Genomic DNA, 72,089 nt, shown 5'->3' with positions numbered 1-72,089 from the left:
TTCTGAATGCCAACGCATGGCATAAAATGCAATTTGGGGCTATGTTTCTAGGCATGATCATTCACAAATGGCCCTCTGGATAAAGGCTCCATTGCCTCAGAGAGAGTAGGTGTTTAATAATGGAACTTGGATGGAGGAATGAATTTGTATGTGCATTTTAATATCTGAGCTAAGCAAAGGGCACATATTGCTGCCTAATGAGCAAAAATGGGTGTTAGCCTAGGGAAGTAATATATTTCCCAGGGGATGGAGAGAGAGCTTACTGAAGAGCCATCTGAACCTGTTGTCAGTGTTATTTGGGAAATAAACTGTGGAGCACAGAAAAAGTACAAGGAAATCAGATAAGTATCATGGTTTTTAATATAGGCTGGTAAAATTAACATCACTCTCAAAAATAATTGTAATTAGGAATATCTTATGAAGATTTGGAGAAAAGTTGTTTTCTCCAGGAATCACGCTAACCTCACCTCTTGTGGGGCCAGTTGACTGGTCTGGTGAATGAGAAGAATGAGATAGATACCATGTAACTAGATTTTAGTGATGAATTTGACAAAGTTCCCACTATACCACACTGGAGTGAGGTAGACACATAAAAGGGAGACAGTTCCTAGTGGCCTGCCCTGGCAGTGTGTCCTCCTTCCTGTTCTGTTCAGTAGCTTATCCCAATGCTTGAACTAAGATGTGGAAATCGCACTGACTGAATTCATGGATTCCATCTGTGTCATCAAATATTTTGCAAAGATCTCAGAAGGACTTGGGGGCAGGAGGAGAAGGGGACAACAGAGGATGAGATGGCTGGATGGTATTACTGACTCGATAGTCATGAGTTTGGGTAAACTCCGGAAGTTGGTGATGGACAGGGAAGCCTGGAGTGCTGCGATTCATGGGGTCACAAAGAGTCGGACACGACTGAGCGACTGAACTGAACTGAACTAACAAAAGGACTCTGCAATAAAAAAAGGGCAGGGGGTCCAATACCGTAAAATGAAATTTTGCAAGAATATAAGGACCTGTATCTTTTTCCACAACAGTGTCTGTGCACAGGCTGGGGGGACTTGCGGCTGCCCATACAGTCTGAGTTAACAGAATGATGCAAGGCTTCCTAGAAGTAAAGAATGTGGGTTGAGGAAAAGGATAGTCCCCTTTTCTGTGTGCTCGTGCATCACACCTGGCCTTTGCTTCTGGCTTAGGTTGGCCATCGAGCTGGAGCAAGTAGAAGGTGCTGCAACCCAGGTTAGTGGTAAAGAATCCACCTGCCAACGCAGGAGACGCAAGAGACCCAGCTTTCAATCTCTGGGTCAGGAAGGTATCCTGGGGTAGGAAATGACACCTCACTCCAGTATTCATGCCTGGGAAATCCCATGGACAGAGGAGCCTGGTGGGCTGTAGTCCACGGGGTCACATAGAGTCGGGCACGACTGAGCATCTGCGCACAACACAACAACAGCAACCATAGCCAAAGGAAAACAGTGGAAGGATCTGAGATGAGCAGCCTGTAAAAGGGAAGGCCCACTGGCCAAGGCAGCCATCTTATACATCAGAAGGGATATCATATGAACCTAGGACCTTGCTCGGTCTATGGTCTGGTCTCATAGTAGAGCTGAGACAAATAGATGGACCTTACATGGATGCAATCACATTGTAAGTAAGGGATTTATAATAATCACAGCAATGATTGGAAACCCACATAGGATATGCTATTGATTCCACCTTTTGATGGGAGATTGGCCTGAAAAAACTTCTAATGTGCCTTCTAACCTCCATTAAAAAATACGCAGCAGCCGTATATAATAAATTGCAGAAAATGGCCAAAAACGTTTCCCATTCCTTTGTGTGCATACTTCTGCAATATGACTTGGCATCATCTCCCATGAGGAGTTTGTTTCCCGACCTCTTGAATCTGGACTTGGCTACAGAACTTCCTTTGATCAAAGTAGAGGCTTGAACAGTACTTGTCTGTCAGGACTTTCTCTGTTGCGGCCCTGGGAATCCTGAAATTGCCACGAGCCCAGGCTATCTTTTGGAGACACTTGACCCAGTGAGCTTCCCACCAATAAGCAACATGAGAGTAGACCATTCCAGACCAAGCTTCCCCTTGACCACCCGCCCGCTGACCAAAGGAAAAAGAGCCCAGATAAGACCAGGGGAACTGCTCTTTGCTGAGCCCAGCTCATGTTGCTGTACCAACATCACCAGCTGATAAATTATTGCTGTTTTAAACCCCTACGTTTTGGGAGGATTTATTACACATTAAAGAAACTGAGATGATAGGCTATACATGACTCTTCCTGAAATGTTTGTTTGGTTCACTAAGTCTTTTCAAGAGGGAATCTGAACATTGTTCTTTTTTCAGTCGAAGATGGAATCTACTCATAACCTGTTGTATGGAGAAAGGGATGGGTTGAGATGGGGTAGAAGTGGTGGGAAATATGGGAAGACCAGCAAGAATTCTGCTGACCTAAAAATTCTTTTTTAAGTTATTTACAGACATGAATAATCAATTATATGGTTGAATATCCTAATGACTGCATGACTAAAAACAATCACGAAAGACATAAACACACAGAAAATGTTCTTGTCTTTGGGTGTCTTTCAGAAGCATGGCCCATGAACAATAAGAGGCAGATTTAAACTCTCATTTATCAGGTTTTTAGGTGGGTTATTCCTGATATTAATAACTCCACTTTGCAAAATATATTCTAGTTTAAAAAGCACTTTGCATTCATTATATATTTATAGTTAGTGTTTCACACCTAGAATGTGAGAGGTGTGTAAAACAGATGCATTTTAGCTGGGGTTTCCAGGGACAGTCAAGGTCCTGCTCTTTCGCAGCAGCAGTGCTGAGTGGGTGTGAAGGACAAGAGGGAGCAGGGTTAAACTATGAAGGTGAATCCCCCTCCCAGCTCCCCCGCCTCCCTGGGTGGGAAGTAAGGTGCTCTCCCCTTGTGGCTTGAAGAAGACAGCTTGAAGGCTTCTCACATAGCTCGGGCTTGAAAGACCAATATCAAGCACTCTCTTTCCTTTGTCTGCTTTCCTTGGTGTGCTAACGTCTCCAGGAAATGTTATTTATTTATTTTTAGGAACATTTCTAGATTTTCTTCACAAAGCTTCATTGAAGCTACTGTGCTATGAAAGAAGAAATATGACTTTTGCTGCTTCTTCGTTTCATGTTTCCTTTTGAATTTTCTATCTTCTGAGCCAGAAGCCCTTTCCCTTTCTAACAGGTTAGGCAGGGCAGAGGCCTGAAAATGAGCTCTTCAGAGTTTATCAAAGCCATGGGCTTCTTCTGCCAGGCACCCCTGGCCCTTTCCTTTTGCACTGGCTTTTTCCTAACTTTGCTTCTCATCTTCTTTGTCCTGCTTTAGAAAGATGCTTTCAGTGTTTCTCCACTCTCTTGGGGAACACACACATTCTTTGCTTATCCCTCCTCTAATACGAGTCTCTAAATATTCATAAATGCTGATCAAAGAAGAGACTTTGAATCCTGATTCCTGGGTTGGTGGGGTTTTTTTCCAAATAAGCTTTGGACACATATTCCTTCAGAAAGTTCAGGAGGCTTATCCTTCTGCAGACCCACAGGCCCTTTGAGGGTGACTGGCTAAATGGATGAATTGATTGATTCCCTGACTTGGCAGATAGCATCGTGGAAGTGTTACTGAAATATTAATTAACAGATAAAGCAGTTTTACTCACAATCCCTTCACCCCACAACCTAAACAGTGTCCATCGTCCATGGTGCTCTGTAAGGGTGGTTTCTCAGGGCTAGTTATTGTGAAAGTGATCAAATACATACGTACACCTGCATGTACTCAGTCACTTCAGTCGTTCCAACTCTGCAACTCGATGGACTGTAGCCCACCAGGCTCTTCTGTCCCTGGGATTCTCCAGGCAGGAATACTGGAGTGAGTTGCCAAGCCCTCCTCCAGGGGATCTTCCCGGCCCAGGGACTGAAGCCGTGTCTCTTATGCCTTCTGCACTGGCAGGTGGGTTTTTACAACTAGCACCACCTGGGCCCTTACATACACATGTGCATATGTATGTTCAATATGTGTATCTTTTCATGTGCATCCACTTAATTATATGTAGGGACCTCGTGCTCTCAGAAAGCTTAAGGTAGAATAACACTTTGAACTTACAAATAGCCATTTTCACTTAAAGATTCCCTTTCTCTCACTAGAAACTTTTAACGTGTTATTATTTCCTCACCACCCCCACACTCCCTTCTAGAAAGATAGATTGGGTCAATGTTAAAATAACAGAAAATTCTTTTTATAGGCATTGTAGGCAACATTCCATTGTCAATACAGTAAACAGAAGTAAGAAATATCAATATTATTAGGGAACAGTCAAAAATTCAAATTCTTCTCTGGAGATTATCTATTTTAGCCTCCTGGTTAGACTGAGTAATTCCTTCATTCACTTTCCAAACATTTGGCACAAGATTATCATACAGGGTATAAGTTTTGACCATTAGCAAACTTATCCAGGCAAAAATGTGCAGCAAAAGTGGTGTAACACTTTCTAAAGTTCAGTGTCTCTTTTTTAAGGCAATCACTTCTCTCAACAAAAATAGAATTTAGGGAGTGCCAGTCAGAGCATCCTGCTGACTGAATCATCTTTACAAAATAGTTGTTCTATTTTCAAAGTATGAATATGTTTTTTTTCAAATCATGTTTAGACATTATGTAGCATAAAGGCTTCAACAGAAAGATTAACTGCCATGTTTGTGTTATTAATAACACTGGCTGAGATTGATAATCTGCTTAGAAAATTATTTCTCCTGCCACACACAGAATTCTATTTTGTGTATTTCAGTATTGCTATCTGATGGTCCCAGTGGTTCACTATATTTATATATAGAGTCTTTGCCTCTTTTCAGAGCCTGAAATGTTTAGGTTGTAACACATACTCTTCAAAGACTTCCATGTGAAAAGTAGAATGTATTTTGGAAAACTTTTTATGTATTTTCCAGAGTTATTTACTAAAATATGTTGCCTTAAATCTCTGTTTATGAGTGGTCCTCAATCAGAGGCAGTTTTCTCCACCTGGGTGATATTTGGCGACATCTAAAAGATAGATGGGGAAACAGTGGAAACGGTGTCAGACTTTATTTTTGGGGGCTCCAAAATCACTCCAGATGGTAATTGCAGCCATGAAATTAAAAGACACTTACTCCTTGGAAGAAAAGTTATGACAAACCTAGATAGCATATTGAAAAGCAGAGACATTACTTTGCCAACAAAGGTCCGTCTAGTCAAGGCTATGGTTTTTCCTGTGGTCATGTATGGATGTGAGAGTTGGACTGTGAAGAAAGCTAAGTGCCGAAGAATTGATGCTTTTGAACTGTGGTGTTGGAGAAGACTCTTGAGAGTCCCTTGGACTGCAAGGAGATCCAACCAGTCCATTCTAAAGGAAATCAGTCCTGAATATTCATTGGAAGGACTGATGCTGAAGCTGAAACTCCAGTACTTTGGCCACCTCATGTGAAGAGTTGACTCATTGGAAAAGACCCCGATGCTGGGAGGGATTGGGGGTAGGAGGAGAAGGGGACAACAGAGGATGAGATGGCTGGATGGCATCACTGACTCGATGGACATGAGTTTGAGTGAACTCCGGGAGATGGTGTTGGACAGGGAGGCCTGGCGTGCTGCAGTTCATGGGGTCGCAAAGAGTCGGACACGACTGAGCGACTGAACTGAACTGAACTGAACTGAAAAGACATTTGTCATTCTCACAACTGGCGTCTACTCGCTAGACATCTAGCGAGTAGACGCCACGGGTCTTGCACAACATTCTACAATGGCCAGGACAGCCTCCCACAGAACAGAGTCACTTGGTCCCAAATTTCAATGGTACCAAGGCTCCGAAACCCTGGTAGACAATATCTTGGTTGTGCGTCATGATATCACGTTTTATTCCGTCCAGTAGAGAATTCCACCCATGATAAACCAGCACAACTACCAACGGTCTTTGGATTTATGACCCTTTCATGCTGAGGACACAATACCCCCCCTTTCTGCATGTGTCTAGTCAGGGAGCTGACCACCAGTTGGAGCGGGAGACTCTAGCTTCTTTTACAAATGGCTCAAAAAGCTCAGTGTGATGAAAGGGAATTTGGTGCTTCCCCTGTTAGTCATGGCAACTCTCCTGACTGCCTATGGAGAAATGAGGTAAGGAAATATCTTCAGTTGATATGATGGGAAAGGAATTTGATATTTTAAAAAATACTTATTATTTATTCTACCACTGGTTTGCAACATGACCTTGGGGAACTCCCTGGCTGAAAACCATTGTGACTCATAAATTCTTGGTGTCTGTCACATGCTGAGAGCGTATGGTCCTGCCTCCATCACTTTATTCTTCTAACTCATTTTATAAAAATCTGCTATGAATTATTTATATATATATATATAATGTTATATATATATATATATATATATATATGAGTATAGTAGAAAGCAAATTCTACTGTTGCTTTTCCCAGCAAATCTATTTCCACTATTTCTGCTGCTGCTGCTGCTACTAAGTCACTTCAGTCGTGTCCGACTCCGTGCAACCCCAAGACGGCAGCCCACCAGGCTCCCCCATCCCTGAGATTCTCCAGGCAAGAACACTGGAGTGGGTTGCCATTTCCTTCTCCAATGCATGAAAATGAAAAGTGAAAGTGAAGTCACTCAATTGTGTCTGACTCTTTGTGACCCCACGGACTGCAGCCTACCAGGCTCCTCCGTCCATGGGATTTTCCAGGCAAGAGTACTGGAGTGGGCTGCCATTGCCTTCTCCTCCACTATTTCTACTTACTTCTTAACCTTAAGTCCCTACAAAAGAAGTGATTTTCTTGATATATAATCAGGGAAGGGCCCCATAGGGATATAACTAATCAAATAATTCTTGTTTTTAAAAATAGTAAATAGAACTTGCAAATATAAACTTATCAATTTATTAATTATTTGTTGTTATGAACACCAAAATTTCAAGGTAATAACTATTCAAGTTTCTAAATCTGAAACCTAAGTGTTTTATCCTTTGCACCAAAAGTAATCTCAAGTATGGCCTTCAGGTATATTTTAAGTCACTATAAGTTTGACACAGTGGAGAAATCAAGCAGTGATCTAGAGCAGATTGGTTTATCTTTCTAAATCTTATTTGTAAATTGAGAATAATAATCATACTTTACAAAATTGTTGTGAGTTGAAAAAATTTAGAAGTCTTCATATTAAAACAATCTTTGGAGAGTTAAGCAGGTGGATGAACAGCAACAACGAAAAAAAAAAAAAGAAAAAACCCATCCCTGGATCCAAATTGATGTACAATGTCAAAATTCCAAAGAACTCATAGAAAAGTCTAAAAACTTCCCAAGAGAGGAAGAAAAACTGACTACAGGCCAAGGATGAAAATCAAATCAGTATCAGACTTTCCATCAGCAGCAGTAGACTCTAAAAGGCAAGGCGGCAGAAACAAAATCTGACGGAAACTGCTCCGTACACGGCTAAATAACCAGTAAAGCACAAGAATAAAATAAAAACATTTCCTGCTATGCAATGAAACAAAACATACACTACTCATACATCCCATATGGAAATATTAGCTGAGGGATTACTTCAGAAATTAAGAAATTTTCAAAAGAAAATAACATGATACACAGACTGAATAACAATGAAATGTGACCTAGAAGACATTGAGCAAGACTGGAAGCAAATTCAGAAAAAAATCAAATAGTTGTTAACTGGACATGCTCTTTGGAGCAGCAAAAATCAGTGGCACAGGATCATATTACTCTTTTACTGATCCCTTCACGAATAGCATTTATATAAACATAATATTTGCTCTTTTAGAATATCTAATAAAGCATATGAGTTAATTAAAAGCTTAAGGCTTAATCACTAATTGAATTGAAATGTTATAAACTTTGGCAATAAAAGACACATTACTAATCAAAAGATAGTCAGGAAAAAACATATTTAAGCAAGATAGTGTGCTTAAGCAAAAGTCTTAATTTTTCGTAATAGAAATCAATAGAAACTGTCTAAAATAGGTAATTCAAGAAATACATAATTAAAGAACTTGATATAGATCCCTTTTAACTTTTATTGTTAGTATCTTCCCAGAGGTATCAAACAATATAATTTCATAAGACAAATATACGAGAGGTGTGAATCGGAAGGCAGGTGAAAGAACTATCACTATTTGTCGATTTCATGCTTATGTCATTGCAAAACCTTGGAGAATCTTCTAAAAAAAATCACCAAGAACAAATTAGTTCAGTAAGTTAGTAGAAAATATCAGAAGTCAATAGCCTTAATAAAGTATAAAAATGACAGTACTTTAAAAAAAAAAACAGAAGTCAAATTACCAAGAAACTCAACTAGATATATGTGTAATCTTTACAATGAAAATTTTAAATAATTCCTGATGGATACACAAGTGAAAATAAAGACTGAAGGTATTAAGTTAGGAGACTCAGTATCATGAATATGTCAATTCTGCCAAAGTTAATTTACAGATATAAAATGATACAAAAAAAACACTATCTAGCCAGAAAAATTCTGAAAAGAATTGTCATTGTTCATGCTAAGCCTTAAAGTACAGTATAAAGCTTCAATAATTAAAATGGTGTGGTGGTCTGGTGTGAATCTGAAATGACAAAATGCAAAGAACAGAGATTCATACATCGTCCAAAACGCATCCTGATATTAGTATGTGATTTCAGATGAGTGAGGAAAGGGAAACTTCTTCATGAGTGTTTTGGGGACAACCAAGTAGCTATCTGAAATGAAATAGAGAACCCGTATCTTTCACTGTATTCCAGAGAACTCCAAAACGGTCTGGAAATGAAATGTTAAAAAGAAGAATCATCCATTAAAGTACTAAAAGAAAATATAGATAGTATCCTTTATAACCTTGGAACTCAGAAGCCTTCTCTAACTATGACTCAAAATATAGGCACCAATAAAAAAGATAAATCATTTAGACTGTAAAAAGCCAGCATTTTTCAGTGTAAAACATTGTAAGCAAAGTTGCAAGACACATGAGAAATTGGGACAAATATTTCTTAATCATTTCACAGACAAACAGCCGATCTCCCAAGTACATAAGGAGTTCCTAGATGATTGTAAGGAAATAGCCAGTGATTCATAGGAAAATGGCCAAAGGATATCTATCAGTAGAAAGTTTGCAGAAAAATAAAAAAGTCTTTAAATGTGAAACATTGCTTACCCTCACTAGTAATAAGAGAAATGCGGATTATAACAGTTGTGAGTTATCAGGTTTCACCTAGCAGATTAGCAAAATCTGAAATCCATGGTAACTATATGAAGAGATAGGAACCATTTCTATTGCTAGTGAGGAGTATAAATTAAACATAAAATTACCATATGATCTAGCAATTCCGTTTCTGGGTGTATACCTTAAAAAATTAAAAGCAGGAATTCGAACAGATATTTGTACACCAATGTTCACAGCAACCTTATTCACAAGAGTCAAAGGGAGGAAACAAGCCAAATGTCCCCTGATAGATACATGGGTAAATAGATGTATATACTCACTGTAGACTATCATTCAGTCTTTGTGTCAGGAACGAAATTCTGACACAGCTACAGCCTGAATGAACCTTGAGAGTTTTGTACTAAGTGAAATAAGCCAGACACAAGGGGAGGTGATACCATGTCCAATTTGATGAGGTGCTTAGAATAGTCAGAAATTCACTGAGACAGAAAGCGGAATAGGGACTGAGACAGAAAGTTGCTGGGAGCTGAGGGTGACTGGAAAATGAAGACTTGTTTAATGAATAGCTTTCAGTTTGAGGTGATGAAAGAGTTCTAGAGATGGATGGTGGTGATAGATGCAAAGCTACGTGAATGTACTTAATTCCACAGACCTGCATATTAAAAATGATAAATTTATGCTATGTGTATTTATCACAATAAAAAAAAAAAAAGCTACCTATGGAGCCAGGGTAAAAGCTGCAGGGGTAACAGCGATACTACTTTTGAACTATGTAAATATATTATTTAATTACCTAATAAGACCAATAAACAAATTCATATGAAAGACCTGGGAATTTCCCCTTGGGTCACTTTCATAATTTGGTTTCTTTCTATATGCAAATATTACTTCATTCTGTTTCAATATTATAAAAGCACCTTCATTAATAGATTGATTAAAAGTCCACACACCAGAGTACTAAGCAGCAATGGTTAAGAATATGGTAGATCTATACAGATCTAGGGTAGATCCTCATTTCAGTCTATAGACTCATGGGTTCTGGCCTCCAGAGAAATGTTCTCAGTTCTGGTCTTTCTGGTCAGTTAAATGCCCTGCACCTGTTCTGCAGTCTCAGTCATCTACCTGGAGAAAGGAAGGGAAAGCTGACGGCTTCATTTTATGTCTGCTTCATGCTCCAGGATCACTTGTCAAAGCAACTTCGCCTGTAGCAGGATGGGGTCCTTGCTCAGCCATTAGCAAATTAACCCCTCCTTTTTTCTGGTTATTTTACCTTATGTGGGTAGCTCCCCTGAAGGGAAGCTGAGGGCCGGAGCCTCACAGTAGGCATAGGGTTCCAAATTTCACCTCTGCCCCCAACTCTATCTGCAGCTACCCAGCCCCCACCTGAACAATCCTGTGGTAGGCAGGCACCCCATTTTGGGGGTACCCATTCCACTTATCAACAGCTCCACCAACTGGAAAGGACTTCCTTACGAAGTCTGGAAATTCGCCTCAGTAATTTCCTTCCATTGGTCCTGGTTTTATTTCCGGGAATCAGAAAACATTAATTTCTCTTCCTTATGATATCATTAGAGATATTTAAAAACCACTAATACATCCTTTCCAACAACATGTCTCTTCTCTAGGCTTTGAGAAGCCTTCTCCATGGAACCACTTTTTTCAGTGGCTAGAATTCCAGTTACTCCTGAATCCCACAAGTTCTCCCTTCTCAGCATTCGTTGGGTCTATAGCCCATTTCCATGGACATACCTTTGATTCCATTTCTATGTCTCTGCTTACCTCTGACAAATCTTTTTCCTCCTCTAGCGATCAAATAGAAATGTAAGCCCAAATAAAACACATCTGTGTAAAAAGCTGGTGTGGTAGGTGTTGTTAAAATGGTTCCTGGTTGTCCCCACGCCTTGTATAATCCCCTCCTCTGAAGGTACACTGGACCTCATGAGAACTGAGAGTTCTAGGCTTCCACCCTGACAAATGATGACAAAGTGGAAGATGTGGAAAGCGATGGTGTTTAGACCTCTGCTGCTGCTGCTGCTGCTAAGTCGCTTCAGTCGTGTCCGACTCTGTGCGACCCCACAGACGGCAGCCCACTACACTCCTCTGTCCCTGGGATTCTCCAGGCAAGAATACTGGAGTGGGTTGCCATTTCCTTCTCCATTTAGATGTCTGAACATTATCAACTAAAATGTCAAAAGAAATATCAAAGAAAATGAAGTTTGTATTATTGTGCATGTCTTGGTATTATTTAGATAGGTTGGTAATATTTGGATGAGCAATAAAAGCATATATAGTTAAGGTATTATTATATATGCATTCTATTTTTTAACTTAATTTCAAGGAAGCCCAATATTGTTGTTACAACAACAATTTTTATATAATTTGTTCTATGGTCAGGAATAAACCAAAAGGTTAAAAATTGATTTAAATGTATCAAAAATGAAATATGTGAAATATGTGCAAACTATCAATATATTTTATCTAAAAGCAAATTAAAATAATTATTTAAACTGAAAAATTAAATTATTTTCATATATTTTGTTATTTTTCTTCTAAAATAGTTAAAATTAGCTGTCAGAGTTAAAAGAAGTTATGATTTATAAAACCAACATGCAAAATAAAAATTATTTAACTAGAAATCATTAGTAATCTATATAAATTTTTTAAATAAAAAGTATTTAATTAAAACTGATCTTTTAAATGTACTGAGTGCTTCCAACTCTTTGCAATCCCATGGGTTATAGCCTGCCAGGCTCCTCTGTCCACGGACTTCTCCAGGCAAGACTATTGGAGTGGGTTGCCAATTTCTTCTCCAGGGGATCTTCCCAACCCAGGGACTGAACCTGGGTCTCCTGCATTGCAGGCAGATTCTTTACTATTTGAGCCACCAGGGAAACCCATACTTCAAAAAAATAATTAAAAAAAAAATCCATCTAAGTTTCCAACATAATATCCAGAATTTGACAAGTTCATTAATTTGTCTTTTCTCTCCCCCAAATGAATCCACCACTTAAACTCTCCCTATACCTGAAGCAGTGTCTCTGACAGCAGGGACACAGCCCCACATCGCTGTAGCACTCAGTTATACTCACGTCCTGTTTCAAGGACGTGGGACAGAGCTTTGGAAAGCACTTCCCTGAGCCACGAGCCATGTCAGTCATGAAAAGGGGAGTTTTAGGGTTCTGCGTCAAGCTGTGGAAGATCCGAAGGGGAGAGCGGCTGTACTGCAGGGCCAAGCCCCCGCCAGCGTCCCTACTCCACCTGGAGCGTACGTTCAGTCAAGGTCTGAACACAGCTGCATGGACATCTGATGGCGGTGGAGCTGGCTTCTCTGCCTCTAAGGTGCCCGCCTGATTAGGCTCCAGCCCTGGGCTGAATTAACCCTTTCCTCCTGCTTGAAGCTGAGCTTCCTGCTTTCCGCAAAGCAGAAGACACTTGCTGCCTTCAACACAGAGTTAAGCAGTTCGTATCGTGAGGTGCTCCGTATTGTCCGTATGACTCTTGGAGGGCATCAAACTGCAGAGTGGCTCCTGCTCCATTGACTGACCAAGCATCCATCGCCTCTTCTGACCTTTTTCTGGCTTAAAGCAGCACTTTGTGTTTTTTTTTGTAACTGACTTTCTTACTCATTCCATCTTGGACAACCAATTCCTCTCTGTTTTCTAATTTTAGCAGCAAGTGCTCTCTCCTAGGACTAGTCATGTTAATGACAACAAGGACGGCCACAATGAGGGCTGCATTTATCAAATGCTTACTAAGTGTCAGGCATGTTTCTGAGCACTTGAAACACGTGAACGCATTTGTCCTCACAGCAAGGCTACAAGATGGATACCGTTTTCTCCAACACATTTACCAAAGAAGAAACGGAGGCCCGCGATGCTGAGCAACCTGCCAAAGTAGGTCACGCGGGCAGTCTGACTCTAGTTCAAGTCCTTCTCCAGTTTGCTGTGTGCCACTACAGGAGATGGAGAAATGGCGCTTTTTATATGCCGTGGGCATGTTTGGCTTATTTCACAGGAAACATAGGTATTCTTGCCAATTGGTTGAAAATGATATATACAAGATAAAGCACTGTGTGTGTTCACTCATGGCTTTTACTTCTGGAGATGATGCTTTCACTGATACCATTAATACCAGAACCACTAATCTTAGGAGTTTCCCAGGTGCTCAGGGGTAAAGCATCCGCTTGCCAATGCAGGAGACACAGGAGAGATGCAGGTTGGATCCTTGGGTCAGGAAGATCCCCTGGAGGAAGGCATTGCAACCCACTCCAGTACTCTTGCCTGGGAAATCCCATGGACAGAGGAGCCTGGCGGGCTGCAGTCCGTGGGGTCACAAAGAGTCGGACACAACTGAGCAACTGTGCAGGCACACACACACACACTTACCTAGCACCCGTTTTCCCAGAGGACTGCGTGTGCTCATGGAGACAAGTAGACAGAGCAAAGGAAGAAGAACCCCACGGAGCTCCATTCAAGCGCCGACCAAAACTCTGCAAAGAGCCCACAGACTTCAGGGATGTGTTTATAGAACCCCACGGAGCTCCATTCAAGCGCCGACCAAAACTCTGCAAAGAGCCCACAGACTTCAGGGATACGTTTATAGAACCCCACGGAGCTCCATTCAAGCGCCGACCAAAACTCTGCAAAGAGCCCACAAACTTCAGGGATACGTTTATAGAACCCCACGGAACTCCATTCAAGCGCCGACCAAAACTCTGCAAAGAGCCCACAGACTTCAGGGATGTGTTTATAGAACCCCACGGAGCTCCATTCAAGCGCCGACCAAAACTCTGCAAAGAGCCCACAGACTTCAGGGATACGTTTGTAGCACTCCCAAGCATCACAGCCCACTGGGCAGGAAGCAGTTAAATCATTTCCCTGCAAGGTCACCTTGAATGTCACCGAAGGAGCTGGGCACAGAGCCCAGGTCTCTGGATCCTCTTGCTGAGTTTCAGAAAGCAAATCGTGCTCTGGCATTTAGCTGCTGAGACATTTTGTTGTGTTTAGCCTTCCCTTGCAATATTTGCAACCCAAACGCTATAGCAAGAGTCAGTACTTGAATAACTGGGAAGAAAATTGGATCCGAAGTCAAAGTGCCAGCCCCAAATGCAGAAAGAATAAAGCTAAATCTAGCCAGGTTCAATAAAGGATGCCATAAAAAATCATCTTTAAGGTTTTCTCTGCCTAATCACCAATATTAACACAGTTCAAATAATGTTAAGATGGATGCGTGTGGTCATCATAAGAGGATTCTTGAACTTCAGCCCTCTTATTGCAAGCAATATTTGATGCAACCAAATTTTAGGACTCAGAATTTGCCACAGTGGGATTTGGGCTATACTTTATCAGGGTGCCCCATACATCTTAAAGAGTTGAAGGTGTGCAATAGAAAAGAGGACCTGCTATTATTAGGAGAGAAAACTACCTGGTCTATTTCCACAAGTCTGATTGCTGGACTAAGTGTAAAGCAAGAAAACTGCCATGAGGAATTGGTATTATGGGGCTTCCCTGGTGGCTCAGATGGTAAAGTGTTTGCCCACAATGCAGGAGACCTGGGTTCGATCCCTGGGTTGGGAAGATTCCCCTGGAGAAGGGAATGGCAACCTACTCTAGTATTCTTGCCTGGAGAATTCCATGGACAGGAGCTGGGAGGGCTGCAGTCCACAGGGTAGCAAAGAGTCAGCCGCGACTGAGGGACTAATACATATGCATCGGTATTATAGGCCTGGAGCTACATCTGGTCCAGCTTTTCTGTGACTATGGAAAGACCTGCATCTGACTAGTTCTGGGTTAAAATCAGACTGAAAAAAGTTTGCAAGTTTAGAAGCAGCTTAATTTCCCCCTTGTTTCCATAGCTCCCTCATCTTTACCCTGAAAAGTGATCCCAGCAATACAGTCCTCAGAAGAGCTTCTTCCGGGCACTCTCAGCTCACTGGCCACGTGGGCCTCTTTGCCTTCAGAGCATGGGTCCATCACGCCCTCTCAAGACCATGGGAATATTCCTGGGGATACCCGGAGCCTTCAGTCCTGGCTCACGGTGGGGTCTTGTTGTTGCTTCCCTCTGCCCTCACACAGACCACCTGCCAGGCTCCTGACTCCGTGTATCTCAGACTTTGCCTGAGTCCACATCACTGCCATACTGATCTTTGGACCCCAGGGTATGCTCCCTTGGTCTCTGAAAGCTACCTGTATCAACCCGACACCTGAGAGTCCGGAGGACTTACTCATCTCCTTTCGAGTGAACCCACCCTGTGTAGGTGAAGGGCCGGACCGAGTCACTCCTGCTTTATCCCATCCAATCATTTGGCGCAAAACAGTAATGTAAACAACTTATTGACCCAGAGACTTATGAATCCGCCTTTTGTTACCCAAACATTATTGATGGAGTATCTCAATACTCACTTAATAGCAAATCGCTGGCCATAGGCATTTGCTTCTGCAAAAATCCCCCGGTCAATAATATGTCAAGTAAGAACCAGCCATGCAAAGGTGTAGCTGAAAACCCTGCGGGGGGCTCACAACCCCTTTTCAGTAGGCGACGCCCGTCTTGTATGAGATGTGCTTGTCTGACACCACGGTGCTCACCAGCTTGCTGTCCCATTAAACTGAAGTCATGCTCTGGGCTGTTTCTTCGAAACTCTTTTATCATCCTCTTAGTGTTTCCGTGGCTTTCTTTGGTTCATTCTAATTTGATTCTCTGTGCATCCTCTGCTTGATGTACAGGTCAATGAGTCTCCAGAACAGCATAGTGTGGGTTTTCTACAAACAACGCAGCCTGGAAAGTGTGCTGCTCAAAAGAAGCAGAGCAAGGCAATGGCTTTCTCTTTTGTATTAGCCATATGACTCATCTTTTGTTAAACAAGGCACCCAAATTGCTCACGCTGGGACTCTCATTTCTTTCTTTTCTCCTTTCTTTCCTTCTCTCTCTCTTCTTCACTCCCTTCCTTTTTTGAACAAATTGAATGATAGCGATGAGTCAGGCCCTGAGAAAGCTGTCAGTCATATTGGGCCATGACTGCTGAGCTAGGAGTCAGCATGTAGCTAGATTTTCAAAGACCCCATCATACCTTTCAAGGTAAAAAGTAAAAATGTCAATTTTATAACACAATAAAGTATAACTACCTATTGAAATCACCATAAATAATTTACTGTCTTAAATAATTTACATTCTGTGTTATGTACCTCTATGAATTATGTTCATAGGCTGATTGAATTAAAAGTGTTGTATCACATGCCAAAGTGTTGCTAGGTAACAACTAAAAGTAATACACTCACATACACTTATCTCTATATACATGTGTGTCCTAATATTTATATAATCATGTCCACATTATCTATGTACACATGTGTGGATTTACTGTAATACTTAAAAAGGGATCAAACTATCTCAATACATGTATAGACAGAGTATTATAAATAGGTAAATATATAACACATTTCTTTGAGGGCCATTACCATGGCCTCAGAAATCATTTAAGTGATTCATTTGGTGGTAAATGGCTCACCATTCTAAGAGCACACCCATAGTGAACTTGTAAGTGGTCACACACTCCCGATCACTCTCTCAAAGTCTTTTCATGATATATGGAGAAATATTCTGAATGATGAAATACGAGACTGAAGTCTTCCGTGTTTGTGATCAATCAGAAAAAATTGTATATACATATATGGTTTATTTATATTTTTATATACGTGTGTTGTTTGAATTGTGAGAGTGTTAGTTGCTCAGTCATGTCCAACTCTTTTGCCATGGACTGTAGCCCACCAGGCTCCTCTGTCCACGGAATTCTCCAGGCAAGGATTCTGGAGTGGATCACCATTTCCTCCTCCAGTGGATCTTCCCGACCCAGGGATCGAACCCACATCTCTTGTATTGGCAGGCTGATTCTTTGCCATCTGAGTCATCAGGGAAGCCCCACTTTATTTTATTGCTGCTATTTTTTTTATTTTAGATAATGTTCAGTCATGAGGTATAAAGGTATATCCCAAGTGAGCCGTTGGCCTAAATCACATTGTAACTCCCAGCCCAAAGACAATCTCTATGTTTTCTGAACTTGTTTTTTTGTTTTTATTTAATGTACTTCCCCCCTTTTGGGGATGTTAAGCTGCATCTCTAATGATAGAAAAATGAAACATTATTTTAAATATCGGAACATCCAGTCAGCATTGAAAATATTTAGCCATTCTATCTGAAATGTACTTAAAACAATTTAAGATTTTAATAATCTAGTAATTTTAGTACTTCATGATTTCTAATTGTATAGTTCATAGAATAAGCATAAATAATTACCTGAAAGTATTCTTCAGAGAGAATGGTTTAAGAAAATGTAGAGAGAGAAATGTACTTTCTGAAAAAGGTGCTTACGTGAAAAGCTCCTTTTTTATAATATTTTATTTTTATCTGCAGACAATGACTGCAGCCATGAAATTAAAAGACACTTGCTCCTTGGATTCAACTCTTTGTAACCCCATGGACTATAGCCTGCCACACTCCTCTGTCCATGGGATCTCCAGGCAAGAATACTGGAGTGGGTTGCCATGCCCTCCTCCAGGAGATCTTCCCAACCCAGGGATCGAACCCAGGTCTCCTGCACTGTGGGCAGATTCTTTACCAACTAAGCCACCGGGGAAGCCCAAGAATACTGGAAGGAAAGCTATGACAAACCTAGACAGCACATTAAAAGGCAGAGACATGACTTCGCCGACAAATGTCCATACAGTCAAAGCTATGGTTTTTCTAGTAGTCATGTATGGATGCGAGAGTTGGACCATATAGAAGGCTGAGCTTGGAAGAATTGACACTTTCAAACTGTGGTGCTGGAGAAGATTCTTGAGAGTCTCTTGGACAGCAAGGAGATCAAATGAGTCAATCATAAAGGAAATCAACCCTGAATATTCATTGGAAAGACTGATCCTGAACCTCCACAACTTTGGCCACCTGATGCCAAGAGCCTGATGCTGGGAAAGACTGAGGGCAAGAGGAGAAGGGGGCAACAGAATAAAGATGGTTGGATGGTATCACTGACTCAGTGGACGCGAGTTTGAGCAAACTCCGGGAGATGGTGATGGACAGGGATGCCAGGCATGCTGCAGTCCATGGGGTCTCAAAGAGTCGGACATGGCTTAGCAACTGAAAAACAGCCATATATACACGCTCAAATAGTAATATGGTTTATTACTAGAAACATCAGTCTCTAATCTCACTTATCCTTAGATAAGTTAGATATCTCACATCCTCAGAGACCCCACTTTGACTTTTTCTTTTATTTATTTGACCGCATCCAGTCTTGGAATGGCATGTGGGATCTTCATTGCAGTACTTAGACTCTAGCTATGACGTGCAGACTCCAGAATGTGCAGCCTCGGAAGTTGCAGCTCACAGGCCCAGTTGTTTGGCAACATGTGGGATCTTAGTTCCCTTGTGCGTGCATGGGTACGTGCTCAGTTGCTCAGTTGTGTCCAACTCTATGTGACCGCATGGACTGTAGCTTGCTAGCCTCCTCTGTCCATGGGATTCGCCAGGCCAGAATACTGGAGTGGGTTGTCAACCCAGAGATTGAACTCGTATCTCCTGCATTGGCAGGCGGCTTCTTTACCACTGAACCACTTGGGAAGCACAATTCATTTCTCTCATCTTTCTAGGCAAAGCTGCCCCAGATAGACACAGTTATTTTCCCCTCAGCATGGACCTTGAACTTTACTCTTTTTAATGGAAGCTGTGTCTAAACCATTAGAGTCAAATTATACTCCTTCTGATGCACAGATGATGAAATCTATTTCAGACTGTCCTCTAGAAGAAAACAAAAGCTGTCTCTCTTGGTGAGGTAAACACTTCTCCATCTAGTTTTACTTTACTCAGTACTAAATATATTAAAAGTTGTCTGTACAGGATGTAGGATCAGTGTTAAACTAATAAAATAGCACTAAGAAAGCAATATGAAGGCATAGCAGAAAAGAATAACCTCCTAGCTTTTTCAATGCTTCTTTTAATCCAACAAGGAATCTTTGCAGGGTGTTGGCTGAAAAATGTCAAGCCTCCATTCAATCTTACCTTTATACCTGTCACTACAGGTAACCTGTAATCCTGTGAGTGCTCAGGATTTGGAGATCACTTACTCCAGCTTTCAGAAGATCAATATAGGTTGGTTTTGCAACAATAAATACATATATGACAAGATGGGGTCTGATCTGGCAGCAGCATCTCTGGAGTAAGAATCAGCAGACCTGTGCCCCAACCTCCACTCTGCTAAGAAATAGAATCCATCTTCTCTCCAAGGAAAGAGAGTATGACTGACCACACCCCCTCCAAGTCCTCAAAAATATGGTCCAGTCATTTGCCCTGGATAGTCTAAGCTTCTGGGCTTCCCTGGTAGCTCATCTGGTAAAGAATCTGCCTGCAATTCAGGAGGCCCTGGTTTGACCCCTGCGTAGGGAAGATCCCCTGGAGAAGGGATAGGCTACCCACTCCAGTATCATTGGGCTTCCCCGGTGGCTCAGACAGTAAAGAATCCGCCTGCAGTGTGGGAGACCTGGGTCTGATGCTTGGGTTGGGAAGATCCCCTGGAAGAGAGCCCGGCAACCCACTCCAGTATTCTTGCCTGGAGAATCCCCCCATGGACAGAGGAGCCTGGTGGGCTGCAGTCCATAGGGTCACAAAGAGTCAGACACAACGGAGCGGAAAAGCACAGCACAGCACAATCTAAGCTTCTAACCATGCACTCCCAGGGCAAGAGTTGGCTCTGAAACATTCCTGAGAGAGAGGTTATTTGTAAGGTGCTTCTTCGTAAGGACATATATGGAAACTAGAGCAGAGTGGTGATTAATAGCCAAGAGACTCTCTAACCCCTCTCTGGGCAGCATAGAGGTTAGCGTAAGGCAGGCTGGTCTTGGCTTGTGTCCAGGAAGCTCATTCCCACGAATCCTGAGAAAGACCTTGTTACAACAAAGTTATGGTACAGCAGACCCCCTAGGAAGGGTGAATTCAAGGCTTCTTTTACAAGGAAAAGAGTTTTGAGAAATTTGCCAATCCTGAAATGCCTCAAAAAGGAGTGTGCCCAGCAAAATATTTTGCAGTTCTTGCATTTTAGAAATAATGGGATTCTCTAAGGCAGCCCATAATAGAATTCACTGAACAAGAGTTGCCCTGCTCCCTAGGGCTTAGCTGGACTGGACAGAACAATTTAACTCAGGAATTACACTTTGCGATTCAGCAGAAAAACATAGAGACACATATCCTAAGAAATAAAGGAAGGGCATGAGGAAACGCTCTGGTTCTCTCTTGTCTGTCTTCAATGGTTTAGATATTTGAGGGGTTTTAGCAATAGCTTAATTTCATAAATAGCAGCCTAGGCAGGTTTGCCCAACCGTTCAAGAAGACTACCTACTGTGTCTCTCTCCAGTTACAACGCTTTTCACATTAAACGTTTGATTGGGTTACTAATTTTAAAACTCACCACTTCAGAATCACCTAAAGCTTTCATTTCCTATCTAAAAGCCCTGAAAAAAAAAAAAAAAAGTCATAATTACCCCTGAACTGAGGCGGCAGGCTGCGTCAGAGAATTTTGAAAGTGTTGTTTTTTGTTTTTTTTTTCTCTGAGCACAGGCAGCTTGGAAAGCAGAGCACCTGCAAATAGGTTAATGAAGCTCAGAACTGCTGGAGTTGTCAAGACCAACTGTTGCGAATTCCCATGGAGTTAAGTAGGGTATGAATCCGGCTCTGAGTAAATATCATTACCCATGCGTTCTGACTTCCTGCTCTTGGGTTTTGCACTGTGTGTGGGTTTTTCCCCTTCAGCGCAACCGTTGGGTAGCAGTTGGGCTGGGGGTGGCTGGCAGTAATCTTTAAAATGGCTCTCGGGATGGGCCGAGGCCCTGGTGTTTATTCCCAGAGCTTCCTGAGCCATAGAAAATTCATTGCATTTTATTCACGTATTTGTACCACGTGAGGCTTGTGTTTTCAGAAAAACAAGTGTGGCTGGTCACTTTGAGTGTCTCGTTTTGGTGTTTAACAGTCATGAGACACGGTAAAGAGGAAAAACAGCAAGAACCATCTGTGTTCTAAAGGTAAGTCCTCTTAGATCCAAACGCTCAAGTAGTAACACTTACTGTTCTGATGACCTGTATGAAGATTTTTAGCCGATTTTCAGTGTGGTTTAGTGTAAATGTCAGCCTCTGGTTGAAATGTATCATGGAAACAGAAAGTGCACATAATCTAAGTGTACAGCTCAATGCATCTTCAGAGTGACCACATCCGTGTAACCATAAATTCAGATCAAGAAACAGGACGTTCTCAACACCAGAAGCCCCTCTCATACCCTCTCCCAGTCTAGACCCTAGGAGTAACCACTACTCTGACTTCTAATACTGGGTTTATTGGGGGGGGGGTTTGGTAGGTTTTTGTTGTTCTTGTTATTGTTGTTGGGTTTTGTTTTGTTTTTTGCTTGTTTTCAACTCTGTACAACAGGAAACAGATAGTATATATTCTTTTATATCTGGCTTTTTTCAAATATGCAGAGATTTTACAAATATGTCATTGCAGCCTTTTACACTGCCGTCCCATTGACAAGGAAATCATCAATCTGCCTCAGTGCAACAGTTTGCTCTCCTCAAAATGTGTCAAGTAAAAATACTCACGTCGGAAATAAATGTATACATGGCTGCGTTATATGCTTTAGCCTGCCAATGAGCACATCCGGTTTCTAACAGATGGGGAAAGGAACTTCCACCGGGCCTTTTTAAAGAAGGAGGATAATACGAGCTTTGCTATGAAGCTACAACAAAAAGTTGGAGGAGGGTGGGAGGTCAAGTTGGGGAATTCTGAGTTCTGAACTGAAGCATAAAGCTGGTGGTGAAATGCACAAGAAAGTGGGACTTATTGGTTGAATGTTGATGTGCCGGGATGGGAAACGAGAGCTTGATGTCTGATTGCAGACAGTACTGTTTCCTCCTGCTTTGCCTTGGTGTGTTCCCAATAAACAGGCCCTGCAGGTCATATTTTACTTCCTGCCATTTGTAGTTCGCTTTACTAGGCAAGTGACTTCCGTAGCCTCCAGTCAAGGAGAGGATAATAATAGTAATAATAACAATAAAATCATTGCTCATGCCTGAGCTGAATTAAAAAGCACAACTTTGTCACTAATGATAATGCGAGGCAAAGGATTTAGAATAGTTAGAGTTATAATTGCAAGTTACAAAATAATTAAACGTTATTACTGTGCAAAAATACTTAGGAGCCGACTTTACGGCTAGTGTTATGGGATTCTCGAGTCACACACATGTGAACCACATATACGGTTGCTGACTTATTTGACCGTGCGTCAAGCCTTCCAAGAAAATCATGCACTTGTTTGAAAAGTAATCAAATACGGATTATTTCAATAACAGCCAAAGAGTTTCTTCCTGAGATCCCTTCCAGTGAAAGGCAGGGGATTTATGCCACTGGTTTTTGAGCAAGCCACATTTCTCTAATATGGCTGATCCCTCCCAGTCTAAACATTTTCTTTGAAAACGTGAAACCCTGCAATTAAATATTCCTCCCTGAAACAGGAGAGTTCACTGAACTGAGAACCAAGTAAATCCCCCATAGAGAAGACTGTGATTGGAGGGAGGTGATGTTGTTTGGTGGGAAGACCCACTGATGGAATGAAAACAGGAAGATGCTGGAGGGGAGGAGGAGAAAAACAGCAAGATGTTGGAGTGGTGGAGGAGAGGATAAAATCATGTGCTCATCTGAGGACCTTCCCTATTCAGATGTTAAGGCTGGTTGTACATGTACTTGTCCCTGAGACATAGAGATACAGCTAATATTCAAAATATTTTTTATGTTTTTTGGCAAAGATCACATTTAAATTAAACAAGCGTTGCTACTGACAATGTTCCTTTGAATCATGTTTTCCCTTGTGAAGAAGGGGGGAATCTCTAATAAGGGAAATAAAAGCTTTATTAGTGAAATGATTACCTGGGCTGAAAAATGGTGTCAAATGTTTTGCATATGTGATTTTCCCTTCTTGTGAATCTTATCTCCTTAGCATTTATCCATGGTGATGTTTCACAAAGGGTCATTTCTGAGAGAGATGCAATTCTTCCCCTGACCACTGTGTCGGTAATTCCCTGGGAAGGATGCTTGGAAACAGGGTCTATGCAACAGCATGTAATAAGTCTCACACAGATTGTGTATTTAGGAGTGGAGGTTGGGGAGTTGGGAGTAGACGCTTGTTTAGATCGCCTTCCTAAAATACTCTTTCAGTACCTTGACACAGCCCCTAAATCCTTGGGACTTCCCAGGTGACCCTAGCGGTAAATATAAGAGATGCAGGTTTGATCCCTGGGCGTGGAAGATCCCCTGGAGAAGGGCATGGCAACCCACTCCAGTATTCTTGCCTGGAAAATCCCATGGACAAAGGAGGCTGGTGGACTACAGTCCATGGGGTCTCAAAGAGTCAGACATGACTGAGTGACTTAGCACGCGTGCACACCAGCTACATTATCCCTCCCTTTTCTCCAGAATTTCCCTATCAGTGAAATTGGTAGTTATCAAATTGTTCTGCATAACACAGACAGGCACTCACATACATAGTTTTATCTATTATACAGAATTATGGATTATATATCTATAGAGCATCTAGATCTAGATTATAGATTTAGATCTAGATATATAAAACACTTGATAATTGTATTAGCATGGGCCCTCCAAAAAGTATACGTTAAGGTGAGGCTGGCTGTGCGTAAGGAGACTACCTCTGAGGAAGAAAGGACAGAACCAGAGTGGGCAGACAAAGCCTTCAGGCCACAGAGCAGGTTTGGTGCTAGTAGAGGACGAAGGCAGGAAGGCAGGTGGAGAAGGAAGAGCCTTGGGATGCAGCAAAGTTCCAAGAAAGATTCAGTTTGGACTGTTGAAGAGTCTGAATCAATGTCACCAATCAGAGGGTTCCCGAGGATCTCAGGAATGGGCCTGCATTAAATCCACCTTGTGCTCAGTCATTCGCTGGGAGTGACCCACGGGAAGCATGAACTTGGTGTGAATGGTGGTGGTCGATCCGGAGGGCGGCAGCTGGAGCCATCCCACATTATGCTCCCCACGGCAAGAGACCTCAGCAGCACCCCATGCCTGCCACAGTAGTGTGTTTTGTATTGCTGTGTGTGTGTGTGGTAAAATATACTCTATAGTATTTTGTGTGTGTGTGTGTGTGTGTATATATATATATATATATTTTTTTTAAGTCTCTCAGGTATGTCCAACTCTTTGCAACCCCGTGGACTATAGAGTCCATGGAATTCTCCAGGCTAGAATACTGGAGTGGGCAGCCTTTTTCTTCTCCAAGAGATCTTCCCAACCCAGGGATCAAACCTAGGTCTCTCACATTGCAGGTGGATTCTCTACCAGCTGATCCACCAGGGAAGCCCAAGAATACTGGAGTGGGTAGCCTATCCCTTCTCCAGCAGATCTTCCAAACCCAGGAATCCTTAAACCAGGGTCTCCTGCATTGCAGGCGGATTCTTTACTAACTGAGCTATGAGGGAAGCCCATATTTTGTATATATAATACATAATAATATAAAATATGTTGAAAGCATTAGATATATTTTGTAGTGCACTATTTTTTAATTACATGTTCAAGAATTAAAGACTTCTTACATGGGAGTCCAATGTTCATGAAAATCAAGGATTTCTTCTAATTAGGTGGTAGAATCAAAAGGACTTGATATGGATACTTCTACTCACAGGAAGATGGAGTAGACATGTATTTCCCTATTCCTCCCTAAGTACAACTAAAATCCCTGTACCTTATATATGAAACAAACTTAAGAGGTCTAAAAGGTGAGAGAAAAGGGCAGTCCAACTAGGAACCTCACACTCAAGGATTTGATGTTGCATTAAATTCCCTACCCTTCCCCGTATTTCCCAAACTGGGTGCTATAGAAATTAACAACCCAGATATGTCAACAAACACAGATTTTTTAAAGCCCTTACAAAAGCCTAATCTCTTGAGCCAAAGGACCAGAAAAGGGACAATCTAGCAAGAAAAAACAAAAAACGAATAGAGACAAATATCACGAGGCAGAGAAAAATCTGTAGCCACATCCCACCCACACCAGCAAGGGCTAAGTTGAAAACCTAGATTTCCCTCCTTTTTACATGTGGTAATGTATATGTTTCCATGTGCCATATGTATACCTGTGGCTGATTCATGTTGATAAATGGCAGAAACCAGCAAATATCTTTCAATAAATTTTTTTAAAGAATGAATTAAAAAAGTTCCAGAAGAGAAATATTTACTGGGGCTTGCCTGAAGTTTGTTCAGTCCTATAAGTAACTTAACCTTTCTCCAGGATTAAGCTGGATCATCAGAAGGTTGAACGCTACTCTTGTTACTTTTCCCATTTAGCATCATAGAACTTCTTTTAATAGATTGTTTTTGGGGGATTATGGCATCAACCTGCTCGAATGTGCATTGTGAGAAACAAACCTGTGAAATCTGCTGTTTGATGAGGGCTCCAGTCACTGAATGATCACACAAGATCTCAGTGAAGACCCTTGGGAGGAAATCCTTTCAGGACACACTGGCAGGAAAAGTTGTGTCTTGATATTTTAAGTATTTTATGAAGCAGGTATATAATCACACCTTCTCTCCTTCTGATGGCTACTGGAAAGTTCAGTTGTATCTATGGTCTTCCAAAAACTTTACCAGTCTAGAAAGTGAAAGTCACTCAGTCGTGTCTAACTCTTTGCAACCCCATGGACCATACAGTCCATGGAATTCTCCAGGCCAGAATACTGGAATAGGTAGCCTTTCCCTTCTCCAGGGGATCTTCTCAACCCAGGGATTGAATCCAGGTCTCCCACATTGCAGGTGGATCCTTTACCAGCTGAGCCACAAGGGAAGCCCAAGAATCCTGGAGTGGGCGTGGCCACCCTACTGTAGACTGACCTCTCCTTTATTTGTTTTGCTTTCCTGATGCTTGCTCATTCCTATTTTACTAGATCACTGTCATTCATTTTTTATCTTGTTGTGTCTTAATGTATTAATGAATATAAATAATTACATATTCTGTAAGTCTCTATAAATCATTTTCAGAACCAGTAATAATAGAATTCAACAAATAGCTGCTAACTGTAGAGGTTGTCAGCAAAAGGAAAATTTTAAAACCAACCAGGAGTAACTCGGACAAGATGAAGATAAAGGACCTGAAATGACAGCCAGAGTAGATGAAGAAATCCATAAATGTGTGATTTGAGCTGTAACCGCCATTTAAAGTGATTCATTGAAAATAAATTAGGAAGATGCATTGTTTTGAATTGTCTTCTGGAAATACTCTGGAAGTTGGGAGGTTGAGGGAGCAGGAAATGTATGGGAATTCTGTAAACTGCTCTGACACAATAATCACTTCTCACTCTTCTGTGCACACGTCATGCTTCAAAATGTCAACAGAAATGCCAGTTTATATTTTCTGGGTTTTGAGAAACAGGAAACCTTTAGTTATTGTAAGTTCTATCTTTTGTTGAATTTAAATTAGTCCCACATTTGCTCAGTGATAGACTGTCAGCCCATAGTCCTTTACTTCAGAACTTACCCCTTATTGCACAGGAAAAAGCTTGTGGTGGTTCCTGTTCCTTAAATTCTCAGAGATGGTTCATTGTGTTCTAAGGTACACCAACGGCCCTGTGGGACATGATCTCCAGTGGACATTACATCCAATGGACGGTCCAGGGTTTTGGTCACTGAGTAGACCACATACCTTGCCTTCTGTTTGCTAAACAAACTGTCATGTAGACAAATCCCTCTCCTTCCCTGTAAGTTCATGTACTTCCAAGTGGAGTTGAGTCCTCTGCCAGCTCCAGCAATGGAATCGCACTGGCCTTTAGGCAAGTAAGTAAATCCCATACCTGGTCATACTGATGGGTTCACAATCACAGCCAGTAGTACATTTTGATGAGTCTACTGGGAAAGATAGAAAGCCAAACTCTCTTTTCCACTAGGTTTAATGACATGAAGATTTAATGCTTGTAGCTGTTTCAGCCATCTGGAGAAAGCCTGGGTCTGCTGAGAGCTGCACACACTGCCTGAGTTAGGACTAATTCAAAGATGAGAGCACCATGAAAGTGAAAGTGAAAGTCACTCAGAGGTGTCCAACTCTCTGCGACCCTATGGACTACACAGTCCATGGAATTCTCCAGCCCAGAATATTGGAGTGCGTAGCCGTTCCCTTCTCCAGGGGATCTTCCCAACCCAGGGATGGAACCCAGGTCTCCCACATTACAGTTAGATTCTTTATCAGCTGAGCCACCAGGTAAGCCCATGGGAGGGAGCAAAGTAGCATCCTTAAAGCCTGAAGCAGGTAATGCCCGAGGCGACGTTTGCCCATTTACCTTTCGAATTGAGTCAATATACTTAGTTTTGCATAAGCCAGTTTCATCAATTTTGTGCTCCCTGAAGCATCATGAACTATATTTAATTTTACCTTCCTGGCTGCCATTGGCAAATGGAACAAAAAGGTTTGTTTTCTTTTTTCTGTATCCCTTCTAATCAATTTACATGCCCCATATTTATTTGCACTATTTTCTTCATTCTCATATTCTCTACCCTTTTAAACTTTGTGCTACCTATGATTTTTTTTCCCTGTCTTTATGTGAACTTGAGGCAGCTATCTGAAGGCTATTAAAAATAGGTGAGAATGTATATAGGAGCTTGTTTGCTGGAAGCAAAAGGAAGCATACTGAAGTCCGTTCCATGTTTCCACATTTCTTATATTGCTCTCCTGAGTCTACAGGAAGTCTGCAAAATGGGGAACCATGATCCAGTTTGTAACAGGTCTTTTTTGTCGTCGTTCAGTTGCCAAGTTGCGTCCGACTCTTCGCAACTCCACGGACTACAGCATGCCAGGCTTCCCTGTGCCTCACCTCATCATTCTTTACCAACTGAGCCACCTGAAGAGCCCGTATATGTTCATGTGTATATATGTGCATGCAAAGTCGCTTCAGTTGTGTCTGACTCTTTGTGACCCTATGGGCTGTAGCTCCGCTGCCTATGGGATTCTCCAGGCAAGAATACTGGAGTAGGTTGCCATGCCCTTCTCCAGGGGATCTTCCCAACCCAGGGATGGAACCCAGGTCTCCTGCATTGCAGGCAGTTTCTTTCCCAGATGAGCCACTGGGAAGCCCTCATGTGCATACATACATATATTTAAATTCACCACACCCACTCTAGCAGGTCTAAACCCTACAATTTAGTGCTTGCAAAGTGTGGTTCAGGATCCTTTGAATTCAGAATCTCTGGGGTACAGACTACAAAAACAGATTACCAGTCTCCCTCCCAGCCTCAAATCCTAACTTTTAGGAACTTGATTTGGTAATCTCAGTTTTATTGATAAAAACTCCCCAGGTGATCCATATGCATATGACATTTGAGAACTCGTACCCTGGATTTATCCTGTCAGCAGTTGCAACAGGAATTGCTGACATTACCTATGGAATAATTTCATATCACTGTGAGTTCCGTTCTCTTAATTTATGGGTAATGCAGCTGTTTTTAAACATTAAAAGTATGGAAGTACTTTGAGTAATGGGAGGATTTTTAACTGGTTGGACTGAATGAAATACAGAAAAAAAACTGAAGGAATTTCAAAAATACTTTCCATCTAATCATTCATATTGAGTGTCTTTCTTCATCTAAATCAATTTTTCTTAATTTTAATGTTGTCACCTTTTAAAAATGCTGCTGCCTAGGCCTCACTCCAGAACAGGGAATTCAGAGTCTCTGAGGAAGGCCCCCAGGTATAAGCACAGGGGCTGAGAATGGTCCGTAGGCATGAGTTGGCTAGACTAAGATCATAAAGATTATTTTCAAGGTCGTGTAGGCAAAGCCAATGTAAGAGGACACTGGATCTGACAAAAAAAAAGGGAAGAAAAATCCACTGAATTGTGAGACCGTGGACTGTGTCTTTTACAGTAATCCCTACCATCATTTCTAAAAACATACCTCTTTACTCATTTTATCTGAGACTTTTATGGCAGATTTCATGGCTGATTAACATACCTAATTTTCTGAGGTCATTATTAATTAACACCAGAAAGAGATTTTTTTTTCATGCATTACTCTTACCCTCATTCAGTTATATTTTTATCACAGAAATATGTGTGTGTGCGTCTGTGTACTCAGTCACTTCAGTTGTGTTCAACTCTTCGTGACCGCATGGACTGTAGCCCACCAGTCTCCTCTGTCCATGAAATTCTCCAGGCAAGAATACTGGAGTGGGTTGCCATACCCTCTTCCAGGGGATCTTCCTGACCCAGGAATCAAACTCACCTCTCCTGTGTTTCCTTACCCACTGTGGGTAAAGGCAGATTCTTTACCCGCTGAGCCACCTGGGAAGCCCCTATATGAGTATCTGTGTATAGTGACTGCAGCCATGAAATTAAAAGATGCTTGCTCCTTGGAAGAAAAGCTATTACCAACCTAGACAGCGCATTAAAAAGCAGAAACATTACTTTGCCAACAAAGATCTGTCTACTCAAAGCTATGGTTTTTCCAGTGGTCACGTATGGATGTGAGAGTTGGACCATAAAGAAAACTGTGTGCTGAAGAATTGATGCTTTTGAACTGTGGTGTTGGAGAAGACTCTTGAGAGTCCCTTGGACTGCAAGGAGATCCAACCAGTCCATTCTAAAGGAAATCACTCCTGAATATTCATTGGAGGGACTGATGCTGAAGCTGAAATTCCCATACTTTGGCCACCTGATGCGAAGAACTGACTCATTTGAAAAAGATTTGATGCTGGGCAAGATTGAAGGCAGGAGGAGAAGGGGATGACAGAGGATGAGATGGTTGAATGGCATCACTGACTCAATGGACATGAGTTTGGGTGAACTCCAGGAGTTGGTGATGGACAGAGAAGCCTGGTGGGCGGCAGTCCATGGGGTTGCAAAGAGTCGGACACAACTGAGCGACTGAACTGAACACCCACTCTAGCAGATAAAAATCAAAGGAAAGAGCCAGCTTTTCCCAAATCCACCACGAGAGGCCGAGGGTGTTAGGTGGATGAGATTTCTGTCCAGGCCCTACTGGCCTTAATGAACTCAGCGGTGTAAGACTACATGGTCCAAGGTGTGGCACAGAATATTCAAATAGATCCCTTTTCCTGGTGATGGAATGTCATGGCATAACAGCTGAGCTGTGACTCGATTAATTGATTCAGAATGACTTCTGTTGAGCAATTGTCTTCTCTAAAGGAAAGGCGGTGCAATCTGCTGGCATCTGTCACTTTCTATCAAGTATGAATTATGCTGTATAATGGGTTCAGGTGCTCACATAAATTGACTGTCATAAAATCCTTGTGTGTGACAATTCAGTGAAATCATCTCATTCAGAAGATGAAAACACAGAGCAGAACAGTGACAAGAAAGTGAAGGTGATCACCTCCACACTGCTGACAAGACTGGCAATGTCTAAAGGCTGCTGCTAATTTCTTGTTCACTGAGCTCAGCAATCAGCAGCTCTCCCAAAATATTCTCAGGCACGGTGATGATATTACGAGAAAAGACAAGGTAGAAAACAGCCACGTGCTGTGGATATGCATTGATTAGAACCACTTGTCAATGAGAATCAATATATGTATCAAGATTACTGGCTTATCAAGATACAGTAATTACTGGATTACTGTGCGCACTCTTTCTCCCCAGTAACTTTCATGTCTCGGAATTTACCCCAAGGAGATATAGCATGAGCGCAGAAAGTTACACGCACAGCATTCTTCACTATAGCATCATTGAGATTAGAAAAAATTGCAAAATTACGGAAATTTAGAATGGCAAAATTACAGCAAAAGGTTATATAGAGGACATGTGCATAAGGATATATGAAGACATTAGAAATGATGACTATAAATGTATTGACATGGAAAGATGTTCAATACTGACTGCAAATACAATTTGTAAAGAGTGTGAATTATTATGCTCTGTTGATATAAAATGATATGCATACATTGACAGGTGTATGTAAAATAGAGAAATGTCTAAAAGAATGTTTATTAAAATCTTAATCACAGTTTCCTCTGAATGGTGGAATCCAGGGTGATTTTTACTTTCCTTGTATGTTTCCATGTTGCTTGCATTTTTACAATGCACGTTCAGCACTTTTACAAAAACAATAAACCTTTCAAAAAGCAAAGAATACGAAAAAATACTGTAAGTGAGCACAAATGAGGCTGAGGAATTTCAAAGGGTTCTTCTGATTACACCTCCATTCAGAGATGATGATAATGATGATGGGTGAGTTGCATAATAATCATTTATGATAGCAAAAACATTAATTTACAATTTATTGAGAGTAGCAATATGCATTCAGCGCCATAAGAAACAATAGTAATAAGTAAACTAGAAACTGAAATTAAATATACAAGCACAAAAACACCTGCGAGCAGATCGTAGTGGGGAGATGAAGGCCATTTTGTGGGGAAAATAACACATGACATCTGAGAACTGTTAGAGTAATGAGCGTGGTTTAACACAATTCAGGAGAGTTTATCTTGGCCTCAGAAAAGCTTTCTGGAGGAAATGGATCTGAGAGGTGAGTTTAAAAGTGTGAGTTAGACAGCTTGCAGGAGAGGAAGTCAAATAGGATATTTCATAGAGCCCAAAGGAAGGGAGAGGAATATTTTTGCCTCGGGATTTCCAAAGAATAAACGTGAAATGTCTCTCTAGCCCATGGATGCTGCCAAAGTCTGCAGCCAAGCTCTGTCAGGCAGGCATGCTTCCTTCAAGATGCCTTGGCAGGTTCATTGTACAGAAACTACTGCGGAGCGAGTTCACCCTCAGAAAAATCACGTCCTCAAATCCTTTGGGAAGCCTGTGTTGTCTCTTTTCAGACCGCAAAGATATCACTGAATGCACAGCAGAGGCACTAAATGTTTTCTGTTACCGTGTAAGCCTTTCAGGTAGGCTTGAGTCCATGTCAACTCTGAGGGTGTTATTTCAAGGGTGTGAGACAGTTCTTTTCTTCCCAAAATAACCTCTGGCTGGTCCTCAGCTAGAGCTTGAAATTCCTTTAAATATTTACTTCTTTTTGTTGATGTCATTGCTTTTCTGGACAAGGGTCCACAAAATAGCTTTTCATCAGCTGGTAGTAACTTATCATAGTTTCCATCATCACAGTATAGAAGACTCAGGGACGGGGATGTAGTAAAGATATTTTCAGGGAGTTGAATGAGACTATCCAATCTTCTGGGTGCTACCTGGCTAGGCCTGTCTGGGAACTATAATGGCACATAGGGAGGTACAGCCAGGACTTAAAATATATATATATATATATATATATATATATATATATATAAAATGCTTTAATAATAAAGCATAGTTTTTAATTTAGGTTGTATACATATATATCAGTTCAGTTCAGTCACTCAGTCGTGTCTGACTCTTTGCGACCCCATGAATCACAGCACGCCAGGCCTTCCTGTCCATCACCAACTCCCGGAGTTCACTCAAACTCACGTCCATTGAGTCGTGATGCCATCCAGCCATCTCATTCTCTGTCATTCCCTTCTCCTCCTGCCCCCAATCCCTCCCAGCATCAGAGTCTTTTCCAGTGAGTCAACTCTTTGCATGAGGTGGCCAAAGTACTGGAGTTTCAGCTTTAGCATCATTCCTTCCAATGAACACCCAGGACTGATCTACTTTAGAATGGACTGGATGGATCTCCTTGCAGTCCAAGGGACTCGAAAGAGTCTTCTCCAACACCACAGTTCAAAAGCATCAATTCTTCGGCGCTCAGCTTTCTTCACAGTCCAACTCTCACATCCATACATGACTACTGGAAAAACCATAGCCTTGACTAGAAGGACCTTTGTTGGCAAAGTAATGTCTCTGCTTTTCAATATGCTATCTAGGTTGGTCATAACTTTCCTTCCAAGGAGTAAGTGTCTTTTCATGGCTACAGTCACCATCTGCAGTGATTTTGGAGCCCAAAAAAATAAAGTCTGACACTGTTTCCACTGTTTCCCCATCTATTTCCCATGAAGTGATGGGACCAGGTGCCATGATCTTAGTTTTCTAAATGTTGAGCTTTAAGCCAACTTTTTCACTCTCCTCTTCCACTTTCATCAAAAGGCTTCTTAGTTCCTCTTCACTTTCTGCCATAAGGGTGGTGTCATCTGCATACCTGAGGTTATTGTTATTTCTCCCGGCAATCTTGATTCCGGCTTGTGCTTCTTCCAGCTGGGCTGGAAGTACATCTCATGATGTACTCTGCATAGAAGTTAAATAAGCAGGGTGACAATATACAGCCTTGATGTATTCCTTTTCCTATTTGGAACCAGTCTGTTGTTCCATGTCCAGTTCTAACTGTTGCTTCCTGACCTGCATATAGGTTTCTCAAGAGGCCGGTCAGGTGGTCTGGTATTCCCATCTCTTTCATAAGTTTCCACAGTTTATTGTGATCCACACAGTCAAAGGCTTTGGCATAGTCAATAAAGCAGAAATAGATGTTTTTCTGGAACTCTCTTGCTTTTTCTATGATCTAGTGGATGTTGGCAATTTGATCTCTGGTTCCTCTGCCTTTTCTAAAACCAGCTTGAACATCTGGAAGTTCTCAGTTCACGTATTGCTGAAGCCTGGCTTGGAGAATTTTGAGCATTACTTTACTAGCGTGTGAGATGAGTGCAATTGTGCGGTAGTTTGAGCATTCTTTGGCATTGCCTTTCTTTGGGATTGGAATGAAAACTGACCTTTTCCAGTCCTGTGGCCACTGCTGAGTTTTCCAAATTTGCTGGTATGTGTGTGTGTGTGTGTGTATATGTATATATGTATATATATATATATATATATATATATATATATATATATATATAATACAAGCTTATTCAAATTTTGAAACTAGGCACATGATTTTACAACTCCTAACTAGGCACAATATTTATTGCTGTTCATAAGTATTTATTGCATAGTTGTGATTATTCTTCCCTTCCTGTTTGTAAGTTCCATGATGGTTAGATTGCTTCTATTTGGTTCACCTCATACTCCCAGCAGCCCCTAGCAAGTGTTCAGTAGCATTTAATGAATCAGAATAGAATAAATGAACCCTCGACAAAGGCCAAATACTTAAGGAGTAAGAAGAGTCAACAGAAAGAATTGGGTGAAAAGAGAGGCCTCAAATTGGAATAACCTACTTTGCAAACTGTCTTGGGTTTGAACTGTTTTTCTGTGCTCAGTACTCAGTCATGTCTGACTCTTTGTGATCTCGTGGCCTGTAGCCCTCTGTCCTTGGGATTTCCCAGGTAAGAATATTGGAGCAGGTTACCATTTCCTACTTCAGATGCTCTTCCTGACCCAGGGATCGAACTCACGTCTCTTGTGTCTCCTGCATTGACAGGCAGATTCTTTATCACTGCGCCACCTGGGAAACCCAAGCTTCTTGAGAGGAATATATATCATTTTGATTTTTTAAAGATCACTATCACTTTTTCTTACTGTTTTACTTCTAGTTTTTCCTGTTATGCAACTTCAGCATAATTACCTTTCTCCTACCAAAAAAAAAAAAAAAAAATGAATGAAGCTTACAGAGTGGAATTCTAAGCTATCAAGGGCAAAGAAAGCATGAATCTGTTCCACAGTGGTGGTTCTTAACTTTCCTTTTAGATTTGCGTTTGTCGTTGTTGTTCAGTCGCTAAGTCATGTCCAACTCTGCGACCCCATAGACTGCAGCACAACAGGCTCCCCTGTCCTTCACCATCTCCAAGAGTTTGCTCAAACTCATGTCCATTGACTTGGGGATGCCATCCAACCATCTCATCCTCTGCCGCCGTCTTCTCCTCTTGCCTTCAATCTTTCCCAGCATCAGAGTCTTTTCCAATGTGTTAACTATGTATAATTTTTTAAAATATCCCTCTTCCTGTCTTTTCTAATTTTTACCTTCAAATTTCTGCATTAAATATTTAATAGTTTATTTCCTGTATCTCAGTAACATAGATGTCAGTTTTTACTATACTTTAAGTCATCCATCAATGCCAGAAAGCAATTATTCCTATTTAGCATACCTGTATTCCCTGCTATATTATCTGGAAAATGATGAGGGGAGTGATAAGGAACTGCAGAAGTGTTATCTGTGCCATGCGTCACTCCTCGCCAAAATAAAGGGACTCTTTCACCTAACAAGTTCTCACTGAGTGCCTGCTACATACTGGAACCTGGTTGGTAGCGCAGACAACACAGCTGGGAACTGAACAAAGTCCCCGAGAGCTAACATCCAAATTCACTCAAAGCTAGTTTTCTCAACATTGAGGTTCATGTCTTGTAAAAAAAGTTTGTTCAAGTATGGAAAAATGCACCAACTTCTTAAGCATAGTACAACCGGGTTTTATTTACATTTCCCAATTCAGAGATTAACCACAGTAAAACCAAGCCCCTGTCATAAGCATCACACATCTAAGTTGTTAGTCATCATGCTCTGGATGGAAGACACATTTTTGAACCCCACGATGGAGCAGGGCAGGGCTTGTAGTGAATCTGCACAGCCTCTTGGAATGACTCACGGAGCTGTTTTCCAAGCCGGTTGTGGACAGGATGCTGCCCGCATTCCAGGGCCCAGGGCACTGTCTCAGGGAGACGAGGAGACAGTGGTAATGTTTCTTCTCTTAAATTCCTCACCCTTATCCGCTGGGTTTATCCTGAGGGCTGTACAACTGGGGGAAAGAGGACATTGTTCGAAGTTTCTCTTATCTGCCTCCCCTTACCAGCTCAGTTTCCAGCTCGAAGTAGGAGTCCTTGGTGTTTATGCTTTTCCATCCCCAGTGCCTAGTTTGAGTTTCCCCAGAAGCAGACCCTGGGACAAGGCATTGCCTTTGAGTGGTTTATTTGGGAGGTGATCCCAGGAAACACGGTCAAGGGAGGCGGTGTAAGTTCCCGCACTCCTGCTCAGCCTGTGGAATCCCCTGCCGGCGACCCAACCTGGGGACCTGAGGCTCAGACACTCAGACCCGGGGAAGATGGCCTCCCAGGCCTGCGGGCCTCCCCTTCCCTCACAAGGAAAAGTGCTGTTTCTTTTTCCTCCCCCCAGACGGGCTGGCTGATGACTCACTCTTATAAATGAAAGGTGGTGGAAGTGAGGCTGGGCAAGTTCTGCGCCAGTAAGAGACCCAGAAACCTTGATTCTCCTGGTCTCTGAGGAAGGCAGCTGCCATCGTGTGAAAAATCTACTAAATAACGAGAGGTGTGTGGAGAGAAAGAGGCCACTTAAGGAGTCTCTAAGTGCCAGACCCATGAAGGAGGCCTTGGCCTGCAGCCCTCTGGCTAGGCCCTAAGGCCACTGAAACGTGAAGGCTGCCCAGAGGGGCTCCACCCCGGTTTCTCACCCGCAGAGTCATGAGAAATAATAATAAGCACTGTGGGTCTACAAAGTGGCTGGGGACTATTTGTAAGGAAGCTTGGCTACCTGATACATACACCAACTCTGCTCAGCCACTGGCTGAGAGTGGCTCTCGGGGGTGTTCATTTCTTGGCACTTCTGGCCTGTCTCATGGGTGGGCAAAGCAGGCTTCACCTCCTTAGAGGTCATTTCACAAAAAGAGAGGCAAGTTCCCTTGGGCCTGTGGATGTCAGGCCAGTGAGAGCTGTGGAGGCCAGGGCAGGGGCTGGGGGCGGGGCATGGGCAACCTGCCCCGGGGACTCCCACTCACCGGACATCAGAGACCTTGTGACCAACAGAGGCTTTTCCTTTTCCTCTGAAGGCAGAGCCCTCTACTGCTTCTGTGGTCAAAACTTAGCCCTTCCCTTCAACTGGCCAACTGTGATCTCAGTGTTTCAAGCCAGATCCTTGCCTCCCTAGAGATTAAAACCTACACCTGATCTATGGAAGCTTCTAAGTTGTCTGTTTCTTTCCTGAAGCATTTGCAATTTCTATGTCAGTGGGTTCAAGGAAGAAGAAATCCTTATTCAGCACAGCGTATTAGGTAATGTGAAATGTGAGTGTGTGCATGTGTGTGTATGTGTGTTTGTGTGTTGTGTGAGTTCGTGTTAGCAGAGCAAAGAATTCCAGGGAGGAGAATTTCATCTTTTCTCAAGTAGTTCAAAGTCTGAAAAGAGACAGGAGCCATTTAGGAAACAGTCTCCATCCAGCAACAGTATTAAGAAAGCCATTCTCTAAATGTGCTGTCCTCCTGGATAAAAGTAATACTCCATCTAAGATGGAATGCCTGTTATTTTCCTTGTTTTTCCATTGGTGGCGATGAGGTCACCCAGAGGACCCAGTCTCTCCCCTCGTTGCCCTGGTAATCAAAAGCATGTAATTAAAAGCTGGCTGGTGACAGCAGAGAATGTGGTTCTGTGACCCAAGAACCGTTTTTTCCTAAGCAAAGCTCATTAGACCACATTAAACTCACAATAGGTTTCAATTCACACAGTGTACACTGGAGTGATCATAAGCAAAGGGTTTTAACCAGAGAATTCCCCAAATGACAGAGGAGGATTAAAATGTGTTTTTTTGGTTGTTTTTTTTTTTTTTTTTTTTTTTAATGTGAGCTCCCCCATGTAGATATTGGATTTTTCTATTGCTTACACAAGGCAGGAATCCTTGCAGAGGACCCTGGTAGGGGAGGAGCAAATTACGTGAGGATGTTGCCTGAGAGGTGAAAGATGAGAACTGGGTTAGCTCGGTCAGGTTGGATTGGAAGGGCCTTACTGCTGGATCACATTCTCATCCACATCCCCAACCCAAGTCACAGTTTATTTAGAATTTTCTATCTCCTAAACAGCTGCCTTAGGTCACTGCTTCAAAGGATGGGATATATGTGATTTTTTTTTTTAAGTCCTGAAATGTTAGGGCATGTTTGTTCACATCTGTCACTGAGACGGTCACCCACATCTCTCTCTCTCTCTTTTCTCTAATTTAAAGAAAGTTATGGAGAAAAAGACACTGTAAATTCCACATACCTTTTAAGAAGTAGCCTCAAACTCTTCTGCCGTGACCAGGCTTTGGGGCGTCTCCCTAAAGCTCCCCCCGGATGCTCTGAGAGCTAAGCTCTGAAGCAGCCTCTGGAGTTTCCCCCTGTCGGATGTTTGCAGAGAGGACGTGAGTGGGCAGAGCGGACATGGCCGCCTGCTGTCCGAAAACTCAGTCAGCTGGAACCAAACCTCCGAGAATGACGGGCGGTGGCTCGTGGAAGCGGGCGCATAGTGAGGGGACTTCTATTCCCTCCCAAGAAACAGCCTGCTGGACTTTGAGCAAGTTGGTTAAACTCTCAGCCTCCACTGCCCCACGTGAATAAAGAGGATGACAGCGGTGCCTGCCTCGCAGAGGTGAGGTCGGAGTTCCTTGCCCATGGCCTGTGGAGCGCGCACTGAATGCTTCTTGTCCCCACTAACAAGCACGTGGTGTGCTTTTAGCCATACCGGTAAATTTCTCCACACGCAGAGATTCTTCCCGGTCAGCCCTTCTTGATGCCTGCAATTCCTTATTAGAGAGCTTCTCTGGTTTCTTAAGGATTGCCCTTTATTAAAAATGTAACCGGGCAACTCCAGAAGTGCCTTGTCATGCTTCCCCACCCCTGAGAATGTGTTGTGTGCCAAGGCGTACCCCATCCTGGGTACACAAATACATCCCTGAATTGGTAGGGCAGTGACTTCCCTGTAGATACAGGTGCGTCAGCACAGCGTAATGCAAAGGGGCTTAACCTGTGTGTCCAAAATAGGCTTCAGAGGCGCTATGATTCACCTAAGTTAGCTGCACAATTGTCTTGCTGTGTCTGTGAGTTTGGGGGCAGGAAGATCCAGAGCTTTCACTGGATTCTCCAAGGGCTCTATAACTGAAGAACTGCTGGAGTGGAAACAGCCCTCCACAGCTTCTTTCAAGTCTAGTGGATTTGCAGGGGCCTGGAGAGACCCTGGAGGGAGAGGGTGGATCATCAGACAGGGCCGGGAGTGCTCCATGAGCAGTGTGAGGGCACACAGGGCGAGAACCCAACCCACCCCTGTTGCCTCGGCTTGCTCTTGGAAGCTGCCCTGCAGGGAGCACACAGATACAGGTTCCAGTAACCTTCTCAGCCTTGGAAGGGCTTGGCCCGGGGTGAGAATGAAGCCTCAAGGACTCCCAACCTTGCTGGAACCCTGGGCCTCAGGGATGCTGAGTTCCAGATGAAGGGATTACACTCGAGATTCCTTAAAGTTTCCTTCTTTTTAAATAAAACCATTCTAATGATTCCTTAGATTTTCCTCATTAAGCATTTCTTCTTCATGGAATACTTTTCCCTCTGTGTGTGTGTGTATAAATGCTCAGTCATGTCCAATTCTTTGTGACCCCATGGACTATAGCCCTCCAGGCTCCTCTGTCCCTGGGATTTCCTAGGCAAGAATACTGGAGTGGGTAGCCGTTTCCTTCTCCAGGGGACCTTCCTGACCCAGGGACCTAACTCGCATCTCCGGTATTGGGAAGGTGGGTTCTTTACCACTGTGCCACCTACGAATTTCTCTCCCTACGGAAGCCTATGTAATTTGGATAGAGTTGCCAAAGTAAAACACAGAACTCCTAACCAAATGTGAATTTCAGAAAAATAATGAATAGTTTTATTTTATATGTCCCAAATACTGCATGGGACATACAAATACTAAACAAACAAACAAACAAACAAAAAAAAACCATTCACTATTCACCTGAAATCCACATTTAAATGGGAGTCTTATTTGCTAAATCTAGTGCTATGGGCTGAATTGTGTACCCCTCCATGCAAATTCATATATTGAAGTCTTAACCCCTAGTACCTCAGATGTGACCTCAGAATGGAGGCAGGGTCTTTGAAGAGCTAATTAAGTTCCAATGAGGTCATTGGGATGGGCCCTGATCCAAATGACTGGTCCTTTTAAGAAGAGGACATATGGACACAGCCAAGTACAGAGGGAAGACCATGTGAAGACCCGGGAGAAGAGGGCCACATACAAGCCGAGGAGAGCTAATGCTGCGATATGTTGGTCTTAGACTTCTGGCCTCCAGAACTGTAAAGAAACAAATCTTCGCTGTTTAAGCCACCAGGCCTGTGGTGTTTGTTACGGCATCTGAGGACAAAGAATGTTGTCTGCCATTTCAGTAAACAGTGTTGCCCGCCATCAAGCCATCAGCAGCTGCAGCCACCCGCTACATTTTGGCCTGCGGGGAACTTAGGATGGAGAAAACCAGGATACCGGCCCCAGGTAGTTAAGATTCATATCAAAGGAATAATGTCCATGAGCCCAGCCTCTTGCATCTTCCCATTCATAGGAAAGCACTAAAGTCATTAACTTGAGATGTCTGATTTTTGTGATTCGCAGTAATCTTTTTATGCTCGACTAAGTGTTGTTTTTATTTGTTAATTTTTTTCCCCCAGAAAAAACTCCTGTGTATCCTGGCTGCTCCTTTATCTCTTGGGAGCAGTTCCTCAGAGCTGTTTGAGAGGCTGTCTCCCCAGCTGCAGTCCTCAGTATGGTCCCGAAATGAAACTCTCAATTTTCAGGTCCTGTGATGTGTGATTTTTTTTTTTCAGTCGACAGTTCTCTAGCAGTCTAATACATCTAGCAACTGCATTTGGCAAGCACCACTAACTAAAAGGATACAGAATTATGGGTACAGAATTAAGAAAAAATGTGGAGATTTACGAGAATCACAAATCACAGCAAGTTACCAGAGACTTGGAGACTTGACTCCCCTTTTCAGAGACCCATTTAGGCAATGGAAACACCATGCAACTCTGGAACTCACAGAGATCCCAGCAAGTGGAGGCTCTCAAGCTTAAGCTTTATTAATACAGCAGTCAGTTGAAATCTACTGGGATGTTTACATCTTTTTAAAATTTTCTCTGTTTATTTTCCTGGTTTCACTTGATTTTCATGGCAGTCTCTCAAATTACACAATTGGGTATTTTTGGAACTCTGTCTCTTTACCCTTTAGTTTTTAGTCTTCTTTTCCTCTTCTAGGGGTCAGTTTTTTAGCTCTTCTATTTCATGTAAGGACAGATATTAGAGTTTATAAAACAGTGTAAGTTTTTCAAATTAGAGTTATTTTAGAATTATTTAGAATTATTATCATTATTTTAATGATATGCAAAACTTTGATACCTTTTTATTTTGTATATTGTACGAAGTCTAAAACAGAAACAAGGAATAATATAATTTTCTTTTACATAAGGAACTCTTATAGGTAACATTTTATTTTGGCTATAGCCTGCTAATTTATAAAAATATGTACATATATAAATTGTATATGTGTGTATTTAATATATTTCTGATGCCACACAGAATTATTCTAAAGCATATCTAATTATGCCAATGTGATTGACCAGTGGGATTTGGTTACATTAGACAAAATTGTCATCAGTTCAGTTCAGTTCAGTCGCTCAGTTGTGTCCGACTCTTTGAGACCCCATGAATTGCAGCACGCCAGGCCTCCCTGTCCATCACCAACTCCCAGAGTTCATTCAAACTCATGTCCATCGAGTCGTGATGCCATCCAGCCATCTCATCCTCTGTCATCCCCTTCTCCTCCTGCCCCCAATCCCTCCCAACATCAGAGTCTTTTCCAATGAGTCAACTCTTCGCATGAGGTGGCCAAAGTACTGGAGTTTCAGCTTTAGCATCATTCCTTCCAAAGAAATCCCAGGACTGATCTCCTTCAGAATGGACTGGTTGAAGCTCCTTGCAGTCCAAGGGACTCTCAAGAGTCTTCTCCAACACCATAGTTCCAAAGCATCAATTCTTTAGCGCTCAGCTTTCTTCACAGTCCAACTCTCACATCCATCAGATCACATCAGATCAGATCAGTCGCTCAGTCATGTCTGACTCTTTGCGACCCCATGAATCGAAGCACGCCAGGCGTCCCTGTCCATCACCAACTCCCAGAGTTCACTCAGACTCATGTCCATTGAGTCAGTGATGCCATCCAGCCATCTCATCCTCTGTAGTCCCCTTCTCCTCTTGCCCCCAATCCCTCCCAGCATCAGAGTCTTTTCCAATGAGTCAACCCTTCACATGAGGTGGCCAAAGTACTGGAGTTTCAGCTTTAGCATCAGTCCTTCCAAAGAAATCCCAGGGCTGATCTCCTTTAGAATGGACTGGTTGGATCTCCCTGCAGTCCAAGGGACTCTCAAGAATCTTCTCCAACACCACAGTTCAAAAGCATCAATTCTTCGGCGCTCAGCCTTCTTCGCAGTCCAACTCTCACATCCATACATGACCACTGGAAAAACCGTAGCCTTGACTAGACAAAACTTTGTTGGCAAAGTAATGTCTCTGCTTTTCAATATGCTATCTAGGTTGGTCATAACTTTCCTTCCAAGGAGTAAGCGTCTTTTAATTTCATGGCTGCAGTCACCATCTGCAGTGATTTTGAAGCCCAAAAAAATAAAGTCTGACACTGTTTCCACTGTTTCCCCATCTATTTCCCATGAAGTGATGGGACCAGATGCCATGATCTTCGTTTTCTGAACGAAGCTTTAAGCCAACTTTTTCACTCTCCACTTTCACTTTCATCAAGAGGCTTTTTAGTTCCTCTTCACTTTTTGCCATAAAGGTGGTGTCATCTGCGTATCTGAGGTTATTGATATTTCTCCCAGCAATCTTGATTCCAGCTTGTGTTTCTTCCAGTCCAGCGTTTCTCATGATGTACTCTGCATATAAGTTAAATAACCATATATAAAAATTCTCTGTGGATAAATATACGTATATTCAAAATATCATATGTAAACAGTCCACAGAAGACATTTCTTTTTCATTTTGAATTTAAACCACTAGTTTCAACGTTTTCATTTGAAGGAAGTTGTTTTTGAGCATTATTGCATAGATTTCATATTAGCATACCAGGCAATATTTTTGACCTTCAAAATATTAAATCTCTTCCTAATAGGGCTAGAAATGACTTAAATGTAGTATGATAGAAAATTGAAAGTATAGTATTATAAAAGTATAATGATTATTTTTTAAAAAATAATTTAAGATGGATGATACAAGCAGGAGAGAGGATGAAGAGTGGAGAGCAAGATAAGCAGATTGAAATGTGGATGAAATATCAAGAAATGAAACTTAATTAGCTATATTTGGAAAATCATCTGAACAAAGTTGTGTAATGTATTCATGGATACACAATAGAAAGTGAATAAACTACCTTGCCATTCTAGCTACTTCAGTCTTGTAATGTCAGAATTTGTGCAACTATTTCCTTGCATTTTCCTTCCAAAATATTATAGTACATTGCTGTGTGTGTGTGTGTGTGTGCGCGCGCATGCACATGCTGTGTGTAGAAATGTTGTTGGTTTATTAGATTATGTATTTGCATATGTGTGAATTATGATGGCAGAGGGCTGGTGGTGAATAACACATAAGTGCTGTAACTACTTCAGTATGTTCCTCTTGCTTTTTATTTTATAAATTATAATTATAGTTAAGAATCACTAAGGCTTTCTTTCACTGAAATATTTAAAAAAGACTAGAATTACCTTACTGTTTAATCTTTAAATTCTGCCTGTCTTTAGGAAAATGCAATTAATTAAATGCCCAGTAGGTATTTTTACTACTTTAAGGTTTTTCCTTTTTCTTTTTGCTTTAAATCAGTTTATTTCCTGACAGATAATTATGCAGGTATCTTCCGCATGTACATTTAATGCTTGAGATTTTTTTCCCCCTGGAATTAAACACGTAACTGCTGATATATTGTTACTCACATACACAACTTTAGCTTGGGGAAAGCGAACAGCAAATACTGCCTCAGCAAAGGTCCTTTTCCTTATTGTCTGACTTAAAGATTTTTTTACAGCTCAAAGTTACCAAAAATAGCCGCCTCTTCTTTTAGGAACATTTACTTGCTACGCTGCTGTTTATATTTAAATCTGTTTTTACTCTCAATGTAGCTGCCTTAGGTTTTTTAAGTTATTGTTCAGTAGCCATTTTTTGTGCTTTGAGGTCATTATATTTTCAAAATTTTTCTTAATTACAGTTATTCAACTTACTATAAAACAGATTCCTGAATATTTCATTGTTTTCCAACTTTGCACAATGGGTGGTGGTGGTTTAGTTGCTAAGTCATGTTCGACTCTTGTGACCCCATGGACTGTAACCCACCAGGCTCCCCTGTCCATGGGATTTCCCAGGCAAGAATACTGGAGTGGGTTGCCATTTCCTAGGAGATCTTCCCAATCCAGGGATCAAATCCCAGTCTCCTGCACTGCAAATAGATTCTTTACTGCTGAGCCACCAGGGAAGCCCTCGCACAATATATCCTGGCTTTAGTTAGTTGCAGTAAATGATGCCTCAAGAAAGACTCATACACATATTTAGCTGAAGGCAGGAGTTGCAGATTACATTTTCCCATCTTTTGAAAGTATGCAAAGGCCTCATTGGAAGGTAGCTATTTGCACCCACAAAGACATATTATTTTCCGTAATTGGTCATAAAAAGAATGGATTGTATAGCAATTTGAACACTAAAATGAACACTGTATTTAGCAGTAAGAGAAAATATCAATCTTAAAAACATACTAGCCTGGAGTTTTTGTTATGTGTGTTTTTTTTTTTCCTGCCAGATGTAAAAATCTTTTTTTGAAAGTATGAAAGCTGCTTACAGGAGCAGGAAAGAATAGGTGAAGAATCTGTATGCTTTCCTGCCCATCAGACTGGTAAAAGGTTCATAGTTGACCATCCTAAATGTAAGACGACTCTCATACATTTCTGGTGGGAGTATAACTAGAGCAACCATGTTAGAGATAATGTGATTATACTGAATCAGCTTGAGGGTGCTCGTATCCTAAGCTCAGCAATAATGCTTCTGGTATAATAATGCCCTAGAGAAACAATAGCCCATGTGTGCAAAGCAATGTAGCACAATGCTCATTAAAGCTATTTACAATTTTGTAACATTTAAAATAGTAAAAACTGGAATGAGTACTGAAATTAGATGTCTAAAGACATTTTAGCATAGCCACATAATGGCATCGTGGAATATTATACAGCAGTAAACATGAATGAGCTACACGGGTTAACACTGACCAATATCAGAAATATGTTTGAGAAGGAAAAGCAACTTGCTGAAGGTAAGCCCAATGCCATAGGATTTATATAAAGCAAAAAAAAAAAAAAAAAAGATTGTGCACACAAGGACTTGCTGTTAAAGTAAAATATATAAGACAAACAAAAACATGAACTTAAGGCTAGTGGTTATCTCAGGAAGAAAAAGGAGGGAAATGAGATTAGATACATAGAGGATGTTACCTATTTGTATATAAATGCACATATTAATATGCAATACATAATTTGGTTTTTTAAAAGAATACCTAAGCAAGACACTGTTCAGAAAGAAAAAAATTAAGTAGTCACCTTACTGCAAATGAAAGAATAATAAATAAAAATTTTAATAAATACAGATGAAAATAGATCCCATTATAGCGACACATAACAGCTAGCTCTCATATACTTAATACAATAGAGGTGAGGATGAAGACTGCCAAACTTGCTAAAAATCTGATTCTTTATTCCCTAGATTTTAACCTTGACTGACTGCATCCTGCTGTGAAAGAGAAAAATAGAATAAGAATGATAGCTTGGAAATATATTATCAGGCACTGCGTCTCAAAAGGAAGTAGTATTAAATATTTTTTTAGAAATTTAATCCTCTGGGAATAAGGCTACCTTATTAACAGAGGAGCCTCTGGTTTGACTTTATCATATTTGATTTTCAGATCTCGTTTTTGGTAACCCTTATGTAAGGAATAAAACGATTTATCACAAATGTTAGTAAATACACCAAAAACAGTGATCACACTGCCCTGTTTCTCTTCCCTTTTCCCTGCCTCATCCAGTCACTTCATCACTATTCACCCGGGTGCACAAGCCAGAGTCCCCAGCCCCCCAGCCCCTTCCCGCCTGCCCTCCAGCCCCCTGGCACAGTTACCCTGCCCATCTCGCTCCCACCCTCCACTCCGTCCAGTGCCTCCTTCCTTAGGCACCATCAGCGCTCACTTACCCGCAGTAAAAGCCCAGCACACCCTGGTTGACTGCACCGATGGCCCCACAGTCTGGCCACCCTTCTTCCAGTTCTCCCCATTGGTCTGCCAGCCTAATCCAAGTTGAACCCGGGGCCTCTTTACCTTCGGGCCCCCGGAGCCCTTCCCACTGCAGCCCTGTGCTGCCTGGGGCCCCTCCTCTCTACTGTGCCCACACATCCCAAGGGCAGGAGGGATGTCTGATGCACCTTCATCCCCCATGTCTAATGCACTGCATGAGCCAGGTAGCGTGTAGGCGGTAAACTGAAAGGAAACGAGTCACGACTGCTAACCCACGTTTAGTACAAACCGTGAAACTAAAAGTATATTGACCTATGCCATTGGCAAACAAGGACGATTTAAGCCTCCAGCTGGGTCCTCACCTCATCCTCACTTTCCGTTGTCATTTTATCTCCTGGGATTCTCTCCCCACCAACCACTCTCTGTCCTTTGGTCTACCCTCTATACTCTTCTGCACTGAAGCCGTCATTTCCTTGGGCAGTTAGCTCAGTGGATGCAGAGACTTTTCACACAGTTAACTCATCGGGCGCACTTTGAGTACTGTGCTGGGTTTTCTAGAGCTGCATGTAGTGCGATTCCTAATCTGCAACTATACAAATCTATGGCAAGATGGAATTTATGGAGGTTCGTTATCCTGCAGTGTTTGCTCTATAAAGTGTTTATTGTAATTAAAAAAATAACCTTCCCAGCTTGACAAAGACCACTGGACTCCCTTTATGTTGCTTTAGGATGATATCATCTGATTAATATATTCCCCCACTTCCAGTAAGGGAACCTGGAATTTAGGTTGTTTAATCCTTTCTGGACATTTACGGGCTACAGTGCAACAGACTTAAGTATGAAAGGAAGGCTACACGGAGATGTGACTTGTATGTCCCACTTGGGAAGGTCTTGTCTGTGAATATCTCATAGTACTGTGTACCACTGCATCACCACCCTTCAACACACACACACACACACGTGTGTTCCCACACAATCTTTGTATTACTCACAAGGTCAATGACAGGCTTCCTTTACCTTTATACACTTCATCTTCAATGCACACTCCATAAGGGACATTCATCAATATCTGACCTTTACTTAACAAGCTAAATCCAGCTGGTCTTCCACGACAACACACTAGCCCCAATGAATGACTCATCAAAACTGCTCATTTCCCAAATCGAATCATGTCCCCACTTAGTCAATGTGTCACACATTCTGCTACCACCACGCTTACCAATTCCCAAATTCCTTTTCTTATCCCCACAAAGTGCAGGCTTTCTGAAATAAAATGTTGCCTTGAAAGAAAAAACAAGAGACTAAATTCAATTGATGAAAATTAACACATGAACTTTTGCAAAAGAAGACTATTCACATGCAGCTTCAACAACACATTTCCTTCAAAACATTCCCAAAAGCTGTATTAAGAACCACTTTGGTACATTTTGTTCACAAAGAATAATATTCCAGCATTGTTGTTGTTCAGTCACTAAGTCACGTCAGACCCTTTGTGAGCCCATGGGCTGCAGCATGCCAGGCTCCTCTGTCCTTCACTGTCTCCCAGAGTTTGCTCAGATTCAAGTCCATTGAGTCAGTGATGCTATATAACCATCTCATCCTCTGCTGCCCACATTCTTTTGCCTTCCATCTTTCCCAGCATCTGGTTCTTTTCCAATGAGTCAGCGCTTTGCATCAGGTGGCCAAATTCCAGTGTATCTCTACATAAAACCCTGTCCGTAGGAGACCCAAGAATCAAGATGGAAAGAGAAGGACTGACTATCCAGTGGTTCTCAGAGTGTGTGCCAAGCATCCTTGCAACCTTTCAAGGGGCCACAAGATGTTATTTACTTTTGTAAATTTCACCGTTCCATGTGTGTGTGGTGATATTCCCCAAAGCCTATGTGACCCGCAATATCCCAGTCATCTCATCTGACTGAATGCAGAGCAGATATGAGCATCCAGCTCTCTGCTCTTAGGCCAGACACAAAAGAGATTTGTGAAAATGTAAAACATTGCTATTCTTCTCCAATGTTGTTTTATTTTGGAAAATACAGTTATTGTCCATAAAATATATTACTAATGTTGATGAAATGGTTTATTATTGTCTTAAATGAATTTACAAACATTGAAAAATTTTCTCCATTTTAATTTTTAATACAGGAAATATTGGTAGATACAACCTGCCCTGTATAAAGCTCTTTGAGGTCACTGGTCATTTTCAGGTCACTGAGCATAGATTTTCTGAGACCAAAAAGTTTGAGAAGGGCTGAACTACACAAATAGATGGGTATATTACTGTCAGCTTGGAAACATTTTTTCCCCTAAAAAAAAAATTTTTTTTCAAAACAATGTTTCAAAAAGATGTGTTCAGTGACTCAGAGAGGAGTTTTCCATGTAGAGGCCTCTTGATTGGCTATCAGTAGGCTGCACCTGGGCTAGTTTCCACCGGACCTTATCTCTACCATCCTCTAGAGCTCCCTTTAGGTAAACAAAGCAAAAGGGGAATGGGGGCCTTCAGGCCCCACAACAAGTTATTCCTGGAAGAGATTTGTTTGCCCCAGGTCCTGGGTCTCCTGAAAGCTTTAGCTATTTAAGCAAATACCACCAGAGGGGTTTCACCTTCTCAGCCTGCCTGGCTAAACCCCATCCTGCTTGAGCTCTCCTGCGAGTACAAGCAGCCATATGAAATACATATTTGATTTCTGATTGCATAAGAATGACTGGGACGCATTTTCACTGTAAAGGTTCCAGCCTCCCATCCAGAACCTAAGAAATCAAAAGCTTAGGGCTGAGAGGAGCGTGTCATTCTCTTTGATAAGTTCTCTCCGTGACCCTTGGTCTACAGTCTCCAGGAGGCCACTGTCGAGGTGCAGGTAATCCAGGAGAGAAAGTAGAGTCCCTGATGAGGGCATGTCCCTCCACACAGGAGCGCAAAGCAGGCATCATGGGCCTTGTTGTTACTGCTCAGTTGCTCATTCATGTCCACCTCTTTACAACCCCTTGAACCGCAGCATGCCAGGCTTCCCTGTCCTTCACCATCTCCCTGGGTTTGCTCAGACTCATGTCCATTGAGTCAGTGATGCCATCCAACCATCTCTTTCCTCTGTCATCCCCTTCTCCTCCTGCCCTCAGTCTTTCCCAGCATCAGGGTCTTTTCTAATGAGTCAGCTCTTCACATCAGATGGCCAAAGTATTGGAGTTTCAGTTTCAGCATCAGTCCTTCCAAAGAATATTCAGGGGGCTGATTTCCTTTAGGATGGACTGAGATACAAAGAAGTCTCTAATGGGAGCAGCTCCTAACTTCTGCTATGAAGTCAGGCCAGGGTAGGGTACCCAGGCACCAGGGGGCCGTCAAGGAGAGGAAAACTGGGTATCACAGGGCCTTGTGGGGGGTATTTGGGTTCCGAATGGTGACTGATGGAGGAGAGAAAGAAAGGGAAATCAAGAAGGGGAAATATCATGGCAAGAAAAAGGAGGTTCCAGAAATGAGGACCCAAGAGTGCCAAATTATCCTTTTCCACCTAAAATTTTGCTTAGAGCGTTGGTGTAGTCAAGAGCCAATACAGACTTGATAAGTTCCCCAATGTCTGGTTCTGATGAAGACTCAGAAAATATCAACAGAGAGAATTTCAAAAAGCCAGAAAGAATGATCACATAAATAAAACCTAAAAAAATCAGGCCAATATGCACTAAAGTGGGCATGGAAAAACACCCAGATCTAAGAGAGAGCTTTTTCACCTACAGAGGGTGTTTGAGGGCAGAAAGCCTGTGTCTGCATCTTCCTCCAGCCCCGGGGCTTAGGAAGCAGGAGGCAGAGGAGAAAGAGGCTTGGGCTGGCTGTTTACCATTCCCCTTTGCTGGGCACATTGTAAAAAAACCCATTCAGAAACAACCCAAGAGAATTTATGGCTTTTATTTATCTTTTCTGGGCTGTTCTTTAGTGCCTCAGATTAGAGTCAGTGAAGCTTCAGTGCGCAGTAGTTTGAGGTATAGCTAGGGGCTAAATCCTAACCCTCTGTGATCTTTTCTATTGTCCCCAATTCGAGTTCCTTTCAAAGAAGTGTTCAATGTGGCATCTCTTTCCTTGGTTCTGTCTGTACCTCCATGCCCTATGAACACATTAGGCCATTCATATATTGATGGTTTTCAAAAGAGACTATTGCATTTCAGCAAAGGCCTACTGGGGCTTCCCTGGTGACTCAGAAGGTAAAGAATCTGCCTGCAGTACAGCTGGAGAAGACTGTTGAGAGTCCCTTGGACAGCAAGGAGATCAAACCAGTTAGTCCTAAAGGAAATCAACCCTGAATATTCATTAGAAAGACTGATGCTGAAGCTCGAATACTTTGATCACCTAATGTGAAGTGCTAACTCATTGGAAAAGACCCTGATGCTGGGAAAGATAGAAGGCAAAAGGAGAAGGGGGCCGCAGAGGATGAGATGGTTAGATAGCGTCACCAACTTAATGGATATGAATTTGAGCAAACTCCGGGCAGTAGTGGAGGACAGGGAAGCCTGGTGTGCTACTGTCTATGGGTAGCAAAAAGTTGGACATGACTTAATGATTGAACAGCAGCAACAAAAGGCCTAAGGAATTTGGGAGAGATGGGGAATAGGGTAAAGTTGGGTTTATTGGGATGATTTTTGGTTGCCCAGATATTTTCAACCTTCACTTATTTTTATTGTGCAAACAAGATTGGACTGTTCTACCAAGTCCTACCCAAGTTTTGCAACACATTCGCAAGTTGAAATCTGTGTGGCAAAGAGCACTCCTACCACTGGCAGCATTGATAACCAGCAGGGGTAGGAGGAGCGCAGTTTAGCCCACTCTGTAGTGCCTTTGCAAAGCTCTTTGTTTTATTTGCGTCAACTTTCCCCATTCTCAAGATAAGAAAGCCAAAGAAAGAAAAAACTTTACCTCATACAGGTCTTTCAGAAGACAGGCTGAAGGCTTATAGAATGCCTAATGAAATGCACAATTCCTTCTTCATTGGCTTGCTGCTGAGAAAGAACTCCCTTGCTCATTTCCAGAAGATAGGAAATGCTTTCTATGACATCAGTTCTGTTTAATAAATAACCTCCTCTGTGCTTTCAGCAGTCGATGCTCTGAATGCTTTCAGAGCATCCATAAACACTCTTCTTTTTCTTTCCAAATCAATCCTTAACATGGCTTCACGTATCTGGAAGACATCACCACTTTTGTAAACGTATGCAAGACTACTGATCCAGGTGGTCAGAACCATCAGTGCCCACTTGAGGCTGAATTGCTTTTTATCTGTTCTTGTCTTTCCCCGCCCCCCATCTCAAAGGATCTTTCGTAGGGTAGGTCCTCATAGAATAGCAGATAAAGGATTGTGTACCAATGCCCTGTGTTGTGCCCTAGTTGAATGTGACCTGAAAATGAGATCTTTGGGGTTATTTAGAGAGTTCTCTCCAGATTTCACATTGCATGCACAAAGTGAGTGAGGTCCACAGGGACCCTGGGCCATGTCTACTGCAGGGAGGCAGGGGGGGATCCTGGGGCACTATGAACTGATCTGCACTCCAAGGGTTCATTCACACAGACATGGTAGGGCAAGGAGCACATGAGAACTCTATGTTCTGTCTCTTGAGATCACCCTTCCAGTTAGCTACATCTCCCAGATTTCAAACATCTAACAGCTTTTCTCTGAAATTTTAATTTATTTGTATTTTATTATTTTTCTAGCCAGGCATTAACTTATTCACTCACTCAGCAAATAAATATCTATTGAGTACATACCCTGTTCAGAGATGGGGAATCTGTTAATTGTTTTTTACAACTAGTATGTATTTGACACACGCAGGATTCTGGACCTTATGTGTGTATTTATGCATGTGCTATTTGTGTGCATATTTACTTACTTGTCTGACTGTGAGTTCATAATTTTCTTGAGGGTAGAAGCTATGTTTTACTTATCTTTGTATCCACAGATCTCAACAGACAGTAAGTGCTCAATAAACATTGGAATCATGTTAAACAAATCACATCACCTTCCATAATGGAATTGAGGCAAATTATAATTAAAGCATGTATCTTATCAACATAAAGCTCAAAATATCAGCAAAATCTTGTAGAAGAAATGGAGAAGAGCATTAACCTATAGCTGATGCAAATTAGGCCCTAAATTAGACTCTAAGCTTCCCGATGTGTTTGTTGTGGTTTAGTTGCTAAGTCATGTCTCACTCTTTTGTGACCCCTCAGACTGAAGCCCTCCAGGCTCCTGTGTCCGTGGGATTTTCCAGGCAAGAATACTGGAGTGAGTTGCCATTTCCTCCTCTAGGGAATCTTCCCAGACCAGGAATTGAACCCACGTCTCCTGCATTGGCAGGCAGATTCTTGACTGCTGAGCCACCAGGGAAGCAAGCTTCTTGACAGCCAAGGTTAAGGAAAAATTTCCCAAGATACATCAAAAATAAGGATTATAGATTCAGATGTTGAGTTCTAGATTTTTATATATTTTAGATGCTAATAAACATTTTATTATTATTTTATTACATTTCTGAAAATTTCTGATTATAATCACACATTTATCTTGAGATAATATTGATTTCATAGAAAAATTACTTTTTCATTTTTACATATACAAGGTACTCAGAGAAGGAAATGGCAACCCGCTCCAGTACTCTTACCTGGAAAATCCCATGGATGGAGGAGTCTGGTAGGCTACAGTCCGTGGGGTCGCTAAGAGTTGGACACGACTGAATGACTTCACTTTCACTTTTCATTTTCATGCATTGGAGAAGGAAATGGCAACCCACTCTAGTGTTCTTGCCTGGAGAATCCCAGGGATGGGGGAGCCTGGTGGGCTGCCGTCTATGGGGTCGCACAGGGTCGGACACGACTGAAGCGACTTAGCAGCAGCAGCATACAAGGTACTTGAAAAAATGGAAAACAAAATGAAACTTCCATAGCCTTTTTCACTAGAAGTGATCAGATGAGTTGCTTCACTATTTTTGAGACGATGAAGTTAACACATAAAGTGTGCCCAAAGTAAATCAAAAGCCTACCCTATTCACCCTATTGTTCCAGTGAAACCAACCTAAGTCCAGATCAGGATACTTGGAGTAGTCAGGTGGACAAATGCCTAGAGTAAAATGGACATCAGGTAGGTGGTGTCTTCAGCAAGCAGTGCTGTAGGGTCATTCCTGAGTAGAGAGAGCCATTTATGAAGGCTCTGATGGGGAAAATAACCTAAACATCTCGATGAACTGAGAGCTCTGATTGCTAATTAAGAACAGACAGTCCCGTTGTTCTTCCTATTCTTTGAGCCTCTTGAGCACTTAGAGTCAGAGACGAGCTCCAGGATCGCTCACTGTCCTGTGCTCCCAGGGGACTACTAACTCTATGATGCCTCAGTTTCCTATGCTGCAAAACGGAGATCATAATACCTCCCTCCCGAGACTATTGTAGGAATCAGTGCAAATAGATGAGATTCTGTATGTGAACAGACTGCAAACCGTGTTGTTGTTGTTAAGTCGCTGCTGTGTCTGACTCTTTTGTGACCCCATGGACAGCAGCCCACCAGGCTCCTCTGTGCATGGGAAGAATACTGGAGTGGGTTGTCATTTCCTTCTCCAGGGGATCTTCCTAACCCAGGGATCGAACCCACATCTCCTGCATTATCAAGCAGATTCTTTACCACTGAGCCACCAGGGAGGCTACAAACTGTAGAAATGAAATTTTGGTCCTATAGATTCCAAGACTGACATGAGTTAATTTGTGAGTTGCGAAATGGTTGATTTCTTATAATGGTGCAAATGCAATTAGTCAGATTCCTGTAAGTGTAACTAATTTTATCCACTGCTGAAAAATAGTTATTATTTTTTTTTTGCTCCATAAATGTATGCAATTTTTTAAAAAAGCTGTTGAGTTCAGTGGTTCAAATCTATATTGCAGTACTGATTACAGGATTTGATTTTATGTTTTAAAAGCCCTCTTTATGTGAAAATCATGAATACACAGTAAGTAGCTATAGACTTAATACTTATGTGGTATCATCATACAGGATCATCCTACATGTGATGAAGTTCTGCTTGTTTTTTCTAGAACATTTTTTTCTTGGCTTTATTTACATTTTGCCATGATAAGCATATTTACATCATTTAATAATTCAAGTGATTCTACCATGTTTTCGAGGCCTTTATGAGAAAAATTGAAGTATCAACTCAAGTTTTTAAGTGAATTGATTTGACTATCTTCAAAACAAGATGAAACAAAAACCCTGACTCTTACTAACGTTTTAAATAGCCCCATTGACTTGTCTAGAAGTAATCAATCAGCAACAATCACATTTCAGATAAACCTCAGGGCTAAGATGTCACCAAGGTGACTGGAAGAAAATAATCGGGCCCCAGTGGATAAACAAAAACAAACCTCTTACTTGAAGGAAGAGGTCACAAGGCAGTCAGTCCATCCCCCCTGGGCTACACAGCAAAGGGATGTTGGTACCACGGTGTCTTTTCCAGATCTGCTGTGCAGGCTGGCCCTCGAGGAGAATGAAAGCGTAGTCCCAGCCTGGTAGAGGCACAGCCTGGGACAGGGCATGAAGGGCTGGGTACCAGCCTGGGAGGACCAAAGGAATCACCTAGTCCCCAGAACCCCTGGATAGACCCTGCCACCACAAGGCAACAAGCTCAGCAGTCATGGTGTCGGAACACCAAGGGCGTCAACTCTGTTCAAGACCTTTCCCTTCCAAGCACCTGCTGCCGTCTTTTCTTGATGACTTTCTACAGGGCAAGGGGTAGATGGATTAGCACTCTCCTGACCCCTCACGTCACTCCCTGATGCTGCTCCAGTGAGGGAGGAACAGCTGGGATTAGACAGATTTATCTTTTAGTGATGTTTTATTTTCTTTAATCTACTTGCTGGTGTCCAACAAAAACCCTACACACCCATATGGGGAAAAAAACTACATAACTACATGCATAGTTTCTCTTTCTAGATACACAGCAAAGTGTGAGCAAGTTCCTTTCACATGAATGAAGAAGGCAGAGATGACTATGCTAAGTCACTTCAGTCATGTCTGACTCTGTGCGACCCCATAGATGGCAGCCCACCAGGCTCCCCCATCCCTGGGATTCTCAAGGCAAGAACACTGGAGTGGGTTGCCATTTCCTTCTCCAATGCATGAAAGTGAAAAGTGAAAGTGAAGTCGCTCAGTCGTGTCCGACTCTGAGCGACCCCATGGACTGCAGCCTAACAGGCTCCTCCGTCCATGGGATTTTCCAAGCAAGAGTACTAGAGTGGGGTGCCATCGCCTTCTCCACTGAGAGCATCTAGGCATTATGAAAAAGATGGTAAGCACTGTGGCAGGGTCACCAGGAGAGGTACGTAAGACCTAGATGACTAGAGTTCTGAGAGAAAAGCACGAAGGAAGCAAAGATGAGTCAATGCAATCCCAAGAGGAAGGAAGGAAGAGAAAAAACCAGCAGGCAGCTGATGTAAACACAAGGAAGGAAAACAGGTCAAATTCTAGCTAAGTACTATCGGAATGAAGACCAATTCACTAGTTCTACTCAAATAAGTCAAGACAGACTAAGATATCCACAGTTATATACAAACCCTTATACTTCAGTAGCTTCCTTAGTGCAATAGACACATTTCTTGTTCATATTACACATCCAGGGCTAACTGAAAGGGAACTCTGTCTCCCAGATTCATTCAGATGAAGAATAATGAGATGCTGCTGTCTCACCATGGACCTGCATGAGTGAGAAAGAACCAGGACAGTTTCCACCACACTTAACTGTCTTCAGTCCATTTGCCGGAACCAGTCACACAGCCCCAGTGCAATTGCAAGAGAGAGTGAAACAGCAGAGAAGCCCAGGGAAACCCAATGTATGATAAGTATTACTATCTCTGTGCTTCCCTGGTAGCTCAGAGGGTAAAGCATCAGCCTATGATGTGGGAGACCAGGGTTCGATCCCTGGGTTGGGAAGATCCCCTAGAGAAGGAAATAGCAACCCACTCCAGTACTTTTGCCTGGAAAGTCCCATGAACCAAGGAGCCTGGTAGGCTATAGTCCACGAGGTCGCAAAGAGTTAGACATGACTGAGCAACTTCACTTCACTTCACTATCTCTACTATATTATCATTTTTCCTTCTATTTCAAAAATAAATTGTTGTCTATGAGTTTCTGTTCTGATTTTGCCTTTGGTGATTTAATTGAATCTATTTCTTTCCACGTGTTTCTACTATCTAACCACCAGGATATCTCATGTGTTCTCAACCAAAACGATAACAAAGGACTTTCCTTTCACAATCATTCTGAACTACAGATTTATGGACAAAAGCAGAATGCTAAGATCTGCTAGCTGTCTTCCCCGACTCTTGAAAGAGAAGCACATGAAGAGCTCAGTTACCCTGGAGTTTGGTAGTTTGTGTGTGTGTCTGTGTGTGTGTGTGTGTTTTGACACACAAAAAAGACACGTTTTGCGCAGTTGTGTTTGACTTTGCGACCCCATGGACTGTAGCCTGTCAGGTTTCTCTGTTCATGTGATTTCCCAGGCAAGAATACTGGGGTGGGTTGCCATTTCCTTCCCCAGGGGATCTTCCTGACCCAGGAATTGAACCTGGGTCTCTCTCATTGGCAGGTGGATCTTTACAATCTGAGTTACCAGGTCAGCCCAGAGTTTGGTAGAGTCAGAGAGTAACATCTGACTCTTCAGAGACTGATTTGGCTCATTTCCTAGAAAAGAGGCTGTGGCTAAAGAGGAGAGCACCGGGCTGTCAGGGTAAAGAGAACGGCCGCAGGAGGGGTTGCTATTGAGAGAAAGCTGTCTGTGTGCCTCCCGTAGACAGAAGTGGAGCCTACAGAGGGTCAAGCTATGCGTTATCTTTAAAAGGACTCTGCCTAAGAACATGTCTTGCCACAGAAAAATCATCATATCTGGGGGCCTGGGTGCAAGTGGTTAGTTAGAAAAGCCATCTCCAAGCTGACAACCTGGTGAGGGATCATGCTATTTTTAAAAGCATGATGAGGGATCTTCAGACAGGTGGGGATTGGCAGGGAGGGAAGGAGAGGTCTCCAGCAAACCCCAAAGAACAACATTTACGTGAAAAAGTCACCGTTCAGGATCTGTTAGACCCAGAAGTCACTAACGAAGATGATCAGAGTGCTAAGCCAGTACGACTTTTACACCCCATCCTCTCTTGGTGCTGACCTTGGAGGGGCCCCAAACAGCTGCCAGGAGACAGGGGCCAGAAGAAAATGAGAAGAACCTGACAACACATTTACATGGTATATTGTAGGCAATTCTAGTCAAACAATTAATCTTTGTGAATTGTTTTTGCTGATGATGCATTTGACGGGAGATTATGTTTTTAGAAATTTAAAGCATGTGTGATCAGTAACCATTAATTCAGAACTGCTTAATTAAGTTTCTATAACAGAGCACCTTCAGAACCTTCAAGCTGCTGTAGACGTTTGGAAGACCCTCATTGTACTTTTTCGAATCTTTTACATACTAGCGAAAAAACCAGAGAAATAAGTAATCTTCAGACAACATGATTAGTGCTGTAAAAGAAGAGGAAAGACGGTAATATTACAGCCAAGACTAAGGGCATTTGTCTATCTGAAAGGATCTAGAAAGCTTTCCGAGAAGGTGATACTTATTCTGATGTTTAATGTGTTTATTTAACCGTTAACCAGAAGATTGAAAGAGTGGAAGTTATTCTTGTAGGCAAAACAGCCTAACACAAAGGCATGAATCAGGAGAACCCAACTTGCTCAGAGAACTGCAGATTTATCAGCAAAATTATAGAACTAAGTACCATTGGACAGTGGTGGGTACCTCATGTGGAGATTATTCAGAACCTGTGTGATGTGTTAAGGAATTTGGAGATATCATTTAAGCCATTGAAAATTTCTTAAAATATTTCGGTCTTGCTCTTATGTTTATATTTGCTGTTGTTCAGTCACTAAGTTGTGTCCGCCCTTCGCAATCCCATGGACTGCAGCACCCCAGGCTTCCCTGTCCTTCACTATCTCCTGGAGTTTGCTCAGAGTCATATCCATTGAGCTGGCAATGCCATCCAACCATTTCATCCTCTGTCACCCCCTTCTCCTCTTGCTCTAAACCTTTCCCAGCATCAGGGTCTTTTCCAATGATTCAACTCTTTGAATTAGGTGGCCAAAGTATTGCTTTTAAAAATAGACAGTATTATATAAGACTTTTTAAAAATTATCTATAATTTCATTATCCAGAAAGGACTACTAACTATATTATGGAGTGTTTTCTTCTTTTATTTATTAATACATATTTAAATATTTTAATCCTATTTTAATTTCATAGCCTATAGTTTTTACTTACTATTACACCGTGATTATCTTCCAGGATCACTGAATAATTTTTGACAACATGATCTCTAATGAGTGACCAATATAACAAGAAATTAATCCATTGTTATTTATCTCACCATTCCTTTACTGTTACCAGTTGCGTTGTCTCAAATAATTCGCATTTAACATCCAGGCATATAAATATTTCAGTGCATTTTTTTATGCTTTCCAGTACATTGAATTGCTAGATCAAAAAAGATAAATTCTTTTGAAGCTATTTTTTTACACATTTCTAGTTTAATTTCCACAAAATTTTTGCTAATTTATACTCTCATCCCTTATTCAGTAGTGGTGTAAAATAATTTCTGCTTCTTTATAGGTTTATCCGTGGGACAAGTTATTTGCTTTTATAAACAATATTTGCTAGATTTTTTAATAAAATAAAATTTTAATAGACTGTTTATAAATGATTTTTCGTAACTAAACTTTGTTTGATTTTTTTTAATGAAAGTTCACTGAAGAAATGTTGGAAAGTATAGAAAAATGCAAAGAAGAGTTATGTAATTTTAATTCTACTTCCTATTATTGAAGACAGTAACATCTTGGTATGTAGCCTTCCAGTTCCTTAAATTTTCTCTCCCTCTAAGTATATTTAATAAAGTTGAGATCTTCATTATTTGGACTTATATTTTGTCTCTTTCATTTTATACTGTAAAGCAAATGGTATAGAAGATCATTAATTAGGCTTGACTTGCAAGACCTGCATAATATTCCCTTATATGAATGGGCCCTTATAAATCATCATGCTTGTATTGGAAGTTAGGTCGGTTCTAATCTTTCATCCTCCTATAGAATCCTTATATGTACATCTCTGTGCATACCTTGAATTATTTTATTGAGACCAATTGCTAAAAATGGAAATGTTGAGTAAAATGATTGGAACATTTTTAATGATTTTTAATTCATTTGGCAGTTTCTTTCAAAAAAAGATATCCCCATCATTAATGAATGAGAGGTCTTGCTTCATAATATTTGAGGATTATCAACATTTTAATTGTCCCTATCTGACAAGTAAAAACATTTTTTTATTTTAATTTGGCTTTCTTTGATTATTTATAGCATTAAATATCATTTTAGTCTTTATGGGAAATGTTTTTTTCTTATTTTGAGGATTTGATGCCACTCTTAGGGATGTTCAAAGTCTTTTCCTGTACTTTCAAGAACATTAATCATTTATCTGCAGTGTCTTTTCATATAGTTCTCTTTTTTTTCCCTGTATTTCATATTGATGAGGCTAGGATTTTATTTGTAACTTTCTTGGCTGGAATGAGTAGATTTATCAGGACACTTACAGGGTTACTTTCTGAGCCTTTGCATAACTAAAACGTCCTTTCTGTTTCTATCACATGTGAGTGACATCTTGTTAGGATATAGAATTCTTGGTCACACCTTTTTCCCTCACAAATCTAGTTATTGTATTCTCGTGTGTAGTGTACTGGAGAAAAAGCACGAAGCTGGCCTTTGTGTATATGATGGTTAATTTTATATGCCAACTAAATTGGGCGGTGGAGCACCCAGATATCTGGTCAAACATCATTCCGGGTGTTTTCGTGAGGATACTCTTGGGTTGCTGCTACTGCTAAGTCACTTCAGTTGTGTCCGACTCTGTGTGACCCCATAGACGGCAGCCCACCAGGCTCCCCCGTCCCTGGGATTTTCCAGGCAAGAACACTGGAGTGGGTTGCCATTTCCTTCTCCAATGCAGGAAAGTGAAAAGTGAAAGTGAAGTCGCTCAGTCGTGTCTGATTCTTAGTGATCCCATGGACTGCAGCCCACCAGGCTCCTCCATCCATGGGATTTTCCAGGCAAGAGTACTGGCGTGGGGTGCCACTGCCTTCTCCGACTCTTGGGTTAGACTAACATTTAAATCAGTAGACTGGATAAAGCACCCTCATGTATATGGACCCCATCCTCATGCAGTTCTGAATAGAACAAAAAGGCAGAAGTTTTCCTGAGTAAGAGAGGATTCTTCTGCCTGACTGCCTTAAAAGGGAAACATCAGCCATCCCAGAGACTCGCCACCACCCTAATCATGTGAGCCACTTCCTGAGAGTAAGTCTCTCTCTCTCTCTCTCTCTTTTATATATATATATATATATATATATATATATATATATATACATCCTATTGGTTCGGCTTCTCTGAAGACTGCTAATTAACATGATATGTTACCTGGAATTTTTTCTTGTATTTCCATACTGATAGCATCTGTCTGATTTTTTTTTTCTGTGAAATTTAAAAAATGTTATCATTATACATCTCAGTTTGAGTCTTCTTCAGTCATTGTTTGGAACACGAAGTGACCCTAATGGACAAGAAGGTGAAAGTGAAAGTTGCTAAGTCATGTCCACCAGGTTTCCTCTGTCCATGAAATTCTCCAGGCAAGAATACTGGAGTGGGTAGCCGTTCCCTTCTTCAGGGGATCTTCCCAACCCAGGGATTGAAACCAGGTCTCCCACATCGCAGGCAGATTCTTTACTATCAGAGCCACCAAGATGGTGAAGGTACTTCCATATAATAATTGTTCTTTGTGGCATAGAGTACAAGGAAGGTCATCTGCTCAGAGAAAGGAGGCAGATGGTAAGGATATAAGTCCTGTGATTCAGTGCTGTGCCTGTAAGCTTCACTTCCTGCTCTCAGAGCTGGTCCAGCCATCCCTGCCGGCTGTTCTCTATTCTTCTAAGCTTAGTGTGGACCTTCCACTGCTGTGATTCAGATTCGACCCAGGTCCAGCTCTCCAATCTGAGCCGCCAGCCCTTCACATATTATTATTTTAATGTATTTAAGTCTCTTTACCCAGATAAGCACAGGAATTATCTGAATATATGCACCTTTCATTTAACAGGCTTTTGATAATATTTGCTTTCTGATTTAAATTGAAAAGACCAACAAATATCACACACACTGCAAAAATATGCAGTTGAGTATTTCTAAAATCTCCACCCTTTTTAGACCACTGTTGGCAATAATCAAAATAAACTTCTGCTTTAGGCTGATCATCAAGCTTTGTCTTTTGAAAATGTATATGTACAAATACTCATATGGATTTATTATCAACAGGAAGAACACAAAAATACAAATCTTACTGCAAAATGTATCTATTCTAATACAAATGTTTCCAAAGTGATTTTGTTAGGGATGTAAAAGAACATGTAATTAGTTCATTGATACTAAAATTCCTCTGTTGAAGATTTCTGCACAATTACCTACAACTTTAACAATAAGCAATTAGAGTTATTAGGTGTCAGGCATTGTGATAAGTGAAATTTATCAACAGTTTTATTCATATAGATTTTTTAATATATGGCACAAACTGTGTTACTTATGTGATCCAGAGTAAAAATCACATATCCCTGAATTTAACCTAGTGTTCTATCAATTAAAAGAAAATTGCTAACTTACATTAATGATACTGTGCTTCAAGATTAGTAGATGTGTAAGTGACTGCCATCAGTACAGTTTCTGAAACCTGAGGCTGGGACTAGAAAATAGATGAAACATCAAGTGGCACCTCTACATTCCAGTCGTCCCTGTTAATAGGTTTTCAGTAAATCCAGGTGGACCAGACCCAAGATTACTCTCCTCAGGGTAGCAAAGGCAGAGCTGCTTATGAAAATAAGCACCGTTTCTTCCAACACCCCAGGATCACTGTAAATCCAGCCCATGGATTAATCCTAAGTCCTCCCTGTAAATAAGAGTGATATTTCAAGGATAACAAATAGTAAAGCAACCCAGCTTGTGGAAAAAAAAAATCTTTTGCACCCACCATTTTGTTATCCTAATATTATTATATATTGGACAAGCCTTTCATTATAAACTTGGAGTTAAGGGACTTAAAGAAAACTCAGTGTTAGGAAGCTGCTTGTACTCAAGTGGAAATTGTTAGTAGCAGAGCCCTGCTTGTTTTCATGGGACATGCAAATGACACACAATGGAAGGATCTATGAATTGCACATGGATGTGCAGAAGCTGAGGCTGAAGTATTTTAAATCTAGTACTAGACGCTTATTGCAAATGCCTACAATACCAAAACTCCATAGAATAACTGGCTTAAACAGCCGAGATGTATGTCTCACAGCTCTGTAGGCTAGGAGTCCAAGATCAAGGCCAGCGTGGTTTCTGGTGAGAACTCCCTTCCTGGCTTGCAAATGGCCACCTGCCCCGTGAGTCGTCACACGGCTGAGGGAGAGAGAAGAGAGATGTTCCTCTTCCTTAAGGCCACCAGTGCCATCAAATTAGGACCCCACGTTATGTTCTAATTTAGCATTAGGCACCTCCTTAAAGCCCTCTCTCCAAATCCTGTCACACTGGGAGTTAGATCTTCAACATAAGAATTTTAGGAGAAATTCAGTCCATAGCAGGTTGTATAATTCTTTTCTATAATTTTGTTTCTGTAACTACATTACTCTTAATTTTTTAAAAATAGCTTCTGTTTTGCAGGAGAATGAATGTGTGACTACTTAAATAGTACCTAGCAGTCAAAATAACACCAAGTGGTGTAAGCTCCCAGCCACACAGATTTTACTGAGCAGCCACCCACTTACCCTAATTCATTGAAATCCTGAACCTAAAAATATGCCTTGTATTCTCAAGATCACAGGCAGTATATCAATAGATTTTATTGTTTTTTTTTTTAAACTTCAAAAATGTTCTTTGATGAAGTTTTCATTGCCACAATTGATGTATTCGAAAACATCACACTGCGTTTTTCGTTTGCTTCACACTGTTGTATCATTACGGGGACACAAGAAACCCCCAGGGGGGATGAGAGCGATTTTCCTGCCCTCATTCAATCAACCTTGCCCTGAATATGTGGGATAAAATGTAGCACGCAGGCTGCTTGGTTGTTTCCTGGACTGGAGCGTCTGCTGAGACTCTAGGAAAACTCATATTTAAGGACATGTGCATGCTTGTGACCTCTGGTCCAGGGTTGAATAGTTTTTTGAACCAACATAAACTATGGGATGTCCATCCTCATTAGGTGATAAAATTAGATGCTTCTTTTCTCACTCTTGTGTTATCTCTTGGGTACATTTGGTGATTGATGGCCTAACATTGCATAGTATGGACTAAGAAACTTCAAATCTGACCTATTTAATAAGGACTTGTGATGTGACCTGCAGTACAGTTCCGTGCAAGAAGAAAACTGCTATTCTGTTACACAGGTGGGTGCTGAAGTTCAGCTTAACGTGAGACAAAAACGCTAGAAAACTAGATGAGATCAAGTTTAGTGGAGTCAAGTTGTCAGGCTACCTAAACAAAGAGAGGAAAAAAGTAGGCAGTATACAAGCTCCCTTAAAAAAAAAACTCATATATTTCAGTATATACTTAAATTCTTTTCTAACATTATTTAAATGTTTACAGTATATATTTACGTATAAATATGTGGTGGCTCAGATGGTGAAGAATCTGCCTTCAGTGCAAGAGACGCAGGTTCACTCCCTGGGTTGGGAAGATCCCTTGGAGAAGGAAATGACAACCCACTCCCGTATTCTTGCCTGGAGAATCCCATGGACAGAGGAGCCTGGCGGGCTACAGTCCATGGGGTTGCAAAGAGTCAGACACAACTGAGCAACTAAACAACCAACCAAAAATGTACATAAAAGTACATATAAGTCCCTAAGATATATTTTGAATCCATCTATAAAATTAGAAAAATGTAGTAATTAAGCACAAATGAAAAATACATAAATGAAATTAAAATTGAAATACTTTTGCTAAGCTTCACATGCTGTTGTTAAATCACTGCTTTAACATGATTACTAATGGCTATAACACAAAATTGTTTTCTTCCCTGATTTTGAAGGTTTTGATGGCTTTATATTTTATAATTGCATATTTATAAATTTTTTATTGAATTTATATAATATGTGTATTTCATAGATAATAAAATTATGCATATTTATATATTATTATAAAAACTAAAGTACAATTTATATCATAAGATCTATATCTTACAACTAGTTTTTTAAAAAACTATAAAATACCACAGGATATAAAGCCAGTTAAAATTATCCAAACATCTAAAACTTAGAGACCAACCCCAACCCTGTTTAGTGTATTTCTTTTTTCTCTTTCAATGCACAATTCTGGAGAGAGGAAGTAGGAAAGCAGGTCAGTCTACATGGGAATTTTACGTAACACCCTGTGCTTTCAGTTACAGTGACCTGTCCCAGTTTGCCTGGAATTGAGGGGTTTCCTGGGATATAGGACTTTCAGCTCTAGAATCAAGATCAGTCAGTTCAGTTCAGTTCAGTCGCTTAGTCGTGTCCAACGCTTTGCGACCCCATGAATCGCAGCATGCCAGGCCTCCCTGTCCGTCACCAACTCCCGGAGTTCACTCAAACTCACGTCCATCGAGTCGGTGACGCCATCCAGCCATCTCATCCTCTGTCGTCCCCTTCTCCTCCTGCCCCCAATCCCTCCCAGCATCAGAGTCTTTTCCAATGAGTCAACTCTTCGCATGAGGTGGCCAAAGTACTGGAGTTTCAGCTTTAGCATCATTCCTTCCAAAGAACACCCAGGGCTGATTTCTAGAATGGACTGGTTGGATCTCCTTGCAGTCCAAGGGACTCTCAAGAGTCTTCTCCAACACCACATTTCAAAAGCATCAATTCTTCAGCACTCAGCCTTCTTCACAGTCCAACTCTCGCATCCATACATGACCAATGGAAAAACCATAGCCTTGACTAGACGGACCTTTCCTGGCAAAGTAATGATAGTCCCAAGCAAATGGGACAGTTGTTCTCCCTACTCTCAGCCTTATCCCTTCCCTGTCCCTTACCTTCTTCATACCTCAAGCTGCCTGTGTTTTAGGTTGTAGCTTCTTTTGCTTCCATCATCAGTCAACACTCTTCATACAATTTTTCAAATTTTATTGAAATAACTTAGCTTCAGTGTTGCCCCTTTATTCTCTCTATTTTTGAAGGTTGAGAACAGTGGTTTATCCAAATTCCAATACTTGCTATTTTAGTAGGCTCTCAAGTGTGCTCTAATCACCATCTTGAACCAGAAGGTGCTAGATTCCTTTTGAGTTTTACAGCGTAGGTTTTTGATGACTCTGACTCAACCCACTTCTCAAGAAACCTTTCTGTGTACAACTTGGACTTCCTTTGCCCTGAATGCATCATCTATGACCTCTGTTCAGTTGCTCTTAACAATCAAAGCAGAACTACTTGGCTTTAATGTGGTCCTAAATAGAAATAGAAATACGAGGTTAACATAGGATGTTTGGTTATTAAAAAGTCATCCAAATGTTATTGAATAGTCACTTTTTTAGACTATCATTAAAATAAACACATATAAAAATGTAATATTCATAAAGAATCTCTTGAGCCACCAAGAATATTGTCCAGATTTGGGAGTGATTTCTCGTAGATCACTTTAATACTGCACATTTATTCATAATCACAGAGAATACCATTTTAAAATATGGAAAAAGTATGATAGTGAATTAGATTTTATTTTAAAATCCTAGAATCTTGGCAAACCCATTTTCATATAAATTAAGGTTCACTCACTTAGGTCTATTGAAAAGGAAATTTCTAAGAAACATTCTAAACTAGTTCATATGATTAAAAAAAAGAAATTGGATGGTCACATGATTTCTCATCCTCAGGATTTTAATTCTTGGGTCAAGTTTTTGTTTTTATTTCCTCTCCTTTCAGGTCTTAAAAAATTCTCTTCCTGAATATTTTCAATTAATTTTGGCCTATCAGCTCTGACTCTTCTAAGGATCTATACTCCATCCACAGGTAAACTGTTTTTACAAATGTTTTTATTTAACTTAATTTCTCATTTCAAATGTGAAGTGTATCAAAAATGAGAAGTTTAGTAATGCAGCAAAATTTATAGGGTCATTTCAGCATGTCATTTAGACATACTCTGGGGACTCTTTTCACCATGAGGCCATTTGATGTTAGTTATGGGGACAATTTAAGCAGTCTGAATACTTGTAAGTTTAAAAAGAAACATTCTCATTTTCACAGATATGAAAAGAGAAAATCTATTTGCAGGACCATTTTCAGTTCATTCCATTATTATTGCAGCTCTTCTTCACCCCCCCCCCTACAATTCTTCTTGGTGAATTCCTACAAATAAAGTATCTGCGTTTTGCCTTAAACTTATTTATTTTGTTATAAGTATTTTGATTTTGTTGGATTGAAAGTAAAGATGTCTTCTGAGAAACATTTTTGCCCTTGATAACTAAGAAAGAGTTCAGCAAAATTTCAAACGTGAAAAATTCATACATTTTCTTAAAAGATTTTATGGTAATGTCTTCTGCAATGTGAAGATTCTCTTTGAGAAGGCCACTACTTCTGTGTAAGAAGTTTTGTCTCATGACTATTTAAGCAATAACCCTGTCAATGTTTTATGAGATGACAATTTTTATAGATCTCTTTTTCAATCAAGCAATTCAGAAATAATTTCTAGTCCCTTAAATCACTCAAGCACATACTTCCCAAGTCTCTTAATTTAATATCGATAAATACTTTGAGTCAAGGTAAAAGAACATGACTAATTCATGTCCCCAGACTGTGTTACTTACAACCATTCTGTACAGTAATCTCTATTTAAATATTTGATTATAAAGAAGATAAAATATATAGAAAGTACAAATGGAAGGAGAAAAAAATTTAGAAGGGCAAATATAGAGGTCTGAAATAAGAGTGGTTGCTTTGAAGATAATTTGTGAGATTTACGATAGATGCATGAAGATTTTTTTAACTTCACTCGGGTTCCTATTTTCTTCCCATCCATGAAGAATCCTACTTACCAGCTTCACTTTGGCCATCAAAGCCCAAGACAGTGACTCAATCTGCCATTTCCTAGAGCTTGTTCTGTTTCTCAGATGGCTCCATGGTAAAGAATTTACCTGCAATGCAGGAGTCATGGGTTCGATCCCTGAGTTGGGAAGACCCCCTGGAGAAGGAAATGACAACTCACTCCAATATTCTTGCCCGTAAAGCCCATGGACAGAGGAGCCTGGCAGAGTATAGTCCATGGGATCGCTAAGAGTTGGATATGATTTAGTGACGAAACAACAACAACAGCAACAACAACAACAATGACAACAAGGGTTTGCTCTTGTCAAGGCAAGGATAAAATGTGTTCAGAGTCTGAATAAAGATTTAGGAACTATCAAATACAGTTCTTTGCAATTATATCCTACTAAGGACACAAGAACTCAACAGAGTGTCACCAACCTGTGAGTTGAGTTCCAAGTTAATTTCTTGGAAATATTTGCCTACAGAAATAACATATGTGGATTTAAGTTTATACGTATGTTGTACTACTAACAAATCTGAGACCCTGACTGTCACATGTGACATTGTTTTGCAGAAAAAGAAGCCCCAAGCTTCAGTTCCCAAGGTGGCACGTCTTTCCCATTGCCCTTGACAAAGAGGGCCAGCTCTTCCTCTTCTCCAGTCTAGCACGGAGCTGCTCAAAGAAAAATGAAGATCCTGAGGCATCGTTAACACAGAGATCCCAAGTCTCCATAACAGGGAGGAGACAGAACACTTAAGGGGTTTGATGATCGGGTTCCAACATATGGCATATAGCAGTCAATTTTCAGGCTTACAAATAAGTGGTTTTCCAGGAGGCTTAATAGTCTGCTCAACTCAACTTTAGAAATTTCAGCCTCTGAGACTGAAATATAGTCACAAAAGACAAGATGTTGATGTTATTTGTGACAGAGAGAAGCAAAATTCTTCCTTTACATCAACTTCATGTAATAAGATCTATAAATTTCAATAAGCTCAGAGGACATCAATGCATCCATAATTGTAGAAACTAGATATGATGATGGATCACTCCGTTTTTCCATTTTCTAGAGGCTGTCCTAACACCACATGAGTGTTGTCTTATTCTTCTGGCCTTTGGCCATTCTATATACACAAGCCATGCTGACCAAATGTCTCACTTTTTTAGCCAGAATGGATTTACTTGTATATCAATAGTGGGAGAAAAAGTGAATTAATGCTTCTTCTTAGCAGTTACCTGACATTACATTTCCTGTTCTTTCTAAACTCTCCTGTGAAATATACACAATATTAAAATTATAAATCCTAACATTTATAATTCTTTCCTTCTAGTAATTTGCTTCTTTCCTTTGGCAACTTAATCACCAGAGGCCTGGGTTTTCTCATCTGTAAAATGAAGGAATTATACCATATAATATCCAAGAGTTTTTCTAACCAAGTAAGTCCATAGTACTACTTGTGTTTATACTAAGATTGAAAAAATACATAAATACATTGTGGATAATGAGAGCCAGGTTTTTCACTTTTGGAGAAAAAGTTTCAAATAAGGAAAACAAAGAATAGAATAAACTCGGTTGTGTTGGATTGAACCGAAGGTTTTAGTGTGGATTCCTGGTTAGATAAAGAAGTACAGGTATGTTCACATGGACAGGTTGGTGTCCAGACGTATCTCCCAGCTCCATCTGCTGAGAGGGCCTAGAAGCAATGAGAACCCAGCAGCGATTAGCATACCTAGAGCCCAGATATTGGTTCTAAATTCTATTTCCTAAAAGGAACCATGTTGCTTTGGAGAAAGTATTGATTCCAGGCCTGTGGCAGGGAACGTAGAAGACACGCCCAGAATATCTTGTGGTCCAGGATAGTAAAGATGCGTTTAAGAAATGATGGGGCCATGTCAAAGGAACTCAGGAGTCAACCTAGAGGAGCCCCCAATGGCCAAAGCTGGAATAATTTGAGCGACAAAATAAATAACAATAGTATCAAATTATAATCCGTAGACTAAAATAAATGTCCACAGGTGGATGGCTGATATTGACCACAGGACGGTGGCCATGGGAGTTGGAATCCACTAAAGAGTGTGTAACAACTCACCTGTCAGATCAACGAGCGGTGAAAATGGGTAGCTCTGAAGGGTCAGGCCCATATCTGGCCGCCTTGGGGGACCCAGTCCTTCTGATCGAGGCCCCCAGCCTGTGGATGGTGTGAGGCTGGTAGTGGCCCCCGGCGTGCCAGGCCTGGGTCTTCCGGAGTCAAGTTGCTTGGGAACGCAGCCCAAAGCAGGTGGTAAACTCCATCTAAGGCTGAATACCAGCATGATACCAACAGTCAACAAGTACCATAAGAGAAAGTTGCAAAGAAATATCCGCAAGTCCATACTTCTATCAACCAATCAATCAGTAAAGGAGAAGAGTCTACTCTTCTTTATAGTCATGAGGCATGCATATACTCAGTCATGTCTGACTCTTTGCGACCCCATGGACTGTAGCCCACCAAGCTCTTCTGTCCATGGAATTTTGCAGGCAAGAATACTGGAGTAGGTTGCCATTTCCTACTCCAGAGGATCTTCCCAACCCAGGGATGGAACCTGCATCTCCTGCAATGGCAGGCAGATTCTTCACCACCGGCACCATCAATTCCAATTAATCAGTATGAAAGAAATGAGGTAGATAGAAAACAACCAACTTAGGCAAGTTTAAGAACCATGGAAGAATGCTGAAATGAGTAGACAAAAGCACAATGAGACACTAAGATGAATATTTACACAGCCTTCAAGTATCTCCCAATAAGATATTTACTTTCACAAAATAGGCAAATATTTTTGAAGACTATTAATATCCAGTGTTGATGGTTAGATAAATGTGAAGTTGAGAACTCACATAGACTGTTAGTGAAATGAAATGCCCATATCTTTTGACTCAACAATTTAATTTTTATGAATCTTATCAAAAATACATGTGTACACAAGAAACATGTATAGAAAAGAACATTTGAATTATTCATAACAGCAGAATATTGGAAATGATCTTAATATCCTTTAAAAGGAAAATGGTTAAAAATTATAGCACATGCAGACATCGAAATGTTTTCCAATTATTAAAAAGGAATGAGGTAGCGTTGATGTATAAACATGAAAAGATCTTCAAAACATTTTATGGGTTACCAGCAGGTTGCATAGCAGTCGATGAGTATAATAGGGGATGGATAGGTAGATAGATTAAAGAGAATTTACATATTGTACCGGTTACTGTCTCACATAATTCTCGATTTGAATTTCTACATTGGGAATATATTCATTTATGACATATGTAGCTAAAAATATACAGTAAAAAAATAAGCTCCCATATAATTTAGAGCAGCTGTATGTAAATATAGTTATTTTGTCCAACTTTTAAGGTCACACTTAAAAGATAAAAAGTGGGCCAAAAGTAAAATATTCAACCAAAAATGTGTATTCCTGAGATTAACTTAAGCAATAGATTTTCTTCGTAAATGTTGGGAACATGAATGATTTCCTCCTCCAGACAACTCACTGGGCTATAGCTCAGGTAGATTGTTGGAGGGAATATTTTTGCAATATTATTTCAGAGGATGAGCTGGGGAGGGAGATGTCAGGAATCTCCCCAGCTCTAGTTAATAGCCTGGCTGTTCACACCATGTGTTCTGGTGACCAATACAGTCTCACCTGTAAACTTCACTAGAATGTAATGTAAACATTAGAATGGTAACAGCAAAACAAGCTTACTCATTTAAATACATTTTTTGTACTAATGAAAATAAAAGTTAGGATGAATAAAACAAGAAAAAAAAATATAAGGTCTGCAAAGCCATGTATTAAAAAGAAACTGTTGGGTAATATGAAAATTAGAGAGTAAGGCTATAAAATCAAAACAAAGTTAGGGGAGGTAAGAAGCCATGGACGAATGATGAATTGAGTCACTCCATTTTAAATGCGTTGTTTCAGTTCTGATGGTGTAAGTAAACCTCTGGAGGAAATACAGAAACAAAACTTGCCAGCCATCAGCCAGTGGTTCAAAGCAGAACCTAGAGGTCATTTTTGATGTTTCCCCTCTCTCACTGCCAAATCTAATTCATTACTACAAGGAAAATAATTCCATCAATTCAACAACCAAAATAGCTTTCAAATCTCCCCACTGTGTCTTACCTTCAGTACCACCACCCTGGTATCACCACTGCTCAGTCTTACCAGGACAGCCTAAATGACCTTTTAACCCTTCTCTTAACCTGCCCTCCTGTCCTCCCAACCCATAGCAGCTAGGGTAATCCTTTAGAAACTTAAATAGTCCTGTCCCTTCTGCTTAAAACTGCTTACCTACCAGGACTGCCCTGCTATGACCTTCAAGACAGCAGATACTTGCCAAGCTCCCCTCCCCTACCTGTCCATCCTCATTGCAAGTCTCTCTCCTCATTCTCCAAGTCAGCCTTGTTTCCTTTCCTTCCTTGTGTCCCTCCACGGGACCATCATGCTCTTCTTCCCCCGATTTTTGCCTGATTGATTCTTTCTCATCAGTCAAGTCTCAACCTAGATGATATTTACCAACGGGTGTTTCCCTGACTACACAATCTCAAATAGCCCTCTGATCTTTTTCTTCACAGTGCTTACAGAAGTGTGTAATTTTATGTTCATTCAAACCTATGCCTCTTTAATGTATATCTCCCCCACCGTATAGATCCAAAGAGGGCAGGAACTATGTATATCTCATTCACTTCTGTATTCCCAGTGCCTCGTCTAGTACCTGGCACGCAG

At 41.2% G+C, this 72,089-nt stretch overlaps 2 long non-coding RNA genes across 2 annotated transcripts; one reads left to right on the top strand and one right to left on the bottom strand.

The window, feature by feature from the left end:
• The first annotated feature begins 20,712 nt into the window (after positions 1–20,712).
• Positions 20,713–68,748, top strand: LOC147347748 (uncharacterized). The gene is made up of 3 exons (XR_015152545.1): positions 20,713–21,287; positions 66,227–66,313; positions 67,902–68,748. It is a non-coding gene; the product is annotated as an uncharacterized LOC147347748 (long non-coding RNA).
• Positions 35,549–38,665, bottom strand: LOC147347749 (uncharacterized). The gene is made up of 2 exons (XR_015152789.1): positions 38,139–38,665; positions 35,549–35,885 (listed from the first exon to the last, which is right to left on the bottom strand). It is a non-coding gene; the product is annotated as an uncharacterized LOC147347749 (long non-coding RNA).
• Positions 68,749–72,089: the final 3,341 nt, after the last annotated feature.

This window comes from Bos grunniens, chromosome 23 (genome assembly GCF_055505025.1).
Source record: "Bos grunniens cultivar Pamir isolate PY7600 chromosome 23, Bosgru_T2T1.0, whole genome shotgun sequence".
In the NCBI taxonomy this organism is placed as follows: Eukaryota; Metazoa; Chordata; class Mammalia; order Artiodactyla; family Bovidae; genus Bos; species Bos grunniens.
Note: the sequence above shows the minus strand (reverse complement) of the source record. Positions and strands in the feature narration are given on the sequence as shown.